The sequence below is a fragment of the Oryzias latipes genome, chromosome 4, assembly GCF_053564925.1.
Source record: "Oryzias latipes strain Hd-rR chromosome 4, Olatipes_Hd-rR_3.1".
NCBI lineage: Eukaryota > Metazoa > Chordata > Actinopteri > Beloniformes > Adrianichthyidae > Oryzias > Oryzias latipes.
The window spans coordinates 7,116,425-7,188,513 of NC_136240.1; the positions used below are offsets into that span (position 1 = coordinate 7,116,425).

Consider the following 72,089-nt stretch of genomic DNA (forward strand, 5'->3'; position numbering starts at 1 on the left):
CCAGAAAGATTTCCCTGATGTTGAATTGTATGTTAAAAAATACGTTTAAACACATCTGTTTCCCTCAATTCTGTCATTGTGTCTAAGATCAAGTGAGATGAGTTAATCATGAGTTTTAATTGTTTTCTTAGGCTTTTTAATGTTTTCAATAAAAATTACTCCCTAAAGAGGACTGTGACTGCAACCTGTGATGATCCATTCTGACTGGTTTCTTAAGGCCCGTACACTCCGGGACGAATTTCGCGCGCGATTTTCGCCGACGTTTAACGCCTCGTGACTAAACAAAGGGCACCAATGAGAGTGTGCACACCGACGCGAAAAAACGCCACGCGTCAAAAAAAAAAAACGCCTCGGGTTCGTTTTTTTTTTTTTGACGCGTCGCGTCGAAATCTATTCGACCAATGAGAATGGCGCTTTTGCACACGTGTCTGTAGCTTCTGAAGTAACAGTAAAACACAACTTGGGGGCGCTCAAACACAAAACTGCCTTTCTGAGCACACATACCAGCGAAGAAGATAGACGCCGAGTTGCATCTGCATAGCCGTGAAGAAATAATGACGGACATTCTTAAATATCCCCTTACCAAGTACCAGTTGGAGCTACTGGTGCTTGAAATATTCATGTTTTCTTTGTGTGATTCTGACAAGCGCGTAAATACTTGCTCTCTTCTTCTGAGTGAAAAGAGACTTTAAGAATCATAAAGTTGCGCAGCGCCACCTTGTGTACAGGAGTATTTCTGCTTTACATTAAGCGCCATCTAATGTAAGGGAATGAAATTGCATGTTCGCTCGGCTCATCGTCAGCGAAAATCGCCTGGGTGTGAACACAAAAAACGTGGCGAAAAACGCTGGCGAATATTCGTCCCGGTGTGTACGTCCCGGTGTGTACGTCCCGGTGTGTACGGTGTGTTTACTCATCAAAAACTAGTAGGAGTTGCTAAGCCTTATTTTACTCTTTAGGAAAATTTGACACTGCTTTGAATTCATTACATTGTCACTTTTCTAATCAATTTAATATAAATATATAAAAATATTTTCTCTTTGGTTGAGTAAAAACAGAAATGTAAAGAGAAATTAGCATTATCTCAAAATGGGAATTTTTATTTATTTTTTTACTTTTCACAGATGCTTGTATGACTTCCTTTCAAAATAAAAGACTCCCATGCCAAACACGATCATTTCAGAGCAGCATTATGAACTCATGGGAAAGATTTTAAACAACCCAGGACTAAAATGACGTTTTCTCTTAATATACCTCAGGTCTACCTTGGTGAGCCGTCCTCCTTTCTCGTACTTACTACTGCAAATCTGAAATCTGTGCCTTCTGGCGGAAGTGTGGAGCAAGCAAGGCTTCTTGAGGTCAGCAGGGTTTGAAAAAACCTTTATTAAGTTTATCTTATTTGTAGGTGCAGCTCAGCCATAAATTTATAATCAATGTTCATTTAGTAACCCTTACTTAAAAATAAGATATTTTATTTTAATATTTTACTTTTCTTCTGCCAAAGAGCCCCTGTGGAGGGGCTGGGGAGCCACATGTGGGTCAGGAGCCTCAGGTTGCAGACCCCTGGTCTACAGTCTGTCCAGAACAGACGCTTTGTGCTGGACCCTGAACAGGCCACGATGTGTGTGTGGGTGGATTTGGGTTGGATGGGGGTGGATGGGGGCACTCCACCAAGTCTACAATTGATTTCAGCTTATAAAATCAGGCTTTTGCGGCTCCTGATCATGTTACAGTGATGATAATCTCGACTCGGGCCTTGGACTTGGAGAGTCTGGGCAGCCAGCAGACACAGTGGAATCGAACAGGAGACAGCAGACTGCACGGGACAAGAGAGGTGCATCATGGGACATGAGGAATCAAGCATTTTTAAACAAACTTTAAATCAAATTTATTGACAATGTTTTTTTGTTTTTTTTTTTGCCAAGTATGAGGTCCCACTACCAGTCTTGATTTTTTCCTCAGCTCTGTTGAAATACTTTTTTATTCTTAAAAAGAAATCAATACTTAAAATGTCTCAATACTGTTTTGGAGCTTTCCTCATTTTCCTTCAGGAATGCCACAAAAAAGGAAAAACTATCATGAATTTAAAGAGCACAAGGACAGAAGCTTAAAATAAATCTCAGTGAGTAACAGACTACACAACCAACAGCACCACCTAGAGGCAACAAAGACCATCACAAACATCTGGTCTCAGTTTCCAGGCGCCGGTAACCTAAATTCTGCTTCATCACAGGAGCCTGACATTAGATTATAAGCACAGTAATCATAATTAACATAAATTATAACAAATCATCTGCCAACAGACATTCAATCCACTAGAATCAAGCAAATTAGTAAAAAAAATAATCCCGATAACAGCAGCTCCCTTCATAATCCTGCTCAGATTTGTGGTGGAGGCTGCATTCCCAGGACCGGTTCTCACACTCCACCGTGAGTGTGTGGCATCAGATGTTTGCGCGGCCAGACCAAAACTTCATTTGAGAGGTCAAGCAAAGTCTCTGCAACACAAACACAGGGCCATAAGGAGGGAAACGAGAGGAAGAAAGCGTTCAAACCAGCAGACTTCAATGTTGAGTTTATCATTCAGGATCTTTCATCTGCTGCCGTTCACATCGTCTTTTTGTCTCACTCAAGCACTTCATTTCTTCAAAACAAACAATTTTGGTCTGGAATAAAGAACAAAAATACAACAGCCTGTGGAGATGAACCAAACTAGAAATCTTCTATGGATGTTTGTTTTTTTTATGCTAAAAGCACAAAGGCGATGAGAGACTGCTGTTGACGGAGCTGACCACCAAACCGCTGTGCAACCCAAATCTTTATCCTCATTGTGAGCAATCAGTGCTTGTTCTTTTGTTCTTTCAAGAAGTTTTTTATTCTGTTTTGTATTTAGATTTGGTGGAGTCTATCAATGAATTCACTCATTGTCGTCTACTGATGCAAATTTACATCAAACCACTTCTGCTCTAAATTTACCCAAATTCTGCGTCAATTTGAAAGCAAAAACAGAAGTGAGTTGGTTTTTTTTAATTGAAAAGCTACAAATACATTCAGGTGTCAAGGGGTTAAGAAAAAAGAAAATTCCAATAAAAAACCAACCAAGGTCAGATCACCACAATGTGATTTTTCTTGGTTGGGTAAAACTAGACGCTGTTCAAAAGTGATATGTGGAGGCGTAACCCTGCAGGTTTTACATCCTGCATCCTCCTTCTGCAGCACTGACCTCGGCCTAAACAAACCAGTGTGTACTTCAGTGCCGGCTCACCGAAAAGGTGTTGTAGCTGAAGCTTTCACTGTGTGGTTGTTGAATGAATCCAGAAAACGTTGCAAGCATTTAAAGCAAAGAGGAAAAAAAGTGTACATTCCTGTGTTCTGGTTGGCTGATAGCAAGACTGAGCTGTCATGATTCTAGTTCTCTGACTGCTGTCAGACACTAACTAGTCCTAAGTAGCTCACACAACCCTACTGAGGGGAAAAAATCTTTTAACAAGGTAAAACCCACCACTTTTTGGGAAGGGGGACCTATTACACTTTAATGAAATCACAGTTACCCCCGCTAGAATGTCACTGCAGATAAACATCATCATTTCTAGCTGGCAAAAGTGCTACGGACTAAGTGATCAGATTACCCATGAAGCAAGCTGTTGACAGTCTGACGGCCGTGCAGAACCCGAGCGCAGACATGTCTGTGCAGCTGGGAGGATCCGCTGACCGTGGAACAGGTAGGATTCTGAGCGTCAGCCTCGTTACCATGACATCAACCTGCATCAAATGAAAGGTTCACACCATCCCGGCGTGTTGGTGTTAATCTAGAGGTGGAGGGGCGCTCCCCTCTCACTTCCCCCTGTTTGATCAGCAGAACACCTCCATCCCCTCCATGCTCCACAATTTCATGCCGACTGTAGCTCAGAACGTTAACTCGAAACTCTGAGGCTACACAATTAAAAGCATTTCATCAGATACCTCCTAAACTCCGGCAAACTACTGGTGACCATGGCAACAAGACACGTCCTGAAGTTTCACACCCAGACGTGCTTCAGGAGTGACAGGGCTGAATTTGTCATCTTAGTATAAACACCTGAAAGCAAACATTTAACACTGCTGCTACCATATACACTTAAAGCCATTTATGTTGCGGTCTCAGTGTCGCATACCACTGAGGACTGGCTGCAACTGATGAGGATAAGCTCAATTTTGTAATACCAGGACATTTATGTTGTTGTTGTTTTGCTTTATTCATTAAAAAAAACATTGGCCTTAAACATTAGGTCCACATCACTCAGCAAAACAAATATTGTGCTATGACGGAAAAAATAATCTCACGACAGATTCTTTTGTAGACTGTCCACACTTTTCACGGTTAAAGCATCTGTGTCTGATGGTCTTGTGTTTCCACGCAGCAGCAGCAGCGTTCAGAATCAGATAGCAGGCATTCGTTTTGTTCTGCTCTGCAAATTTGCTGGAAAACAGGAAGACAAATTCTGCACACAGCAGGAGACCTTTCTGGATCTAAAATGTTCATGTTCTCTGTCTCCCTCTAGTGGCTGGATTTATGTTAACATGCCACAATGAAAGGCCTTGCAGAAGGTCTTCAACTTCTTACACATTTATTTTAGGCAAACTTGGAATGCATTTTTTGATATTCATATTATTCTGACTTATTTGAAAATGTATTAAAAGTTTGGCTATGAGAACTTTTAAGTCAGCATTAACTGTTAACCTCTTGATGCAAATATGCATCAAAACACTTCTGCTCCAAAATTACCTTAAATTAGAAAAAAAGAGAGAACTATACTTTAGTGAAACGGAGTTTGAGATTTTAATGACGGCGTATGAAGATTATACGTCCATTAAAAAAGTAATACGGCTGCATCATCAGCAAAAGAAAGAGTTTCTGCTGTCTATCCAACTCAATATTTTTTTACAACATATTTGGTCAAAAACCGACACTTAAACCCAAATCTGTCCAGACAGGCAAACGGAATGATATCCCACAATTCCTTGCGGTGCCGATCTAACAGCAGCACCAAAGTTACACTTTCTTAATTGGATTCATTTGAAAGAAAGTATAATAACTGTCTGAAGATTACGTGTTATTTTTAAGCTGACTTAACAAAAAAATAATTGATTTATCTTAACTGAAGCAAATAATTAAGTTAGATCAATGTAGAAATGTTTCTCTTTCCAACATCCATATGTGGTCTTATCACCCTCTCTTGGTGGAAAAAGTATTATCTGAGCTTCTTCATCCACTAAATCATCCTCAAATGGACACGCCATGCTGCTTCACCTCTCTGACAACAAACTAACCTTCAACTAAACCTGCTCCAGACCAGGTTATGTTCAGAGCATGAGTTGCTATGGCAACTTGACCTACCCTGAAACATACCTCTGTTTTTGGAACTGAAAGCTGAGGTTATCCACTTCCTTAGCCTCAAACTTACTGTGGTAACTAGCATAACCTGCTTTCTGGGAAAAAAAACCCAGAAAAGTCAGTTCCTCTGGATGATAGGGCATTGAGGTCCTTCTGTAGAACAATGGACTTCCTGATTGGTGCATCATACAATTTCCATGATAGACTCCAAGAAGGCCAAGCACTCTGTTCAACTGTTTGGCCCGTAACCTATGAACGCAGTTAGAAACCTTTCCTTGACAGAGGAGCAACCACGGAATCCCCTTATATACTGGGAAAAACCTTAAAGGGCCAATATCACGCTTTTCTTAAACCTTTCAGAGTAAACCGTTTTTGGCACACTAAACAATTCATTGATATTAAAAAATTAATAATAATAACAATGTATTAGATTTATCTGCGCTTTTCCAGACACTCAAAGTGCTTACAATTATTCATTCACTCCTCATTCAAACTTGGTGAAGGTAACAACTGTTGTGGCCACAGCTGCCCTGGGGCAGACTGACAGAGGCGTGGCTGCCAGTTCATGTCTTCTGCCCCTCTGAGACATTCACACACCAGTGGTGCTGCACTGGAGGCAGGGAGAGTGAAGTGTCTTGCCCAGGGACACAACAACAGTTGGCTGGGGGGAGCGGGGATCGAACCACCAACCCTTCAATCATTGGACGACCTGTTCAACCTCCTGAGCCACTGCCTCCCACTTTATTGAAATATGAGAAAAATATTGGCTGACGAAAAATTTTATTTTCGTGAACGATTTTCATTCCCTGAAGTAAGACGACTCGATCTCTGAGGTGCCGCCCATTTCATGACGTCATCCTAGAGTCCGCCTCACCAGTGTGTCTGCATTGTGCATTGCATGTGTCACTGTGTAAACATACTGAATTGATCTTATATCTATTCACAGGTTTGAGTTAATTCATGATTCAACAGCTAAAGTCCTTTTATTTTTAAAATTCTTTTCAGATTTTTGGTTATACAAAAAATCTTTTTACATGAATAGTTATTTTAAAAAATCCTGAAGTTGAAACTATCAATGTAAATATTTAGATCAAGAACTAGCACAATTTTTAGAAGAAAAAACCCCGAAATGAATGTGTTTATTTATTAAAGTCATATTTTTTTCTGAGTGAAAATTGATTTTTTTAAGCCCAGTTCTGGACTTCACAGTAGTTTTAAGGCAGCTGCAATGACTCAGTGGCTGCATTTCCACTGTTTGCACACACTTCTGATAGTAAATAAACACGACAATTTCGAAAAAACTTACATTTATCGAGAAAGCTTTCGCGCTTGGAGCAGGTGGGTTTGACATATTTCACAAAACTGCAATGGAAACACTTTTTTCGAAATTAAATGAGTCACAAACCAACAAACGAACACAGCTGGCAGGACTCGGTCACTCCACACCGTTCGCCACCAGAGGTCCCACATCATCCAACAGCTCATCAAAAGTTGAGCGTGTCATGTGGGATTGTTGGATCCACAGCTGCTCTGTAATAAAATCACCAACCGACATTTTCTAAAATAGCTTCATCCATAGCCACTCCCACGTGTTAGGAGCTCGCCGCTCCACAACCTGAAGAAGACGCCGACGTCTCCTTTGATAGATGATGATGGCAGAAATGTGAATGTATCTGCTCTCAATCAAAATACTGTTCACATCCATTGCCACGTTTCTGAATGACATGTTGCCTCAGTTGGTTTGTGTTTATTTGCATAATTATGATTGAATAGAAACAATGTAATTGCAAAATTGTGTTTTTTCCACATTCCTAGAATTTCAATAAAGTTTTGCCTGCATGTGTGATGGAAACAGAGCTGTTTGTGCTTCAGGGTTGGTTTTCAGATTCTTTCAAGTCTCTAAAGAAATAAAAGGAAGAAAGCTCCAACAGAACTAGACTTAGTCAGGACAACTATCTGATGTGACCAGTGACTGGGCTCCAAGAGGAAAAGTTAAAAGTTCAAAAAAAAAACCCGTCAGTGATGCGTCTCAAAATCGCTGCGTTTTTAAGTTTCTGTCAGAAACTCAAAGAAGTTCCTCATAGTTCTGTATTTGGACCACTTTAAAGATGCACCATGTGCACACACACCTTTTTATTCTTAATTCTTAAAATAAAGTAAAGCTCATTTTTTTTAATAGTGCAGGCTTGTTTTTACAAACAAAAAGAAACAACTAATAAATCTGAATTGAAGTAACAATACAAGTATATCTGAAATAATCTCAGTCCTCAGCTAGTTGTTCTTAGTTCCTCTTTTGGTGGTTCAGTTCAGTACTTCAAAAGAAAAGTCAGTTATCTTCTTCCTTTGCTAAGAGTCTTTCTGATGCTGTTAAGCTCAGTTTCTTTCACTCTTTACTGCAGAACATCATTGAGAATTCTGGGTAATACCTGGGTCACAGTTTCACAACCTTTAAGTTGTTGATTCTGCTCAATTGGAAAATCTGTTTGTGATTTGATTTTGTCAACGATTCTTGTGCTTTAGAAATGGTAGATTTAAGTTGTCATTTGAACTACCATGCATTTGCCTTTCATTTGTAATCAATTAAAGTACCTCAGCCCTTGTGCTATCCTAGGCACTTTACCATTGGGAGTTGGGTCATCTAGACCCACTAGACAGTGCTCTGAACCTTTCTTCTTCAATGATTTGTGATCTTCACTGGTGTCCATGGATTACATGAAATCTTTCCACCTTTATCCACCTTTGTCATGGTAGGGAGAACACGTCAATGTAAGGGTGGGGTCATCTAAGATAGCACAAAGGAGTCTCCGACCTTTTTTTTAGGCCACGGACGGGTTAGATGTCAGACAATATTTTCACGGACCGGTCCGAATGGGAAAGAAGTTTGCGTTTAAAATGTTTTAGCTCCTGGGTTTCTGAAAAACCTATTTCTCAAATTAAAATGATACTACAAGAAACCTAATTTAAAAGTTTTTTATTTACCCATGATGAAGTTCGATGAAACAAAGTCATTGATTTATAGAAGTTGTTTCCGATTTGTAAAATAAATTTAATGAAAGCAAAATTAGTTTTTTTTGTTCTATAGAACACTATAATAACACTGAGAACCCAACCATGTCTCAGATCATCTTTCAGAGTAAAACAATTTATCATATTTTGTTTTTACATAAATCTTAATTCATTGTGCATCTTTTAACACAGAAGAACATTTTCTGTGCTAAAGTTTCTTAACAGATGCCTTCCTAATTCACCTTACTGTAGGAAAATTCATAAAAGTCCCTTTTACAAGTTTACACAGATCCGCAACTTTATTTGATAAAATCTTCATTCTCTGTAAAGTGTTTCTGGCTGGTTTAAATGTAACGTTGGGATGAAAATTTTCCCTTTAACGTCAAAGTGAAAGTGATTGTTAACAACCGCAAGCTAACTTCAGTCGCGTCTGACTTTTAAGTTGCGATGGATAAATACAACAAAATGTGTAGCAAATATTTCATTTCCAGTCACTGATTGTCCTGCTTCTGTCCTGTCCTGCTTAGCGAGATGAAATAAGAAATGTCTGTGATGTTTATCATGGATACACTTCAACTGTGAGAGACAGAATGTAAAAAAAAGAATCCAGAAAACCATAGTTTGATTTATAAAGACTTTATTTGAATATTTGTGCAGAAAATAAGTATTCATCTCTATCAAACAAGTAGGAATTCTGTTTCTCAAAGACCTGTTACTTCTTTATCCCTTGTGTTATCTTAGATGACCCCACCCTTACATTGACGTGTTCTCCCTACCATGACTAAGGTGGATAAAGGTGGAAAGATTTCATGTAATCCATGGACACCAGTGAAGATCACAAATCATTGAAGAAAAAAGGTTCAGAGCACTGTCTAGTGGGTCTAGATGACCCAACTCCCAACGTTAAAGTGCCTAGGATAGCACAAGGGTTAAGAAGTTCTTCAATCCTCCACTTGTTACCTGTATTTATACCAGGGTCCCTGTGAATACTCGATTCTGATTGGCTGCTAGGTGTGCATTAAAAAGTGATAATCTACTGTGATAATGCCTGCCTAAAAAAGACGTTCCAGCTACGTAGCTTATGTTCCAGATCACTGGCTTCTTTAAACAAAACTTTAGTTTCATCATCTGGACAAAAACAAGCGGAAAGAGGTGAACTTTCTCTTTGATATGATGCTTTATTTAACCCAATCATGACGGTCAGCAGATCCTTCCCGTTTCCAGGCCAAGTCTGTTCCGGCTCAGCATCAAATAAATATAGTCTGCTTTTTGGGTAAAAAGCGATCTATCCAAAACAAATAACAAGAATATAGTAATGTCACCTGTTTGAACTGGTTATCTGTGTAAAAGACACCTGTACACACCCTTAAATAGTCAGACTGCTACCTCTCCACCATGACCAAGACTAAAGAGCTAAGAAAGGACACCAGGGACAAGGTTGTAGACCTGAACAAAACTGGGATGAACCCATCTACATTAGTCAAGCAGCTCGGAGAGAAGAGATCAACTGTTGGAGCAATTATTAGTAAATGAATCTTCCTCCTCCTGGAGCTCCATGCAAGATCATAACTGGTGGAACAAATCTGGAGAACTGTGTGGAAATGGTCCAGAAGTACATGAAGGAACTGGTCAATGACCTGAACAGAGCTGGAACCCCAGTAAAAACGGTTTCTACGATAACACACTGCATTGTGGATTCCACTCACTATGTTTGAAGGGGATAAAAGGCTCAATTGAATCCAGAGGACATCACAGCCAAGCATGAGGGTGGAAACATCATGCTTTGCTGTTTCTGCAAAGACAAAAGGACGAATGGAACCATGTATGAAGAGATTTTGGACAAAAAAACTCCCATCAGTGAGAGCTTTGAGGATGAACCATGTCTGGATGTTCCAGCATGACAATGATCCTAAACACATCACCCAGACAACAAAGGAGCGTCTATGTTGAAGCATGCCAGGGTTCTGATGTGTCCTAGTCAGTCTGTGGACCTCAGTCCAATAAAGAATCAGTGGAGGCAGTTGAAAGTCTTTGTTGCACAGCAACAGCCTCAAAACATCAAGTATTTGTTTTTGTTTTTTCTGTCAAAACTAAATCATAACTGTAAATAAACATATGACATTTTATTTAGCTAATTTTTGCATTTATTCAAACATTATTACCAGTGGTTGTGGCCTTTCTCTCTCTCTTTTTTATTTTTTTAGCATTATTCAATGAGAAAACTACACTTTAGTGTGTTTTCACACACACACGCACACGCACACACATAAATATACACATATATTATACAAGTTTGATTCTGTCTTTTTTTATCAAACTGGACAGTCATGACTGTCACTTAAAAACTTTTTTTTTTTTTTTACAAAATAAGAATATTTTAGACTTAAAAACAATTTACTTGAAAAACATTTTTTTTTTTTTTTATCAGTTATAATAGTGTTTTAAATGAGCAGAGATTGAACTCACGTTTGTTTTGGTTGTTAAATTGAGATTGAATTTGATCTGAATAAAAAAACTAAGATTCTTTTGACCTAGTTTTCGGTGTGTCGAATCTCTACTGATTCAATGAGATTCCCGCTCTTCTTGTCGCGGTTCTCCCGGTGGTCACGGTGCGTGGATGGTCTGGGCACGAGCGCCTCTTGGCAAATAGCAGCCTTCGGTAGGGGGGCGGTGTTCCCGGTCAGTCCACGCCCCTGAGACTCGGAGCTGCACGCTGAGGATCCGGGAAGGCTGTTGACCGCAGACGAAGAGGAGCACGCTCTCCACAGCCTCCTTCATCGCATGAGAGCGCACGGTGCGCATCCACGCTGAAACGCACGGTGAGTCTGAATTCCACCCAACCCCGGACCTCCAGAGAGGCACCCACCGGGGATGGACCGACTTCACCCTGATCCCCGTTAGGTCATGATGGGGGGGGGGGGGGGGGGGGGGGGGGGGGGGTAACGGGATCTGCGCACGTTCAGGGTTGACTTTCTGCGCAGGTCTGCCATGAATCACAGCTCCTGTGACTCACGTGGAGCTGCGCGGTCTTTGCTGTCTTTGTTTCACTGGAAGAAGTCGTAAGTTAGAAAAAAGCAGGCGTCCTGCAATGCGGCTTGTGTTTTTCCACGCCGCTTCTCAGACAGGACTGTGTGTGTGCCGGCCCGGACTGGGTGTTTTCCCAGCATGTCTGTTCTGGGACAAATGGGATTCAGAGGAGTTTCCTGTCAGGAAGGGACCAGGATGTGGCCCGGTCAGCTCCTTTCATGGGCTGACTCATCCACAAGGACAGGATTTTTCCTTCAGATTAGCTGAAATGACTGCAGACTTCTTCTGAGCTTGTGTTTGATGTTTATTCACACATGAGAACTGCCAAACTGGACATTTCTACAGCCATTGTTATGAAAAGATTCCCCAGAGGATTCCACTCTGCTTCAGCTGTCTGTCTGTGTCTGTGTGTGTGTGTGTGTGTGAGGCGGTCTTAAGTCACTTTCCGGCTGTGTGCTCTGTTAAAGGTTTGTCCTCGGATGAGTTTGACTTCAGCACAAAGGCACAGCTGTGGCATCTGTCTACACTGTTTTCCAGTGCTCATAAAACAAGGGTTTGAATTCTAATCTGAGTCTGGTTTTGAAGACCAACTCCAATGAAAATTGTGTTTTTAACAAGTTCTTATGACATTTTTCCGATAATAGAGGACATAAAGGAACGAGATTAAAACTTTATTTCTGAGAACATCTTTATTCAAACTGTGAATCAGGGGGAGATGAAGAAATGCAGTTTAAAAAAGCTCTCAGTTGTGACGCAGAAACTGTAATGGGTGGGCCACAACATCCCTGGTCTTCTCCGTTCTGATGACCTATAAACAAATAGATCCATGTTCGTCTTTGTTTTCCTCATCTGAGCCAGAAACTGGATCTAAACTGTCCGGCTGGATAGCTCAGATATTGCTCATCGTTTTTGTTGCACTTGTAATATTCGATTGGGGGTGTGAGCGGCTGTAAACTAGCAGGACAGCATGTAAACAGATCGATGACGGGAAGTGGGGGCAGGCTTACTCCACGCTAATAATCCCGCCCACAACTCAGAGGTAAATTTCTTAGGAACTCCTGCCGCTTTGAAGAAGATATGTCCTAGAAACGACACTGATTTTTTAACATTTATTTTGGCTAAAATAGCATAATCATCATCAAAAGACCACTTGCAACGTGGTTACAATCGATCAAAAGATTATCTGAGTGGGACTTTAGGGACACATTTACACTCCACTGAGTTCTTAAAAACCAGAATCAGGGCCTTTGTTTACCTGCAGGTGAACTCTGGTGGTTTATGTTGGTGAGGAAGCAGTTGGACTTTCTACAGACAAAAGAGAGGAGGAGAACTAAAAGGAGGAAATGACATGAGCTTGTGTGTTAGTAGGAAACAAAAAGCTCACAAAGGGAATGTAAAGATGCATACATCTTAAAAAAACAAGTTTAAAAACACGGAGTGTTGAGGAGCTGAAGGCTGACATAAAAGCCAGTCTGATGATGACTAGTGGAACTGGCTGCTTTTCTTCTTCTTTTTCCAGAACTCCAAACTGTGAGGGAAATTCAACAAGAAAGGTATGTCACAACTTCTTTTTTAATATAATTTTATAAAGTGTTAAACAAATAACATTAGGTCTATTAAATGAACAAACTTTGGTTCATATTACCAAAAAAAAGAGTCAAACTGAAGAAAAGTAGACATTAAAAACACATTAAAATGAATCCATGAGAATAGAGGTCAGATTAAATCCATAACTTCTAACTTTTTCTTCCATATTACTGAAATAAGTTTAATCACAGACTTACTTTCTCTTATGGACTTTTTAAAAAGTTTTTGTGGTTTGCAGCAGTGTGCTGGTGATAGCTCCCAGCACAACTGTTGGATTGTACTTTTTTTTTAAAGAAAAGACGATTGAACAACTGGTGACATGAACAGAAAAAACCTGCTTCATCGGAGTCCACCGGATAGATCTGAGTAAGATAAGTGCACTTATCTGTAATTTGGCTGAATACTCCACGACCCTTTGCAGTAGATGGGTCAGAGTAAACATCTCCCTAATGGCTGTTCCAAACCCTTCCTGTTGTTACGACGGTGAAGCGGAAGAATCAATAATGACATTCCGTATAAAAATGTGTGGAGAGGTATGAGAAGCTGCACATTTGAAAGCCCACAAGCTTTTAGGACGTTACTCAACTCCTGACAGGAGAATTTACCGGGGAGGCCAGGTTTGTCACTTTGGAGCTGCAGAGGATCAGCTGTCCGTTTTGGTGGTCATAAATCAGCGATTCTGACGCTGTGTGCTGCAAATATTGCGTTGTTTCCGCGCCCAAACAGCCCGCTGCCGGAGAGACTCTGGAAACAGAATACTTGCCACCATAGCGCTTTTACAGAAGGTAATCAGAAAGTGAGAACACAGCGCGGCATCAGGGATCCGCCTCCGTACATCAGCTTTTTGCCGGACTTTTAACGGGTGAATGGCTCCCAGACTGTGCCGCATGTACACAACCAAAGTGCTGATATTTTTTTCTTTCAGTCATCCTGTGTGCAGATGGATGTGAGGCCACTCTGTAAACAGAGGAGTCCAAACATCTGTCAAAAGCTTCCTAAAACAACCCGTTTATCCACTCTTTTTTGGGCTCCTACATTAAAATGAATGCTATGTTCACATGCGTGCAACTTAGCGCCCAAAGTTTACCACCTTTTTGTTTAATTATGACAAAAAAAGATAGACAATCAAGACAGTAGTTTAATAAACTAAAACATTTAAAAACATTTCATTTCATAATTAGAATTCAGACGGTACAATCTACAGTGTTCTGATATGTAGAATAAAAAACAACTTTCATATAAACGTGTTGTTGTGTGGAAATGCTAACAAACCAGACGAAGGAGGGAAAATGATTAGCATTGTCTGCCCAATTGCTCTGACTCTGTAGGACTCTAGGCTGTAAAATGTAGAAAAGGGCAGACGATGCTAATCATTTTCCCTCCTTCGTCTGGCTTGTTTGAATTTTCATGCAGCAGTCTGAGAGGCAAACCAAAGACCAAAACTTGTCCATCTGACCTCTGATTATAGCATGATAATTAGTGACTAAACTAGCTCACTGTATCCCATTATCTTTGACATTTCACAACCTTTTAGTTAGTGCCGCATTTTGGGTTTGGTGCTTTGGGTTATTAATGATGCTCCTTGTGATCAGCTACGCTCACATCATAAATACCATATTTTATTTCCATACTTTGGTTCTTGTTCAAAGAACTGAGATATTTGCTTTTAAGAGGACCGGGAGTTGCAAACTGGTGGGAATCAAATCTGGCAGTGTGAATGCTCCCCTACGTAAAGATGCATTACACCAACATGTGGGAATCAGAGAGAACATGCAAGACCAATTTAATCCATCTTTCAGTATTCTCATATTTCATTCACACATATCAGTGTTTACCCCGCCTTTGCCCTACAGTATAGTTGGAACCAGGTTGGTTCCAGCAACTCTAAAAGGGATTTAGTGAGTTATGACGATAGCTGGACATATTAAGAAGTGCTTCCAACCATCTCATCTATTGACTCCTTCTTCCTACAACAAAGAGTCTCTCTTATATTTCTTTGTGTTTCTGGGTTTTAACAGCCTCCACAAGCTGGAATGTTGAGTTCTTTTCGAGCCCACTAACCCGCTCCGTTCTCAGGTCTTCCAGAGCCAAGCCAGAACTATATTTGCAACACTTGAAGGCAAAAGTGTTCATGCTAGTTCATGACTACGATTGCATTAGATGCAGTTATCTTCTGACATGTTGTTTTATCATGAAACCCAAAATGGAATTATAAAAAAGAAAGGTTTAGCATTTAAACGACTACTCTACAAACATTTGGGACATGAATGATGGTGGAGTCAGAAGAAAGCTAGAACATTCTACACCTAGGTGTTCAGAATGAAAGCTGTTTCCCTCTCACAGCAAAAACTGACCCTTAAGAAAGTTAAAAAAAACCTTGTTTTAAGATAAATTTTCACATTTTCTGTCTTGCAAGAAAAAGTAATCTTGTCAAGAAAGTTTTTCTGTGGCAAAAGAATCTTGTTTTAAAGTCCCACTCCAATCATGTTGTGATCTATTATCAAAAATTCAAAATCTGTCTTGTTTTTTAGGACATAGTTTCTGCAGAGCGGCAGGAGTTCATTAGAAATTCACCTCTGACTTTTGGGGGGAACTGTTGGTGTGGAGTAAGCCCCCGCCCCCATTTCCCATCATTCATCTGTTTACAAGCTTACACACTAAAAAGTCAACAGTTGGGGTATTTGAACCCAACACTAAGGTGATTGTAATTTAATGTAATTTATTTCAAAGTTATATTGTGTAAATACTTAGCCATATAAGAAATAACAGAGAAAATGAATATGGGTCATTTTGTACCCATGTTGCGCATTAGAGGGGTAGTGATACAAAAACAGTTTTTATTCAAAAGTAAGAAATGAAAAAATAAGATAATCATGCGTGATGGTCTAAAACTCAGCCGGGTCACTTTTGACCCATGTTGCGCATCAAAGGGTTAAAATAAGAATAATTGGTAAGGTAATTCCTTCTTCACCCTACTGGCAGATTCTTTTTTTGTTGTTGTTTATTTAAAGAAAACCTTTTCAATGTTTTTGCAGTGCAGTACTCTGTTTACCTTCTCAGTCCATGTTTCTGCTCTTCCACAGCAGGCACCATGATTCCTGTGATGGAATTCCGGCAGTTCTCTGAGCAGCAGCCCGCGTTCAGAGTCTTGAAGCCGTGGTGGGACGTCTTCACCGACTACCTGTCTGTAATCATGCTCATGATCGGCGTCTTCGGATGCACCCTGCAGGTCAGGCACCATCTGAGGAGGCTGGAGGGAAGCTCAGATGAAGGCAGCTGCTTTGTGACGTTTTCATTCAGTTTAGTAAAAGCCTGCAGGCTCTCTCATATAACAGTACAGACCTTGCCTCTGCACTGGCATCTGTCCAAAAACACTAATTCTGGGCTTTTACAACCTGGCATGTGTGCAGCAAAGGAAGCCTTCACCCATCAGGGGTTTAGCTGTGGAAATATTACCCCACCCTGCCCCTCTTAGTAAACATCAAACTCCTGAGGCCCCGGCCTTGACTTCTCTGTCTGTGTGGACGCTAACATGGCAGCCAAAAACCACCACATTGGAGAGTTTTATTGATTATTATTTTAATCCTGGAGAATATACAAAAACACTTGGCTGAAACCCTGATTTACCAGGCTCGGCCATTGTTTTATGCTTTCACTGTAACAGTTTGGAGGCAGCCACACTACCCCATCCCCCCCATGTAATTATCCTACAATCCAACTTTTATGAGGCCTTCATTTAGATTTAAAGAAGCACATTCCTGCCCTCTTAGACCCCCGCAGCATACTCCGTTCTGTGTCTAAAGGCCCGTACACACCGGGACGAATATTCGCCAGGCGTTATTCGCCGGCGTTTTTCGCCACGTTTTTTGTGTTCACACCCAGGCGATTTTCGCTGACGATGAGTGGAGTGAACATGCAATTTCATTCCCTGACATTAGATGGCGCTTAATGTAAAACAGTTGTTGTAACTGTAACTGTACACAAGGTGGCGCTGCGCAACTTTACGCTTCTTAAAGTCGCTTTTCACTCAGAAGAAGAGAGCAAGTATTTACACGGTTGTCAGAATCAAACAAAGAAAACATGAATATTTCAAGCACCAGTAGCTCCAACTGGTGCTTGGTTCGGGGATATTTTAGAATGTCCGTCATTATTTCTTCGCGGCAGTGTAGACGCTACTTGGCGTCTATCTTCTTCGCTGGTATGTGTGCTCAGCAAGGCAGTTTTGTGTTTGAGCGCCCCCAAGTTGTGTTTTACTGTAACTTCAGAAGCTCCAGACACGTGAGCAAAAGCGCCATTCTCATTGGTTGAGTAGATTTCGACGCGACGCGTCGAAAAAAAAAAACGAACCCGAGGCGTTTTTTTTTTTTTGACGCTTTAATGCGTGGCGTTTTTTCGCGTCGGTGTGCACACTCTCGTTGGTGCCCTTTGTTTAGTCACGAGGCGTTAAACGTCGGCGAAAATCGCCGGCGAAATTCGTCCCGGTGTGAACAGGCCTTCAGGTTCCTTTTTCAGATAGGCGCCTCCAGGATTTTAGTAGTTTAGACCTTGTTAATTGACCGTAAGGAGTTGCTAATTCATTTTTATGTAGATTTACATTTTCAAGAACTAAAGTAACAGGAGCACATATTCATACGATGTTAATTAGTACTAGATTTAAATTGATCTTAATAGAAAGGCAATCGATTGCACTTTGTAACTGTGTTAACTGTCAAAGTCCAAATAAAGAGAAGGAGATGTTAAAGTGTGCTAGGAAAACAAACAGTAAGATATTTAAGAGCAGCTGTTGGGAGTCTATGGGGTTACCGGTGTCAACTGCCTTCTTCTTCGCCGCGCGGCAACTTTGCTGCTTGGGTATAAAAACTGGCATTTTTGATGGTCAAAACGGCATTCTTTACACCAGCGGTCCCAAACTCCCGGGCCGCGGACCAGTACCGGTCTGTGGGTCATTTGGTACCGGGCCGCACAGAAAGAATAAATAACTTGCATTACTTCCATTTTAATTATTTCAGATTCTGAAAGATGTTTTATTTTGAAAAATTGCCCGATTCTCTGTTCCATCCGTCTGTGTCAACTTTGACGCAGGCCAAGGCGCTCTTCTCTGTCCCGTGACAGGTTACCGCTAAAATAAAACCCAGGAGCTAGCAAAATGAATAAAAAACAAACGTCTTTGGAAAGTTTCTTTGCCAAGAGGAAAACGCCCAGCCAGGAGACAGAAGATGAGCCTTTGACTCCCCAAAAACAAGAAAGCTACATTTAATAGACAGTACTTGTTTTTTGCACCATCAGTGTGGGAAGGAGAGAAGATGATGACACCTGTGCGATGTACAATGTCATGCGTATCAAAATAAAAGGTCAGGGATCCTCTTGTCACGTCTCTGTTACTCGTTTATAGTAGTGTAGCCTCTGTAGTTATCCGCCTACAGTGTTGAGACCGGTCCGTGTGAACTTTGTGTGACGTCATACCGGTCCGTGGCGTTGAAAAGGTTGGTGACCACTGCTTTACGCCACTTTTCCTGGGAATTTGTGATACTTTTTGCTTGCCACAGCTGGACGCCTGGCCAAAAATGTGTTCATAAGCTTGACGCCCCAGTCGCATGTCGGAGGAGCTACCACTACATGTTTTCAGTCTGATCGCTACATTGAGCCGTGTCTGTGTGTGTCTCATTCCAATGCATGGAAGACACGGCGGATATTCAGAGCGGTGACGTGCGCTGAAGGCTGTGGCTGGTGAGGCATATTCACAAACAAATGAGAGGCCTTAACAGGTCATTTTAGAATAGCAGAACATTGATGTACCACCCATCATATTTCAAATCCTCCACAAACAAAATACTAAAACGTAGTTTATGACTAGACTTACATGTCTTGAGACCAAATCTACAGAAAAGAGTGCTTGAAAACTGTTTCAAAATAACAAATCAGTCTGCAGTACCCCCTAAAATGCCATTTTTCCTTTCCCCCCTCCTAATGTCCACATCGGATTTTAAATAAAAGTTCAATTTAAACTTAAAATCATTTTTTGGATTGTTTTATTAAAGCCTTTAACTGTGTAAACATTTGTTTTAATATACCAAACTTTCAAATATTTATCCATGGAATATGTATCCCACACATAGACAGTAAAAACAATGGATGAATCAAGGTGTGATGTCACCCATGGTAAATGCCTTAACTCCTGCTCTAGCGAAATAAGGCAAAATCCCTTACCATTGCTTCCTGATACGGGCGCCGCCATGTTGAAACCAGTCAACAGTGATTGGTCCAAGTCGCTGTGAGTCATTATATTTTTTGGCAAATACTGTCGCCATTGCCATAGAGACGAAGACTCGAGCGACACCGACCAGTCACTGTTGACTGGTTTCAACATGGCAGCGCCCGTATCAGTAAGCAATGGCTCCTATTTGGGACCACGAGAAGGGAGGAGTTGAGCTGTCCATTGCTTTTACAGTCAATGGTCCCACAACATGAACATAACCCTGTTACCAGAAAAGTGAAGGTTTACGTTTCATGAGTTTTAAAGCCCAAAAAAACACACCAAGGTGAATTCTACAGACTAAAACAGACTGAGCTGTGGAGGATGCTCTCATACGCACACACACACACCTACTCCACACACACACACACACACTAAGGTCAAACCTTTACCTATAAATTAAGTCCATTCGTCTCTCCTTCTGGACAAAAATCTCTGTGTTGTTCAGCGTTGATCATCTGTAAACTATTACTTCATGTTTTAAATAAAAATCCTCCTTTGAATTATTTTTTTTAGATCACATCTGCCATTTTTGCTGTCAGTCAAAGCAAAACATAAAATACTGGCTCTTATTGAAAACACTTTATTAGGAACAAATAAGGAACAAATCCAAGCTCATGAGCGTCCTCTCTATTGAGGTAATTGCTACTGCGCACCTCACCGACTATTTTTGGCGTTGGTAAGGGGTTGCTTTGCCAAATCTTGCAGTTGTAATAGCAACCCCTAGCTACCCCCTGGCGCCTCCCCTGTCTTTCAAGCTCTTCCTGTTTACTAGTTACTGTGGCTTTTTGCATTTCACACATCTGCAAAAAAAAAAAAGGTTACCAGGGGCCTCACAGGTTTTGCAAGTAGGAGGCTACTAAGGAGAAAGTAGGAGACTGCCAAGTAGGAAAGTAGGGAAAAAAGGAAAGTAGGAGGCGCAGACTTGGGGGGTATGGGGGTCCTCCCCCAGGAAAACTTTGGAAATTAGTAAAGGCTTTTTCCAGGCATGGAGATGTTATTTCAGCTGATTTGAAAGCAGTAGATAAGGGGAATTTACTTCTTAACTTCTACTCTATCCCTGCTGACAAATATAATTTCCCCCAACCGGTTTCCTGTGACTGCTTATCTACAACACAACTTCCAAAACGTTAGACGAGGAGCCCCTGAAGGACCATTGTTGGAAAGTAAACTTACTTGTAACACCGTCAATGAAGTGTTTCCTTTTTCATCACACATACACTCATGTTTCTGTTTACTTTAGTACAGCAGCACAACACTGTGCTGAAGAATTCCACTGTTGTCCCCCATGAGGAGCTGTGTCAGTCAGTCACCTGTAGTCTGAACTAGCGCACGATAATGACAGTATTTTCTGAAATTGTTTACAAAAATGTAATTGCATAAAAGTCATTCATTCGGACACAACCATAGCTTCATAGCATCGTAGCATCATACCTATGGAAGCATTTGTGTAGCATAATTAAAAATAAAAGTCAAACCAGAAATGCTTTTTCATTTTCAAAATGAAGCTGCATTTTTTGACTCAAAATTAAAACGAAAAAGCAATCCACCAAAATGCTTTTTCATTTCCTTCTTCAACATTGCTGTTACTTAATTAAAATGATAATGAAAATGGTATTTGACATTTCATTTTCAAAACGTTCTCTGGTAAATGTGTAGCAACATTCATTTAGAAATGTCTAATGTGACAATTAAAATGGATTAATAGAAATGCTTTTTCATTTTCAAAATGAAGCTGCATCAAATGACACAATTAAAATGAAAAAGCAATCCTTCAAAATGCTTTTTTCATTTTCTACTTAAAAACCGCTTCTTCTGTGTGGCCTCTAGGTTACATTATTTTTTTTATTTAACTTTTATGTATCAAGGCAAGACAGATTAAGAACGATGCTCTTATTTTCAAGTGTGGCGTGGCAAAAGGCAAGATACAAAGCTCATTGGTAATGCGTTCTTCTCCCCTTGTGTCGCACAGTTCAACTCATTGAGACAAAATAGTTATTGGATGCACACAAAAAATCCTAAAAACAAATGCAAAATGTCTGCTTGCCATAAAAACACGTTCAAATCTAGAAAAGAGTCACGGGTAAAATTGAGGTAAATATGACAAATGTGATAGTACTAACTCTGATGGAAATCTAACTTTTGATGAACATTCTACATGTGTTTTTGCTGGAGAAAAAGAAAATTAAAGTTAAAAATAAAGAAAAATTAACTAATACTTGTTCAATCCATTTGCAAGACGTACAATTAGTCATTTCCTGTCTGATGTTTTGAGTCTCTCATGATGTCATAGAGTAGTTTTAGTTCATTCTCCCCTACAGATTAGATTATTGAGGCTTTTAGTGCATTTGTACAGTTCACTTCAAAGTTTCTCAGCGGCATTCTAAGTGGGTCAATATATGGCCAGTGTCTTAAAATCCAATTATGATGCCTCTGCTGTGACTTAAAAAGAAATCAGTGTGGTGCTACAGGTCATGGTGTTGCTGCAGGATGCTGTTTCATCAAGAGTTGTTGGAGACTGACCTCAGCTAGCTGGTTAATAGGAAAGTTGGTTTTTCTAAAACCTCTAAATCTTCATTTTTTGGTGGGTTTAGACAGTTTAGCCAAAACCTGAAGATGCAGACGATTGTGTAGAGAAGCATTAGGATGTAAAATATAGAGTGTTCCACCTGATGTTTTTGAATTATTTGTATTAATTGCATCGTCTCCAATCTCCAAGACTGGCTTCTATGTTGATGGAGTCATGTTTTGATTAGAGGACCTATTTGTTTTTAAATTTAACTTGAAATTCATTACATTATGATAAAACATGTCCACCCATCTCCCCTCCTCTGTGCAAATTTACTATTTGCCACAGCTGAACCCCTGAAATAGGCTGGCTCCTATCTTTAGGGAAACATGACAGGAAACCTTCTCTGGAATGTGCCGCAGTGCTTTTGATGGGCTCATCTGCCCAACCAGAGCTGGTGACCACTGAGGAAGAAAAAGAGGTGTGGCTCCAATAGACTTTTAGCTGAATAACTGCACTTTAGTTGTGCCTGTCAGTGCACTGATGAGCTGATGTTGTTTAAGATATTCCAGCATTGGGCTGCACGGTGGCACAGTGGTTAGCGCTCTTGCCTCACAGCAAGAAGGCCCCCCAGTCCAAGTCCCAGCTGGGGGGCATGAAAAACACAACATCAATGGGGACCTTTCTGTGTGGAGTTTGCATGTTCTCCCCGCACATGCATGGGTTCTCTCTTCCTCCCACCATCCAAATACATGTTTCATAGGTTAATTGGCAACTATAAATTGTCCATAGGTGTGAGTTTGAGAGTGAATGGGTGTGTGATTGCGGCCTTGTGACAGACTGGCAACCTGTCCAGGGAATCCCCTGCCTTCACCCACAAGTGGGCAGGTTAGGCTCCAGCAGCCCTGTGACCCCGAAAGGGACTAAACGGAATAGAAAATGAATGGAGAAAAAAATGAATGAATATTACAGCTAAAGACAATTTTTTGTATTGAATATGATGCTGAGAAAACTTTTTTTTTCTTCAGTCTGCTGTCTTTAAGACCTGGTTGCTCTGAGAGCTGAAGCAGAGCTGGCATGAAGCAGCCGTGCCCAAAAATGACGTTCTAAAGAATGACCCCATCGGGCCAATCACTTACTTCAGTTCCGCTTCTAAGTCCATCAACATGTGAGCTGTTTCTTTTATGCACAGTCTAGCTTAAATATAAGAACCACATATGTATTAATTCAAAGAAAAAAACTATTATTGGCACTCTAAAAGCCACAGTTAGGGACCTCACACAGGGATTTATGATGGATTTCCTTCCAGACACAACCAGACTGTTAATTAATATGGTTTTAAACCAACAACCTTATTGATTACAAGTGTAGTCCCCTGTCTGCAGTGAGTGACCATACATCTAATATTTATGGCATAAACTTCCTGTGTTGGTTTATCTCTTTACATCCACGTTGTCCTGTGAGTTTAGTGGCTTTGTTCGAGCTGTCTTAAAAAGTAGGTCATGCGAGAACACGCTCTTGATCCACTTCCCGTCATCCATTCTGGTTCATGATTCTGTATCCGGGCTCAGTCTGCATACAAATGACACACCAATACACTTTATGGTTGTCTTATATCTAATAATAAAATTTTGTTGCCTGAGGACAGCAAACATGGTGCTCCTTCTCGATATATTGATGTCTGCTTCTTTCAAAACTCACTCGTAAACAAAGCTGTTGCTGCTGTTGCTGCATATGTAAACACATTATTAGGATTATTACCTCGTACAGAATATGGTCCTAATGTAGAATATGGTGTAGATGGAAAACGTTTTTGTTTTTTTTACAGGCATTCTGTGGTTAGTTTAGGTGAGTCTGTGTTGTTCTTCTATGTTTAAATTAAAATGAAATTAAAATTCCTGTAATTCCCTCCAAACAATTTGTATTTGTATAGTCTTTTTCTAATTTTCCTAAACAGAAATCGTCATGTTACAGAGTCTGTGAAGCTCCTGGGATTCATCTGTTGCCTTTCCTGCGATCCTTAAACCTGCTGTAAAGTTCTTACAAATTAAATTTGTCTGAACTTTTGAATCTGAATTTTCTTCATACCCTCTGTCAATAAATACATGAATCTCTACAGACACACCAGGTCACAAATGTTTAAGGACTGAACTCTCTCTAGGCTCTATAGAAGCTTTTCTTCTTTTTAAATGAATCAGTGAATTATTCTGCTATCTGATTGGCTAGTCAAAGGCAGCATGCTGATTGGCTACTAAAGGAGAAAGACGCTACCATTTTCAGAAGGTGTCAAAAATCCAAGGTTGTAACTTGATGTGTGTGTTAGTAGATCTGTTTGTTCTCACTCTAGAAAAAACGCTTTTGTGTGTTTTTACTCTGTTTGCAAGAAATGAATAATATTTTCGAAGATGGAGAATATTTTTTGCAATGAAATAAATCATTTTTTAAGTTTTCAATCTTTTTTACAAAAACTTTAATATTTTTTGGAGCCACAAATCTTTTTCATACAAAGACAAATTTGACTGAGCACGAGCATAAAATGTTTCTACCTTTGCAATTTTTTTACAGAAACACTCTTTGTTGCAGATGCAATTTTTTGTTACAAATCTGAACTTTATTTTACAACAAAAAATTACTTTTTCCTTATTTAAAAGTCTTTAGAACATAAAATAAATGTAAAAAAAAATCTTAATATTTTATCAATTTTTGAACAATACATGTACTCTGGACTAATCATCTCTCACTATTTTGGTTTTTTTCTAGATTAACAAGTTTATTTCCATAATTCTATCCACATGTGTGCAGGACTGAAACTATTTTTGCAGTTTTTCAATTACTATCTCATCTAAATGGACCTGCATTTAAACGAAGGCTAAAATTTCTCTTAAAATATATTCATTTTCTTTTGTCATAAAAGACATAAGGATGCAATAATTCCCTTTACCTACGATCATCAGTTTTGGATCGGTTTCAGTTCGATATGTGATTTTTGGATTACAAAACAACAACCACAAATGAAAAATTTTAATATATCCTTTTTTTAATTTCCTAATAAGCAAGTAACAATGATACATTTATTACATTGCATCAGGCTCATACTAAGCCTGGTGTAATGTGATAAAACAATAAATAATAAATCCTTGATTCTAGCACAATTGTTTGACCCTTTTGACCTAAACACATTGGTATGCAGGAGGAATGCAATGTTACACTTTCTCCATGATTCAGTTTAATTGTGTAACATTAGGTTCAGTTTTCAGTTGAGAATTGTGGCAAACCTAATATGTACATATTTTTCTTTGCTGCCATATTTTTGTGTATTGCTAACCTTCTTCATTTCTTGCGCTTTGTTTCAGGTAATGCAAGACAAAATTATTTGCCTTCCTCAGAGAACATCACCCCCGAATGGCAGTGCAGTGGAGCTGAAGTCACTGTTGCTCATGCAACCCAACACCTCATCGGGGCTTAGAGAAATGTCTGGCCTAAAAACGAATCTGGATATTCAGCAATACACGTTTATCAATCAGATGTGCTATGAGAAGGCTCTGCATTGGTATGCCAAGTACTTTCCTTATTTGGTTCTCATACACACGCTTGTTTTCATGGTGTGCAGCAACTTCTGGTTCAAATTCCCGGGCTCCAGCTCTAAAATAGAGCATTTCATCTCAATGCTTGGGAAATGCTTTGATTCTCCCTGGACCACACGAGCTTTGTCCGAGGTGTCTGGGGAAAATCCAGAGGAGAAGGAGCAGAAGAAGAGTGGGACGTCTCGGTCCAGCAGTGTTGTTTCACCCGGGGAGGTCATTCTAGAGAGGACACAGTCCTTACGGTCCATCCCTGAAAAGATAGTAGTTGACCAGCCGGCAGCAAGTGTCCTCGATAAGAAAGAGGGCGAACAAGCAAAAGCTCTGTTTGAAAAAGTGAAGAAGTTTCGACTGCATGTGGAAGAAGGGGACCTTCTCTATCTGATGTATGTGCGGCAGACGGTATTCAAGGTGGTCAAGTTCCTCGTGATCATTGCCTATAACAGCTCTCTGGTGAATAAAGTTCGTAACAGAGTTCGTTGCGAAGTTGAGATCCAAGACATGACGGGCTATAAGAATTTTGAATGTAATCACACCATGGCTCATCTGTTTTCTAAGCTGTCTTACTGTTATCTGTGTTTGGTGGCTGTCTATGGACTAACAAGCCTGTACACCTCCTACTGGCTGTTTTACCGCTCATTGAAGGAATACTCCTTTGAGTATGTCCGTCAGGAAACTGGCATAAATGACATCCCAGACGTCAAAAATGACTTTGCTTTCATGCTGCACATGATAGACCAGTATGACCCGCTCTACTCCAAACGGTTTGCAGTCTTTCTCTCTGAGGTCAGTGAGAACAAGCTGAAGCAGCTCAACCTTAACCACGAATGGACTGCAGAGAAACTGCGTCAAAAGCTCCAGCTGAATGCCGCCAATAGACTTGAACTTCAGCTGTTCATGCTCCCCGGTTTGCCCGATACGGTTTTTGAGCTAACAGAGCTGCAGTCACTCCGGCTTGAGATCATCAACAACATCACCATCCCTGCCTCGGTGTCTCAGCTGGAAGACCTCCAGGAGCTCTCTCTGTACCAGTGCTCTCTGAAGCTACACACCACGGCCACCTCCTTCCTCAAAGGGAACCTGAAAGTACTCCGTGTGAAATTTGATGACAACAGAGAACTTCCACACTGGATGTATGGTTTGCGCAACTTAGAGGAGCTCTACCTCACTGGGTCCCTCAGCTCTGATGCCTCCAGGAATGTGGTTCTTGAGTCTCTGCGTGAGTTGAAGTCTCTAAAAACACTATCCCTCAGGAGCAATTTGACAAAGATTCCCCAATCAATTGTGGACGTGTCGAGTCATCTGAAGCGACTGTATTTACACAATGATGGCACTAAACTAGTGATGCTCAACAACCTGAAGAAGATGACCAATCTGATTGATCTGGAGCTGGTGCATTGTGATCTGGAGCGCATTCCACATGCAATCTTCAGCTTGACAAGTCTGCAGGAAATTGACCTGAAAGAGAATAACCTTCGCTCTATAGAGGAGATAGTCAGCTTCCAGCATCTTCGAAAGCTTACCTGCCTCAAGCTGTGGTACAACAGCATCATGTACATCCCAGAACACATCAAAAAACTAGGCAGCCTGGAGCGCCTCTACTTCAGCCACAACAAGATTGAGATACTGCCCTCTCACTTGTTCTTGTGCAACAAACTGCGCTACTTGGATCTCTCCGACAATGACATCCGATTCATCCCCCCAGAAATCGGAGTTCTGCAGAGCCTGCAGTACTTCTCTGTCACTTGTAACAAAATTGAAAATCTACCAGACGAACTCTTCTTCTGCAAAAAACTCAAAACATTGAAGCTGGGCAAAAACTCGCTGTCTGTACTGTCCCCAAAAATTTCCTATTTAGCTCTGCTGACCTACTTGGAACTCAGAGGGAACCACTTTGAGGTTCTGCCGCAGGAGCTTGGTAGCTGTTCTGCTCTGAAGCGAAGTGGCCTTATTGTGGAGGACATTCTGTTTGAAACTCTGCCTTCAGATGTCAGGGACCAAATGAAGGCAGAGTGAGAGGCCTTACTGTAGCCGCAGTGCCTACGTTTGTTTCTTCCATTTCTTTTTATGAAGTCAGGACAACATTCTGGTTGAACGCAGCTTTAATTTCTCTAAAAAAGGAACACTTGTCTTCATTGTCATACTTTGTTTGACAGCAGCAGGAATTTTTCATCTAGTTCTAAATCCATCTTGACAGTATAGTTCAGCATTTTGAGAATTTAATGTATGCTGCTTGGATTTCTGTTGCAAATTTCAGGAAAATTCAAAAAGATCTTGACATTTACAATAATACTAAAGCAATACTTGTATCGGTAAAGTTTTGCATCTAATAGTGTTTTTTTGCATCGACTGACATGAACATGTCTGCAGATATTCCTGCAGGTTTAGATCGCCTTTGATCTACAAAGATTGTGAAGGCATCGGTGCTTCTGCAGTAAACGTCAGCAGGGCCGTGTGCTTTTAAGGTCTATTAAAATCTCAAAGATGAAAAGATTTCTGTTTTCAGTGCTTGTACAGCAGCACTTTAGTGTGCTGGGTAACAACTCCAATGCCTAAATGTGTTGTTGTTGACTAAAAACGCGTCTTGCTGTTTTCCTACATAACTGAAAACAACTGTTGTTTTAACATCCACAGTTCAGATATCGACAGAAATCCATAATCCTGCATCCCTGCTGAAATCCTTACCTACACACTAAACAGGCTTTAGCTCCTCCCTCACAATGTCTTTTTAACCTTTTGGTCTATTTCTGTTGTTGTAAAATGTCTCTAATGATCATATCTTCCATAAAAAAAGCTAAATATTCGGAGCACTTCGTGTAAAATTTTGCTTTATTCTGTCAGTTCTGTTTTAAAGGAGGGATTTAAAATGTGCTATTTATGTATCAATTTTATCTTCTTTTCTTCAGTAGACTGTTAAAAGACACCAAAGGGCATATCTTATATAATACAATGTAAAAACGTGTTTAAAGATCTGTACTGCATTTCAAAGTGCATTAAACCGAAAAAATGATGTCAATGTTTTGTTTTTTGACTAAAATTGTAAAAATATTTTGAAAATTCCTAAAAATACATTTCAGCTAAAAAATGAAGAAAAAAAATATATTATTTGATTAATGACAGAACCACAGATGCAGCACCTAAGGATACGACAGAACACTTTAATGTTTGGGGTTTTTTGTAGGGATACCACTCTTTATCTTATGATCGAGAGAGAAATGTTAAATAATTGCAACAATTCAGTAAAAAAAAAAAAAATAATGCTTGGTTTTTGAAAACATTACCAATTATTTCAAAACTGTTTTAGTTTGGGGAATTTTGGATGGACTCAGTTTGCTGTTTCAGTAAAAGAGTAAGACTATGTTTCACGTGTGTCACAGCAGGCATGTCACTGTGGTTGTCCTGTTACAAAGACTTGAATGATAGTTTGTCTACGTTAGTTTAAACTCTTCTGTATAACTGATTGTCTTCTTGAAACACTAGCTGCTAAGCTTAGATAAGATTATATATTACCTTTGGCACACAAAAGAACAAATTCTTTATAAAATAGTAGCCATTTTCTAACCCAGAAGTAAGACAACTCTATATCTGAGGCGCCGCCTTTCGATCCTTGTGGGTGCCGCCCTTTTCATGACGTCTTCCTACAGCCAGTGTAAAGATACGAGATGTGCATATTGTGCAAAAAGTGCGTGTGTGTTTGCCGGGAGTCGGGGCTGAAAGCTCAGACTCTTCCTGGAGGGGGCTGTTCTCACTGGTCTACATCACAATGTGAGGACCCGCTGATTTTCGTGAAAAGGGAAGGGGCTGGAGCTCAGAGAGCAGGTTTTTAAGGGGAATACTCAGAAATGCGGATCAAAATACCGCCTTGGAGTTTCTTTTAGTGAGAAACGAACAATATAATACAGTTCAAAACTCAAAAAATTGGTTTAGCATAATAAAGGCCCTCTAAATGGATGGCAGTGGCTCAGCGGCACGACCCCTGCTCCCCCCAGCCAACCGTCGTTGTGTCATTTGGCAAGACACTTCACCCTCCCTGCATCCAGTAAAACTCCCGCTGGAGTGACATGCCTCTAATCCTTTAAGTAGACAATTTAGATAACAGCAGATCATGATTAATTGTATCAAATGCTTTTTAAAATCTATGAACACTCCAACTGTATATTTTTTATTATCTTTTTGCTGCAGGAATCTTTTCAGTTAACTCAATTAGAACCAGCAGTTTGAATCTTTGTGACCTGAATCCAAATGGTTTTTCACTAATTACTCCAGTTTTTTTTTTTCTAAAGAACATTTTAGTTTAAAAGCAAACCATTTTTTAAGGATTTTTTGATGGATGGATGGATGGATGGATGGATGGATGGATGGATGGATGGATGGATGGATGCATGGATGGATGGATGCATGGATGGATGGATGCATGGATGGATGGATGGATGGATGGATGGATGGATGGATGGATGGAAATAGAGCTGATTACATGACTACTCAAAAACTGCTCAGAATGTCTAAAATCAACCCAAAATGAGTGGATGTTATTTTTTTGTGAGCAGATACCGTTTACCACATTCTCAACTTTTACCTCATCAATATCTCAGTGATGAACAACCTTCAGATCTGTTTTAGTACCAAAACCCCCTTTGCCATTGTAATTTGGATCTGTGGCCCTGACTGCAGTGATTATGGGATGGTTCAAAAATGCAATGTTGTCTCACAAGGAATGTTTGACGCCTTACATTTGCTTAAAAGTGTAGAAGATGCAACAGTAAACTGACTTCATCAAGTCCATTTACACCTGGAAACACTCAATAGCTGCAGTTACATGGACAAGTGTAATCTTAATAAACGTCTGATCAGAATAAAAAGGCATAGTGACCCAATACTCTGACCCAATCAGAATCATTTCAGATCCAAATGGGTGGGTTATGCCGATTGTTGATCCGATTGTTGGGCATATAAACAATTTATTGAAAATGATTGCAGTGCGGATGAAGATGATGGTACTGATGTTCATCTATAAAGATCAGATGACTCACTGAATGAAATGTTTTGTCAAGTTCAAGAAGGCAGAACCTTTTAACATTGTTAGCATCTTACTGTATGTCCTCCATCATCAGAAAAATGCCACATGTTTCAACTTCCTTAGGTTTTGTCTGTGGATCAGGGAATTTCACAGCTGCACAGCATCTGTTTCTGTTAGTGTGTGAAATGTATCATGGGAGGCTGAGAAACTAGCATTTCAGCTGTTTTTCAGTGGAACATCAGAAGAACCCCAAAGTTCTCTGATGACCAATGTAGATGAACTTTAAGTCATATAAAACTCTTTTTAATATGTATTATTATTGTGTTATTGTCACAAAAGCATGTACATTTTCAGCTCATTCACAATTCAAAATAAATTAAAAAAAACGAAACATCTAAACAGCAGAATAATGGGAAACTTAATCTAATAAAAATCAGATTAATCATTACATTTGTCTTTTACCAAATTAATTGGGGAGAAATCAACTGGAAATAAACACGTTTGATGATCCAAAAAAAATGTTTGTAGAAATAGAAAGAAGTAAAATGTAAACATTCCCTGACGTTTGCGCGCTTTACCCACGCTCCCTAACTTCAGAGGCTGGTTTCATTCATACTGTTTGCCGATAGAAAATGATTTTTATCGAGACATCCCAGAATATTCTGTTGTCAGCTGATGACGCCGTGCGTGCCGCCGGATCCACGTCCTGCTCTGCAGCCGGCAGAGGAGCCGACCATCTGACGCAGAGGGGGGTTCTGCTAAGCCGCTCTGACTCGAGCCGTGCGTGCAGACGCAGGCCTGCCGCCGGACGAGCCTCATGTCAGCGGAGCATCATGGCGTGAAGCGGAGGCGCTCTTTGGCTCCAGCGGCACCGGCAGAACGGCGTCGGACTCCCCGAAGGTGTGTATTTTAGTGCGTTTGTTTCCTGTGGGCGCGCGCAGTTCTGTTGGCCGTCAGTGGAGCGTGTCTAATTTAGCCGCGTCAGATATATTCGGGCTTCTTCGTGTGAACCGGTTATTCTTGGTTTCAGTTCAGGGCTGCGCAAACAGAATCCCCGCCTCTCCTGCGCGCACGGACGCGTCATGGAGCCGCTCAGCCTGCTGCGGCCGCGCTCGGGTCACCTTCAGGACGCGCACCGTAAACACGCCTCTATGGTTATGTTTATGTTTCCCATCATAACCACGCTGGAACAGAATGCGCAAGCGCCGTTTGATGCCGCCATCATCGCCGCATGATGACGCGGCATTGACGAGCTGCGAGCTTCACACGGAGGTTTGGACCGGCCTGGGGAGGTGAAAGGGAAGGGGGCCAATGTGTATGTCCTGCATGACCAAAGACACAGACACGGATCCGGTGATTTCCCGGTTTGAGCGTGGAAACGTGGGGACTAAAAATCCGATTATTTCTCAAATCAGTTCATCTACAGTCACTTAAGAAAAACAATGCGCAAAACATCACAGAACCATGAAACCAATAGTCACAGTGTTTTTCATAGAACACACTGCCCAGTGAGGTTTTTAATGTTTTTCCACATTTATGCTGATAGCTTAATGCCAAATGAGTTTATAGTTTTCAAATTATAAGCATATAGGACACGTTAAAAGCTATAAAAGGTGATGTACAGTGCTGGTTCAGTATGATTTTAGTTAAAACAGTCTGTATTTGTAAGTTTTTAACAATAGGCACCAAAAAAGGATCATCTTGCAATAGCACACCCCCATGAAGATGTAATGAGCCCTTATTATAGCCAACAACAACTCGATCTATGGCTGTGCCATCCAAGAATCCCATCACTTCCATTGGATTTGATCCTCCTGTGACATTCAAAAGAAAGGGGCTAATATGTTTTTTGTATTATTTTAAAGACCCGCTCCAATGAAATTGTGTTTTAGCGTTTTACACATGTTCTTGAGGCATTTTTCCGATGATGGAGGAAGAAAATTAATCTTAAAATTGCATTTCAGAGTATTTCTTTATTTAAATCATTTTGAATCAGGAGAAAGAATCTGAAAATGTTCGTATTTGTTACGTAAAAAGATACAATCTGCAGCCCACGCTCCATTCCGATGCATCAATTTGAAGACAAATCCATGACTGTCTTTGTTTTCCTCGTTTGAGCTGGAATCTGGGTCAAAACTGTACAGCTGGGTAGTTCTGCTATGCTAGGATGGAGATGTGAGGGGCTGTGAGCTAGTTGAAGGGAGTGTTAACCGTTGAGAGTTAGGCCAAATACGTATTCTTTCTCTACCCCTCCGGCTTCTCCCTATCCCTCCAATTGTAGGGGCATTTGGAGGGATGGGGTGTCCGAAATAGTTTTTTGAAAGGAAAACCCTTGCACTGTGTTGCAGAAGAGAAACGTGTTACTTCATGTGGGTGTGCTGTGAAGCACAGAAGTTTACATGTAAAGTTAAAAAACTGATGTTGTGATACATTTTTCCGAGCACTGGTGGCTACGCGCTAACGTGGATCACCGGCGACTATTGATGGCGTCATCGACTGGGAGTGATGTTTGAATTAGAAGACACTATTTTTTTATAACTCTCCATTTTGGGGCCTAGATGTAGGGGTAGGAAGAAGCTGTAGGGAAAAAACTTGGATTCTGCCTTTAAGGGAACTGGACTATGTGACACCCCACCAGCAGGAAGTACCCGCAGGTTCCAAAAGGCCAAAATCCCATAGACTTACATAAACAACTATTACTCAATCAATTAATTAAATGTGATTGACAAAAAAGACCTAAAAGATTTGTGTTCATTTAATCCCATTTTTACTGTTGTTCCAGGGATGTTTACCCTCACGGAGGTCGCCTCTCTGAACGAAGTACAGCCAACTTACAGAATTCTGAAGCCATGGTGGGACGTCTTCATGGACTATCTTGGTATTGTCATGCTGATGTTAGCCATCTTTTCTGGAACCATGCAGTTTACAAAGGACCAAGTGGTTTGTCTTCCCATCTTGGAACAATCTGAAGAGGGGTCCGGAGGCTTCCTGGAGCCAGAACCACCAGAGCCAGCTGATGGACTGTGGAACAGAGAGAGTGCAATAGGAGAGCGAGCAGCTCCTCTGATGGCAAAGAGGCCCCCTGAGAGCACGGCCCCAATGATTCACATGGCACAAACGACTGCTTTTGGGCAGTCGCAGCTCTCAGGGGTCAGGACAAAGCTGGACTTTCAGCAGTATGTCTTTGTCAACCAGATGTGTTACCATGTGGCTCTTCCTTGGTATTCCAAGTACTTTCCGTACCTCGCTCTAATCCACACCATTGTTTTGATGGTCAGTAGTAACTTCTGGTTCAAGTACCCGAAGACAAGTTCCAAAGTAGAACATTTTGTTTCCATTCTGGGAAAATGCTTTGAATCCCCTTGGACTACCAAGGCGTTGTCTGAGACCGCTTGTGAGGACTCAGAGGAAAACAAGCAGAGGCTGGCGTGCGCCTCCTCCCTCCTGAAACATCTGTCCACCAGCAGCGAGGAAGGCAGCCCCCATCAGGCCGCCTCCGTGGTGAATAAATCAGGACCTGCCTTTTCAGCAGAGAAGCTTGTGAGTGAAGTTCCCTCTATGACCATACTAGACAAGAAAGATGGAGAGCAGGCCAAGGCGCTCTTTGAGAAGGTGCGGAAGTTCCGCGCACACGTGGAAGACAGCGACCTGATTTACAGACTCTATGCCATTCAAACCGTCATCAAAACAGTAAAGTTCATTTTGATCCTCTGCTACACAATGACCTTTGTAGCATCTATTGACTTTGACCATGTGTGTGAACCTGAAATAAAGCATTTAACAGGATATGCTAAGTTCCAGTGCACACATAACATGGCGTTTATGCTAAAGAAGCTACTGGTGAGTTACATTGCTCTCATTTGTGCTTATGGGATCATCTGCATCTACACACTCTTCTGGCTTTTCCGGCGGCCGCTCAAGGAATACTCTTTTGAAAAGGTGAGGGAGGAGAGCAGCTTCAGCGACATTCCTGACGTGAAGAATGACTTTGCGTTCCTCCTCCACATGGTGGATCAGTACGACCAGCTCTATTCCAAACGTTTTGGCGTTTTCCTTTCCGAGGTTAGCGAGAACAAACTTCGGGAGATCAGCCTAAACCACGAGTGGACATTTGAGAAGTTGCGGCAGCACGTAACAAAAAATCCTCAGGAGATGTTGGAGCTTCACCTGTTCATGCTGTCTGGGATACCAGATGCCGTCTTCGATCTCACCGACTTGGAAATCCTGAAATTAGAATTAATCCCAGAGGCCAGGATCACTGCTAAAATCTCACAGATGATCAACCTCCAGGAGTTGCACTTGTACCACTGTCCAGCCAAAGTGGAGCAGAATGCTTTTATTTTTCTCTGTGATCACCTTCAGTGCCTTCATGTCAAATTCACAGATGTTGCTGAGATTCCCAGTTGGGTATACCTGCTGAAAAACCTACGAGAGATGTACTTGATTGGTAACCTGAACTCTGAAAACAATAAGCTCATTGGGCTGGAGTCTCTGCGAGACCTCAGGCACCTTAAGATTCTGCACCTCAAGAGCAACCTTACGAAGATCCCCACAAACATAACAGATCTGTCCCCACATCTGATCAAGCTTGTCATTCATAACGATGGAACAAAGCTTGTAGTGCTGAACAGCCTGAAGAAAATGGCCAACCTTGCAGAGCTGGAGCTTCATAACTGTGAGCTGGAGCGGATTCCACACGCTATCTTCAGCTTGAACAACCTCCAGGAGCTCGACCTGAAGTCCAATAACATCCGTACCATCGAGGAGGTCATCAGCTTTCAGCACCTCAAAAGACTCACCTGCCTCAAGCTTTGGTACAACAAAATCATTGCCATTCCACTGTCAATCAGCCACGTCAAAAACCTGGAGTCTCTATATCTCTCGCATAACAAGCTGGAATCGCTTCCCTCACCGTTATTCACCCTTCTCAAGTTGAGGTACCTGGACGTTAGCCATAATTGCATCGCAGTAATCCCGCCAGAGGTGGGTTTTCTGCAGAATCTCCAACATTTCGCCATCACAGGCAACAAACTGGAGGTAGTCCCCAAGCAGCTCTTCAAATGCGCCAAGCTGCGGACGTTATGCCTCGGCCACAACTGCATCTCCACTGTTCCCGAAAGAGTGGGCCACCTCTCGCAGCTGTCGCACCTGGAGCTGAAGGGAAACTGTCTGGACCGTCTACCCGCTCAGCTGGGACAGTGCAGCCTCCTTCGCAGATCCTGCCTGCTGGTGGAGGACCACCTCTTCGACTCTCTTCCCACTGAAGTCAAAGAGGGCATGAATCAGGAAGCAAATGTTTCAAATGGGAGCAAAAGTGAGGGCCGGTAGCAACAAGATAGGGCAGCAATGTCTTCTTAGCACTTTCTGAAGGATGTTGTTCAAGCTGTAGTTTAGTACTGAACACGCCTACCAAGTTATTCTAACACCTAAACTTTTAAGATTTTCTGCTTAAACAGAAAATATTGTGGCTTATGTTAAATGTTTGGACCTTTTTTTCCGCCCCGTTCTTTGCACAGACATACACATTTCTCGCAGAAAAGAAATGAGCAATTGTTGATTTAATTCTGTATTCAGAGACGTGTTTGTTGGAAATGCAGCTATTGACGAACATTCAGAATCCCGCTGTCCTTGAGAGGATTGGGTTGAATTTACCTCTGTGCTCGCTCCTGCTCATGTGTTGGAGCAGCGCAGCTTTGACAAAGGGTAACAAAATCAGCCAATCACAGGTATGCTTGGGCTCATTTTGAAGAATCCCCTCTAATCAGATAACTGATGAAAAGAGAAAATAATAAAATGTTGAGCTTGAGGATTTCAGGATTGAACCACACACAAGTCAGTACTTTTAGTTTTAAAGGAAGCTATAGAAGTTAACAAATAACTTGTGTTCACAAGTGTCTGAAATTACCCTCAGAGTAACAGTTCATTCTCAGTGATTTAGGTTGGCTCCGTTTTTTTCTTTTTTCAATGGGACCTCTGAGTACCCAAATATTTCCCCACTGCATTACTTCCCATCAAACTTCTTTTCTTGGACGACCCATAGCTGAAACAGAAGAAAACATGTTCTTGTACTTATGTTTCCATAACACAAATGAGAAAAACATTATCAACATTCAATGTCGAAAAAACGCAAAATTTGCAATAAAGCTGTTTCCATTAAATCATAAATGGGAATAAACAGAAACCAACTCACATAATGAGTCACTCAAAAACACGGATGTGAACAATGATTTACAGCAGATACATTAATTTTTGTCTGTGTGTGTCTCATTACAATTCACGGAAAACACTGAGGATATTTAGACATCAGATTTATTTATTATAAAAAGTTCTCAGAAAGCATCTGTAATCACGTCTCCATGTCTGGGTTCATAATCTCATGAACCCAGACATGGGTTTGGATCAGTGCTTTTGAACCAAGATGTCTTATGGGAAATCTTTTTTTTTAGCCTAAAGCATCTTTCTTAAAGAAAAGCAACTTAGTGCCAATATTAATGAAAATAAAATAAAAACATGTAGAAAATATAAACAATAATAATGTGTTAAACAAAGAAAATAATTTTCCAAACTTTCCAAGTATTGTTTTTTCATGAATATTTTCTCAATTCTTTAACCCTGTTATGGGACTGAGATGCTCAAACGGACCTTAAATCATAAACGTCTCACTTTTATTAGTGCATCAAACACATTTTCCTCTTTCTTCAGAGATCAAGTTAAAGATGATAGTCTTTGACGTACATTCATTTATGAACGACTTGTTTTTTTTTTTAACACAATGTCCTTTTTTCCCGTCAGACACACAGTTTGGTAATTCAAAAAATCCTAGTTAAAGTTTTACAGAAGCTTTTAATTGTTGTCAGTGCTTAAGAGCCTGTTTGAAATATATTATTTTTGCTAAACTATTAGATTTTACATTAGCTGATGGTAGCTTCAAATTTATTGACACATTATTTATTTTACTTGAAATTTGGAAAAACTGATCAGATGAAATATTGGTTTCAATGTTTATGTTTAATTGGGTTTATGTTTAAGCTGCTTTTCTTCAGTTCAGGATGTTTGTTGTTGTGCACCTCCTTTGTTTACTTGATGACCCTCAGCCCACGCCGTGTAACCCTTGTGCTATCCTAGGCACTTTAATATTGGGAGTTGGGTCATCTAGACCCACTAGACAGTGCGCTGAACCTTTTTTCTTCAATGATTTGTGATCTTCACTGGTGTCCATGGATTACATGAAATCTTTCCACCTTTATCCACCTTTGTCATGGTAGGGAGAACACGTCAATGTAAGGGTGGGGTCATAGGATAAGCACAAGGGTTAATGGGACTCTTGGTGGTCACATTTTAGGTTTGCCTTCGAGTTCTTTTGTTTATCACTTCTACTGACAAATCTGTCACATTTCTGCTTTCCTCCCTCCAGGATTCCTGTATTTTGTTTGTCCCTGAACCACCAGACCCTGACACTCTGCTTGTTTTAGTCATTTCTATTTAATAATATAATAATAAAGCACTTTAAACTAAATGAATACATCCAAGTTATCCTGTGACATTTTTGTGTGGAAATGTTGTTGCTTTTGACTGTCAGTCTTTTATTAAATCCTCAAATTTCACCGGAACCAGCAGAGTAAAGGCTTCTCACTGATTTGTTTGTTCAGGGAAGATGAAGGAGAAACTTGTGCTCAGCCTTTGCAATGTTCCTGATACATCTGTGAGTTCCACATTCATTCAATATTATAGATTTTATTGAAAATAACATGGTCCAAAAATCATAATACTTACATAATAGGATAATATCGTCACTTTACAGGGTATGTGTGATGTTGAGTTGGTAATGATCTACTACTACGTTTAGATAGTACTTAGGTACAAGTTTTTGTACTTAAAATGAATCTTAAGGGGAGCATTTTGTGAAAACATTGGTTAATTCATGCTCTTATAGAAACGATGGCTGGAGAAGAAACCAGAGACTCAACATGACAGCCATTTATTGAATTTTGTCGCCCTCTAGTGGCGATGCTTGTTTTTGCAATGTGTTTTTTTTTTACCCCCAATAATTGTGGTTGTAGGATTACACAAACTCCCTTAACGAATGTCAAATTAAAATCAATTTTAACTTTCTCCACCACCAATACAAACTCAGATTAATTTGGCTGTTTCTTAGACATTAATTGAGTTTATACCAGCTGCTTCAACAATTTAATTTTTCCTGCAAAATCCTGTTTATCGTCATCACTTTATTTCCTCCCACTCTTCCTATTTTTCTTTCAGAAACAGTAAAATGTCATTGTCCACTTTAAATCACTTAATTCTTTACAAAGAAATCAATCTAGCAATAGTAGTCAAAACATGTTTGCAAATTTATTTTGGTTGTTATCAAAGCATATGTTTAATAAAAAGGCTCATCATTCAACCTGTGAAAATGTTGCTTTTGTAGTTTCCTCAAAGGAATGTTGAAAACAGCTAAAACAATATTCAAATAAAGAACTTAAAGGAACTGAAAATACGGACATGGACTGAAGCTCAGACAGCAGCTTCACTGAGGCAAAGTGTCAGGAACACAGTCAAACCTAAAGAAAGCTTTTTAGAGAAAGCTGCTCTGTTTTTGCTGCTGTGTTTAAGTCCTCATATTGGTTATGTACGGGTATGTTTTTGCTCTTTGCACTGCTGCACAATAGCACTTCACTAATGACAAAAACGTAGGCTCTGATTCCCATTTTTAAAAATAAATGTGTAATAAAATGTTGTAAATGCCTTCATTGGTTTGCAATTGTTACGGAAATGCAAAGAAATATGTAAATATTTGTAAAATAAAAAAATAAAAAAACGCTCTAATGACAAAACTATTTCCATGATAAAATGAACTGACTTCAACACAGAGAAACTAAATCTAAACATCAGTGGTTTTCTTAAGCTAAATGTTATGAGGAACAGTGGTGATGCTGGTTAAAGGATGCTGAGGCTGGAGCTGCCAGGAAGGACCAAAGAGGAGATTCACGGGTGTAGAGAAGGATGCAGAGGAGAGGATTAGATGCAGGTGGAAGAAGAACTGATGAGAGAGCAGCCAAAAAAGGCAAAGAAGAAGTGGTTAAGCTAAGTCAGGGGTCTGCGACCTTTGACCCTTAAAGAGCCAACGGGTCGCTTTCTCACTGCCACAAGCTCTTACTTTATCCTTTAGAAAAAAAACAAAACACCGGTTTTATTTGATCTATGTAACCCTTGTGCTATCCTATGGGGTCCAGATGACCCCACCCTTACATTGACGTGTTCTCCCTACCACAACAAAGGTGGATAAAGGTGGAAAGATTTCATGTAATCCATGGACACCAGTGAAGATCACAAATCACTGAAGAAAAAAGGTTCTGCGCACTGTCTAGTGGGTCTAGATGACCCAACTCCCAATGTTAAAGTGCCTATAGGATAGCACAAGAGATAAATTAACATGCTTGCATGAATAAAACAAACAGGATGAAGTATAAATATAAAAAAGTGTATAACTTTTGACAGACGTTCGCAAGACTTTCTTTCAAAAGAAAAGACCCTCTGTGTCACATTGGATCATCTCCATGTAGTAGTAGGAAGTGTAATGTCAGTAGTGACTACAAAACAAAACACATATAATTTTACCATCTGTAGTACCAGTCAGTCAGAAATGTTTAAATCTAAATTCAATTCAAATCAGAACTAATTCATTGACCCCTTGCTGTTTGTTTTGATCCACAAGGTCCACTTAAAATCATTGAATTTGTTCAAAAATCAAATAGATTCTGTATAAAGTACAGATTCTGGTTGTGCTTACTGTCCTCCAATTGATTTTCTTCGGTAGATTGCACTCTAAAATCTGTCAAAATGGTTTAGTATGACTTTTACTAAACTACAGAGCTGAACCCCCAGATGGATTTTTGGAGCATTATTTCTTTTTATTCAGAGAGCCACAGAGGAAGGGTAGTAGTAGTAGTAGTAGTAGTCTTTTTTATTTTGGACTAGTGAAACAGATGTAAAATAACAGAATAAGACAAGAACGAGACAAAACTTACAAAAACAAGAAAAAGACGAGTAAATTATACAAAACAAAACAAAATGATATAAACACCAGTCCAAAAGGGAGTGAGAAGAAGAAAAATCTTATAAACTCTCACCCCCCTTTACCCTAAGCCCTTACTTTCCCACCATCAGAGTCCAGTGCCCTACCCAAGTGTATATGTACATATATACATGTAATTTTCATTTCCAAACAACATACAAATGAATAACAAAACGTATTGTCAAAGTATGCAGATTTATAAATGCTGACATTCTGTATTTTTTTGTATTTGTAAAAGATCCACATGTAGCTCCGGAGCCATAGGCTGCAGACCCCTGAACTAAGTAAATATGTCCAACCAAAGGAAAGTGGGGTGTAAGATACACACCTCTGTTAAGTCCTAAATAAATCTAACTCAGTTCTGTTCTTAGGTACTTTTTAAAGTATTTGTGGTTGTACTAAAGATCTTTATGTCATCAGATTCCTGTAAAAAGTCTGAAATATTCATCCTATTTTTAGGAGAGTTGCCTCTTTAGCTCCACACTCTGGAGCTTGAGGGTCCTTCAGTTTCTCATATGGTTGTGCACTCTTCTGGACAGAGATCACAGATGCTGTTCGACCCTGTGGAGCCGCTCCTCCAGTTTGAGATTGACATCACCAAGTGGTCCAGTAGCCACGGAAACCACTTTTGGCATCACCCTCCACAGATTATGCAGCTCTTCTATTAGCCCCTTGATCATTCTCAAGCTACTCGAAACCCTTCTCCATGATGTTTCTACCATCAAGGCTGCTGCATCACATGTTCCTGTAGACTGGATCAGCTAAGCCAGACACTTGGTCACTTGTGTCCAAGCTGCTGGCATGTTGGACCTCTGATGTCATGTGCTTTATACTATCAGGGATATCTTTGCACATCCTGTGGTGCAGATTCCAGTCTCGGTGCTGTCTGTCCAATGGTCCAGCTATGGTTTTAAACACTCAGTGATCTACTTGATGTTTGGATGGCTTTATGTTGTTTCATCCTCTAGCATGCTCAGTCTTCTGCCTCCTTCCTTTTGCCTAATGTTCTGCCTCATGGTCCTGAGGTTGGAATGGAGCCAGCCTTGGAACAGAAGGAGCTTACTGGTCCTGATGCAAGGGGCTTCAGTCTTTTGTTTTGGCAGGTCTATGCTCTTTCATCCTTGTGCTGCTGCTCTCGGTGGCTTTGTAAAATAACTCCCACGTTCTAAGATTGTCGTGGTGCCTCAACACCGTCGGGATGTGTGAGAGAGGAGCGTGAGCATGCGGAGGGGGGCGTGTCTGCGGCTCTGAACGCGGACCAGAGTCTGTTATGGGATGGAAAGTTCTTCTAAAAAGACAGAACAAGTTGGATGAGCAGTGTATAGAAGCCTCATCAGGGAGAACCTCTCCGGGTCGTCTGTCGACCAGCTGTTGTATATTTTTGTGAGCAGGTCGGAACCAGGCCAGCTGCTCGTCCCTGGAGCGGCTCTCCTGTGCTGATGACTACGGTTGGCAAGCAGTAAACAGGAAAGGTCCATACAAATAATTGAAACAAAACAAAAAACTAACCAGCTGAGTATTAGGTCTTTAAAAAAAGAGTTTTTCTTCAATGTGACCATCGACCTGCGCATGGCCGGCCCTCCCTATACGCGAATTACGCAGCCGCGTAGGGCCCCCGTCACCACCAGGGCCCCGAAGTGGCGAAAAAATAAAATAAAAAAAAGACCCAAATCTGGCAACCTATTTCATAGCTGTGAATGTTGTGCAAAAGAATGTTGCCTGCACTTTAATGATCCCCCTTGTCAACACACCTGAACCAATCTGGCAACCCAAATAATGACGTTACGCCACTCTCAGCAACGATTGGCCAACATCACTGCATCTAAGCCTGGCACCGTTTGCATTTACGGGCGCATTTTGTTTCAATAAAGTTGAGAAAAGAAAAAAAACGAGTGCATTTTGTCACACTGATCAAAGCGACAACAAGAGCACTTCATGCCACATAGACTTTAACCATCAGGAGCTGAAAAAAGATGAACAACTTCAGCATCAGTCACAAGGTAAGTTTGGAGGATGATGGGGCTTTATTTTTTACATTATCCAGTATTTCTGTGCATTCGCGATTTAAAATACTAATTGATCCGAAGTTCGGTAAAGTTAGAAAGACAGGTGAAGTTTGCTCATAAACGACCCCGTTTCGTAATTTCCAATGGAAAACTCTAAAATAATTCTGATACCCAAGTTTCCTGGATGAGGTCAGACAGGACCTTCCAAAACGGCGAAGAGAAGATTAAATAACGACAACGGTGATGGCTGATAAATGTTTAACTCACGTTATCGTATTGTTTCATTATTTTGCTAACACATATTTAGTGCGTTCTGCATTTTCCGGTTTATGTCAGTATAGAAACTCCTGTTTATCTGTTATAGACAGTCAGGTAGTCTGACTTTTTCAACAAAGTGTCTTAAAATCTTGCATTGGCATGAAATATGGAGAATCAAAACTGCCAAATACATAGGAAATAAAGGTTCTAATTTATTAATGAAAAATAAAATAAATGTACTCATTTTAAAATTATGAACATACAAAATAATAGAATAAGAAGTGTATAAATGCTTATATTTCCATTCATACTCAAATTATTATTCACATTTATTATTTATAAATAGGTACATTTCTTTCTCATTTGTATTTTGCAGTTTTGGTTGTACATAATGACGATGTTCTGCACAGTTCCGTGTCAGCCAACATTTTCTTCTGCTCTCAAAAAGTATCAAAAAGTATTGGAGGAGGTGCAGCATCCACATCCCTTCATGTGGCATGTAAAGTAATTTAAAAAACAGTGTCTGCATAACCCCTTTTTTCCATAAACAGCGGCTGAAGAGTATGGAGCCCCAAACTGTTCTTAATAAATAAATAAATAAATATGATCTTGTGCAAATATATAATCAAACAATCTATTTCTCATAAATATATAAAAAGATCATGACATTGTGAAAAACCTGCACACAGATTTTAACTGAACCACTAAACTATTAGTAGTATTCTGCTATAGTTATTTTATTATCTTCATCAATAATTATTGTATAATAATTCTTGTTTTTTAGCTGCAGAGGAAACTCCTGTCACCACATCTTCTGTTGAAAGGGAAAATGTTGATGCTGCTGCTGGTAAGTTCAAATTAACCCAATATGGAACCCAAATCAAACTTATTGTTTCATTATTACTTAAAAGGACAGTCATACATTTGTGCACACACGCACAACAGTGAAGGCACTTCTTTCCAACATTCTGCACTAGATATATCTCATTTATATTACAACAACAGTTGCGTTTTGTTTTGTTGGTGCTGCTGATCAGTTAGAGGGCCCACAAATTAAATCTCGCTTAGGGCCCCCGGAAGACCAGGGCCGGCACTGGACCTGCGTCACCGCCACGACTCCCGCCGGCATGCAATCCCAAAAAGGTTCTGACCCAGGTAGGACAACGATGGAGAATTTTGAAAAACTTGAAGTTCCTGAAGAAAACAGTAGTTTTAAAGGCGCCTGGACAGATTTGTTTGCTTTCAACGACTTTACAGCTATGATTCAAATGTAAACATCCCAGAATCGACACGCAGGTTTTCCCCATAAACATCCTGATCCAGATGAGAAAAAAAGTTGTTTGTTGACAAACATCTATTGGATACGACGGAGTATTAGGGCCACCAAAAAAAAAATTACGAGATTTTATCTCGTAAATTTAGGAGATAAAAACTCGTAAATTTAGGAGATAAAAACTCGTAATTTTAGGATATTACAGTGGAAGTTAGCATGCAGAGCAGCAGGTGAACGCCGTGCAGCCGCAGAGAAGACCGACTAAACTTTGTTGAACAGGTGAGCTGAATGTTTATTGATAACGTTCCAAATGTCTGGAAGGTCATTTGTTTGATTTACGATTCATTAAAGTTTTATTTATTGATGGTTGGTTTGCAGGATCACTGCAGCCCGATGAAGCCGTCGTCGGTGTCCCTGCAGCTGTTCGCTTGAATCCTTTCTTTCTCCACCAAAGACAAGACTCTACGTCTGTGTGACGCTTCCGTCACACAAAAGGAGGAGCACTTTTTTGGCATTTTCAACGTTCCAAAGCTAATATAAAACACTATTTTCATTCCTCTTTATTGTTTTATGCTGAAACGGGACATTTCATCTGCAGGAGGGGGCGTTTGTAACACTGTTTACTTCCGCATTGGTGTTGGGATGACAGGTTCATGACGTAATGAGACAAATGAACTTCAGAAAATGTGAATGAAAAGGAGAATAAAGGCTGCAGCGATTGTCTACACCCAAACGTGTCTCTGAGCTCCTTATTTTACATATTAAACTCCGCTTTACTGACACTGAACCCTGGAAAGACTGCTACACGGAAACTAATCTGATTTTGAGTCGCCAAAAGGTTCAGAATCTCTTTGTTTTAAACCTATAATAATCCGGAAATGAAGCTTCACAAAAGGCTCCACATACTTCATCTTCAAGCTAGGTTCCGATAAACGGACAACTTCAGTGTTTTTTCCTTAATCTACGACTTTTTTCTCGTAAATTTATGAGATTTTAAGTTGTAAATTTATGAGATAAAAAGTCGTAAATTTACGAGTTTTTATCTCCTAAATTTACGAGATAAAATCTCGTAATTTTACTTTTTTTTTTTTTTTTGGTGGCTCTAATTTTTTTTTTGGTGGCCCTAATACTCCGTCGTAATTGGAGAAGCGGATGAATTGCTAGTTAATTACGACATATTTGCTAGTTTTGAGGTCTCTCTTTGAGGCCAATAGTTCTCATCGGAAACCATGAAATGACAAAGGATCCAAAAAAATGAACATCTCTTCAGGAACTTTAACAACGAGTGAAATGATGCCGTTCACACCGGCATCATTTGGAAACAAGGGCTTTTCCAAAGGCTGTTGCGGCTCCCTGTGTTCTCATTTCTGTGGGCAAATGATCCAAATGGCTCCTTGAGTGGTACAGGTTGCCGACCCCTGCTCTATCTGATCTCTGGCCAAATGTAACTATTAATTGCCTGGATTTAGATTTTTCAAAATTAGGTCAATTACTTACAACCTGTACCTGAACTAGTGGCTGCTGTCTTGCATGGTTTCCTGGTGGAACATTTACATTTGAACATGTTAATATGCTGTGTGTCATACCCTTAGTTCTCCAATCTTTCCCCTTGTCTTTGTTTCCAGTCACTTAAGAGTCACCAAACACCTTGAGCTCATCCACGTGGCTGATGGTCACTCAACAACACACATTAACGCACACATTAGTGTAATTTGTTGTTCAGTTACTGGAGCTGGAAGCTAGAGCAGTGGTTTCCACCGTTTTCATCTGTGAACCTAATGAACCTCACCTGTCATGTCACGCCTCCTCACTCACAAGTGATATTGAATATTTAAAAAGCAATCCATGATAACTGACAGAGGGCTCAAACAACCAACCAGGTCCTTCAAGCGTCTAGCCCAGAGTTGGTTCAAACGTAGAGATCTGACTTTATTAAGCAGATTTAATAATCACATACACAACAGCAGGAGGTGCATTCAGGAGCTGCATGGAATTTCCGCACTTCTGTTTCCAATATTAAAGCTCACTATTGCTGCATTCAGGTCCGCTGGTAATATCTTTCATTTGCTCACACTGACCTCAGCCAACACAAACACACACTTAGTTGTTGCTCCATGTTATTCTAAGTATTTGAAGGGACTAAGACTCACAACTACAACACACTGATCTATAAGAACACACACACAATAATGCAAAACGTTGCGCATATTTCAGTATATGCATGTTTTTCTCCAACTGAGCTACCCAGCCACCATTTTCCATGCATGACATTAAAAAAAGCAACTTTAAAATAATAATTTTATTGTCTCTATAGTTGTACATTAAAAATAACATTTGTGATTTGAACAAAGTTAATTTCTTAAAAAAAGTTCCAGTTATGAATAAATACCATGACTACAAAATAAATAAGGGTGTGTATGGTGATACGATACATGTGGTTTCATGATATATCTCAAGTGTCAGCTTCACTTCTTCTCATCTGGAGTTCACTAAAAAGCACCACAATCAGTGTTTTCATGTACTGGCAGCAACGTTTCGGTTCAGTACCGATCCCATCAAAAACTTCGAGGCTGGCTGAACATTTAGCATTCAACACAAACAGATTTTGAGCAGCTCTACACTGAACCAAAACAACAAGATCAGCTGAGACTAGCCGTCGGGGGTTAAATTGGAAAACAAGAGTCAGACGCCCATAAATGATTGAATAAATAAATATCGTCTGGACAGCATTTTGAATTGATACAAGTATCGGCAAAAGAAATATCACGGGTGTTGAGAATCTATTCGTCTCCACACCCCAGTAATAAACATTAAGGCTTTGATGAAAAGTCGATGCTTCAAAGAAAATGATGTGTTCGTAAAAAGGTTCAGAGATCAGAAGAGTCTTTTGTTAAAATAGCATTACATTTCTGTACTGATATAAAACATTTCACTGAGAGATTATTCATCCTATGAGACTTTACAAATAAAGGAAATAACTGTTTTGCTTTCAAATACACAACTTTCATTACTTTTCCAGAGAAATATTTGGCTAGTAGAAATCTAATTTGGGTGGTAGTCTTTGAATGTTACCGGCTGGTAACCAAAAAAGTTCATTAGTTCGAGTAACTTGGAGGCGAATTTCCAGTGAGCTCCTGCCGCTCTGCAAAAAATGATGTCTTAGAAAACAACACAGGGTTGTTGTTGTTTTTTTACAAAAGATGATCAGAGTGTAACTTTAAGACTTTAGGAAATAATCGCATTCATAGTTGAACAAAGTTTTTTTTTTTCTGAAAGAATCATTTTATGATCTTTTCATGTGAAAATAGAGCCAATCCGTGCTTTGCCGTTACATAAACACACGTTTGTGCAGCTGCCCTCATTGAAATGTTGTGTTGACCTCTATTGATTTTGCAAGGCCTAACCTTGACATTGACCCTTAAACTGACCTTAACCAAAAGCTGTCTAACTCTAAACTCACCCATGTCCTAATCTGAGACCTAAACTTATCCAGGATACTAGAATTTGAATTCTGCTAAATTGGACAAACAGATTTCCATGAAGGTCAGTTAAAATGTCAGAAATGGTTTTAACAAGGTACCAAAGCCAAGCCCACACAGAGACACTTGAAGCGCGGTCACTGCAGATTTGTGCCTCGTGGCTCCTCGGCTCTGATTTAAACGTGTTGCTGCAGAAGACGGCTGCGTGACTTTGAGCCAGTCTGACATGGTGGTTGTTAGAGGGCTACCAAGGAGGAACCTCATGGCCTGCAGACGGCTTTCATTACTCTCTTGGTTGTATCGCTCGTCACAAACACTCAGGCTGCGGCGTCCTCTTGTGAGGCTCAACTGCCGGCTTCTGCTGCAAGAAGTGCAAATCAGGGATCAAGACAGCCATCAAGACCAGACTGTATCCTGAGGACAGAGCTGCAAGACGTCAGCGTGAAAGGTGGACCGGCTGCTCCATCTGTGTGTCCCACTGTGAAGGGCAGCTTCCAAGCATTTGCTGAAGAGAGCATCATCGCTTCAACAACCTGATACTCATGAACTACTTTCTGGCAGAAAATATCATTTTCAGGAAATTCTTTTGTTTATGGAGCCCAATCTGACTGCTCGTCTGAGTCCCCTTTGTTTGGGCCGCTTCAGCTTCCTGATGCCGTTCACCTAAAAGGACGAGTGTTTCAGGGCGCGCGCGGCTGATCCGCATGCGGCCTTCTTCTCTGCTCAACACCCCAGGAAAGCAGCAGCACTTTGTGAGCACTTGCACAGCTGATGAGCTGCAATTATGCTTTAATTATTTCTGTGGGGCATTCTTCTCCCTCCGTCCTGTGTTCTTCCTTGCAGATGAAGACGTCGGGTATTTTGAAAACATTTGCTGATGAGACCCTCTGCAGTGAAGTCCACTAATTACTGCGCAGCCGCGTGTCAGCCGGCCGCTTTGATGTTTGCCGCCCAGGATCACAATCAAGGGCACGGATCGCCTGTGATTGGCTGTAATTGGGACACATACGGGGGGGAGTTGGATGACTGTGACGGCTGCTTTGCACAGCAACCCACCACCTCCTCCTCCTCCCCCCATTCTGTGCCCACAGGGTGAGGAAGCCTTGTCACTTATTAAGGAGGCTGTTGCCACGAAGTGACAGATGTCCTGATGTGATCTGTCTGCATCTTTGGCCTCCATCTGTCTTGTTAGTACACATAGTTAGGGATGGTGTGAGGAGAGAGCCGTTCTTCTTTCATATATGTTAAATGTGTTGGAAGCTGTGTTTGTGGAAGCTGGAGAGAGCTCCCCTGGCAACCGACTCCTTTCTTGTTGTTTTCAAGGCTTCCCTGCCTCCTCCACCCTTTCTGCAGGCCCTGATGTTCAGGGTTCACTGCCACTGAACCATCTCCAAATCTCCATTTTTGCTCTGCTTTGCTCCCTGCTCGGCACAGACAAAGATTAGGGGGCGCGGGTCTTATAGGGTGCACGTCTCACCCGCTTCCTCGTCCTCACACCCTCCCCTTCCTCACCCATCCTGGGAGATTCAAATCCTTTTAGCTTCTTCCTCAGGTAAAATTGCCAAGGACCTTGTGAGCCCCTGGTTCCCCTGGAGGTAAAATCTATAATGGAGTTTCGATATAAGCAGGAGCAGCCTTGAAAATGGACTTCTTTAACTAGCTGGCTGCCTCGCAGAAGGTCAACGGTACTCCAGGTGGACACAACATGCCACAACCATGTTAGGAAAAGGCAGAACAAAGGAACAGTTTTATTCCAAAGATGCTGACCTGCAGACCCGGTTGTAAATAAAAAATCAAAGCCCAGTGAGGCTTTTGTTAGATTCTCAAAGCAAATTTTACAATGTCACCTTCTGCATCGCCATGACAACATCAGTAGAAGGTATCTCTGTTGGGTTCCTGTCCATCATGGGCTTATGATTGGAAGAAGTCATTAAAGTTTAAGAGACTGCAATAGGTTGTTATGAATATTTGGGATCATTTCAGTACCATGACTGGCCAACAGAGGGGGCCAAAGGCTCAGTTTTGAGCAGCTGATTCAGCCAAGCGGATGATCTGAACATCAATTCATTTTTTATTTTATTGGGTTTCAATAAAAATGACTCACTAATGACTTTAGTGGGAAGAAAAAATATGTTTTAAGTCCACCAGCTAAAAAACTGATATGATTAGACAATATGCCCTAATAATAATCTATTTTATGAATTATTAGTTTTTATTTAAGTTTTAATCTGTTCCAAAACGAAAAGTTAAATAACATGATTTTGTAATTGCAAACTTTGCTTTAGGTAATATTGTACAATAGAATTTTTTATTTCATTTTCTCAATTTCCATATGAGATAAAAGAAAACATAACATTCAAATTCTAGAAAAAAAATCTAGAAGAAATGCACACAAAAAAACAACAACTCGTATTTGAATGAAGTGTAAGCAAGATTCTTTTTAAAGACAATAGTATATTTTTATTTCTGGTAAATAAATGAATATTATTACACTGCGGGCTCTTTATAAAGCAAATGACAGACTTTTTTTAATTCATCTATTCTAATAGAAGAATGTGCATTTTTTCTGCTTCTACATAAGACTACACAATGTACCTGTCTCTAAAAAATCTCCTTTTTTTATGCAAAGCTCTGTTTTTCACTTTGACATGCACTCATTGAAGGCTGAAAAAATTAAAATGACCTTAAGTTGAGTATGAAAACTGCTAGTGTTTGAGAGAACTTTTAGTGACCTTAGATGACCTTAGCGGGGAACAGGCTCTCCATTTCTACACTGAAGTGAAATGAATGTTTTAGAATTTAGTCATAAACATTCTGTGATGATAAATTTGTTAAACTAATGGGGATTTAATCAATGCTGTTTTACCGTAGTAAAGAAAAAATACATTTAAAAGAAAAAAACTAGACAAAAATAAATGACAATAAGCTTGTTTGTGACGTCAATAGAAGCAGCAATAATGGATGCCATTTGCTTCTGGAGTTAGAGGCTGAAAAAGAAAAATTTTACACAAATATGCCTCATTACCACTTTATTGATGTACCCTCTGCTGACACTCAATTATTCATCAGCCACTCAAAAAACTGTTTGCTCTGCCTCAATTTATGCTCCGTATCAAAACAGAAATCACATCCGTGCTGCAGCCATAATCTTAGTTAATCAGCATCATTTAATGCACTTAGCAGCACAGTTTCAAATTCAAATGAAACACTTGTGCAAAGGCAATCTGCCCCAGTTCTCATTGATGGTGTATTTGTCAAAATGATGGAACTGGTCATTACCTCAGATCAGACACCTCCCAGACATAATTCTGCCTGACAGTCGGATTCCGGCTTTGACAGCCTCAAACTTGAGGAGTTTTCTCTAAATACTTGCCATTGCAATGAGTTAAACATCCCCCCGAGGCACCGCGCAGTTTTCCTTTTGAACAAACACCCGAGGGACGCCGAGCAAGGACTGCACAAGGAACCGGAGGTCTTCCAGAGGAGGGCTGTTTGGGTTTATCTGATGGTACGGCGGATAATTTCTCTTGCCACTGTAGAGGGAGGGTGAGGAGGGATGAGAAGAGACTGTGTTTAAGAGAGAATCTTTATCTGGGCTTAATTTCCCATGCTCAAGCAGAGTGGAGGATTTTTTTGCTGTACAGCTCTCTTTTGTCAGATCTTACCTACCCATGGAAGACCCAGGGGCGCTCTGAGAACATACGCATCACCTAGATTTGCCTTCCAGCCCCGCTCTCTCCAGCGACTGCCCCCCCCCCCCCCCCTTTCCCCCTCCCTCCGGGCTTCTTTGTGTGGATGAGATGAGCGAGCGTTTTGGAAATCAAATCTCAGTTTGTCGGGGGTAAAACTGGAGCGAGCTTTCCATTAGAGTAATTTTAATTTTGCATAACTGTTTAGCGCAAATACAGACATAAATGATGAAAGGTGATGCGGATAGGAGCGCAGACTCCTCTGGGAGTCCTGGCCCCCTGGCACCCGGCTCAGGCAAACATTTGGCCCAAAACTCCTAAAACGATCATCTCCTGCTGCCTGCATCCATGCAGGCTGTTTGTTTTTAAGCAGTAAAAGTGTGCCTGCACCCTGAGAGGACCTTGAACGGAGCGCGGCTGGTCTCAGAAGGCTAAGCCACTTTGCAGAGGAGGATTCAGGCAGGTACAATAGTCATCATTGTCAAAAAGGGAGTGCACAACACTGCTGGGACAAAGGAAGGTGCGAGTGAAAACACGAGGTGAGTGGAACAGGCTGAGGTGGAGATGGGAGGGGGGTGGGTGTGGGGGGCTGGAGAGGGTCCCAGAGCTCCCTGCCAGCGATGACCAGAGTGTCCATCAAGGAGGTCTCCCGGGTGCCCGCTGAAACAGCAGCGCTGGCAGAACTAAAAAACAGCCTCCATGGAAAAGTGCTTTTTCTCCCGCCAGACACAGAGTGATGGATTGGGATCGGCTCACACAATGCATTTGTGAAAAGAAGTAAAGAGAGAGATGTTGAAGGAAGGGGGGGGCAGGCAAGGTCTGTCAGAAAAACACTTCCACTTTACTCCTAGAATGCACTAAAATATTTAGGAGTCGAATATTTATTTTATTATTTCTCACATCTGATGTGAGAATGGACGCACACCCGTGTGCCAACAAAAGGTCTGCGGTCGTGTGCTGTTCACTCAAGCCATGGATGCGAATAAACAAGTTTCCACCAAACACTAAATCCACCACAATTAGACGCTCCGAAACAGGAGCGAGGCCCTCGGAAAGCTGCCGCTGGATCTCCACAGAGGCCGCGTGGAGCTTTTCCTCCTGAATGATGGAAATGTTTCTGCTGAGAGTTAGGAGGCAGCCGCACCTGCCAACCTCAAGAGTCAACAGTATTGATTCAAATGCCGCATCCTCTCAAATCCATCCCCATTTCCTTTGAAGGCAAAAATCATCCTTGATGTCTGCCAACGGCTTACTTACTTAGGGATTTCTTCTTTTCCATCTAGGTTGAATTAATTAATACATGCTTTTCTTAAATTAGCCCTCTGAGGAGCTATAACTCAAATTCCCGTATTTATGGAAGTAATAGGTTGGCGAAAAAAAGGGCTAAACTGAAATAATTATGCAGTCCAGCACTTTGCTTTGAGAATAAACTGCAAGAAACTTGATGAAATATGAATGTGCATTGGGTGCAAAGATGGTTAAATATTTACAATCCTGTGTTAGTCTACAATCCCAGTAAAGATGCTAGTCAGCTGCAATAATTGCTTTACTACAAAACTTTGCATTTGATTCATGGATTCGCCGGCTGTTATACAAACTCTGAGGGCTTTCCTTTTTTTAAATGTACACACATTAAAAATATATATTTCTAAAACTGCCGGGGTACCCAACGAAACTCCGCGTACATCCCGGTTTAAAGTCTAATGTTATCAGGCAGGTAGCTGCATCTTCAGCAGGAGCCCATGTTGCAGTTAAGAGAGGGCACAGTGGAGAGAGATGCCCCCTCCAGGGACTGATCTGATATCAGGAGACTGTATATTTCGACGTTAAAGAGGCTATTCAAACCCACCAAAGCCTGAATTATTAAAGATGCTGTATGTTTTTCAAAGCCCTGATTTAGCTTTTTAAAGGGGTGGGATATGTGCTGCGTTAGTAGTGTTGTGGCTCTGGGTTGGGGATATTAGGGAGACGAGATGGAGGGCGGTGGATGGGGGGAGGTTATGGGCTATCAAAAGCTGGATCGCTTCTGTTTTCACCCTCTGCCTGCTGGCTTGGTCCGCTAAAGCGGCCTTTTACTTGCTAAGCAGGCTTTTACTCCCTTTGAAGAGATATTTTTGTTGATGAAAAAGATACTCCGCCTCGGTTAAAGCAAACCTGGCTAGTCAGAGATGTTTGATACTTTCCCCTCAGTTTGGTTTATAAATTTATCATCAGCTCAGTATACCCGCGGTCTCATGCTGCAGGACTGGCTTCCAGCTAAGTGGCCCTGGTTGACAGAGAGAGAGAACAAGGGGGAGAAGGAGAGTGAAAAGCAGAAAGTAGGAAGGCGAGCGCTCAGTTTAAGCATGGTCGATGCTGGTCTGGAGTGGAGCAGTGTGGGTTTGAGATTCTAAGACATTAAAAGTCTCAAATTGGCTTTATCGATGACTCTCTTGATTCCTGGATACAGTACAGAGGCCTGGCTTGTTAACAACTTGTATGTTAATGACTGTATTAGAAGTGATCAATCTACTCTGGATGCAGGAGTTTCTCATCGCTTTGAAGCGAACGTATTGATTGGAGACAAAATAACAGAATTAAAGAATCGGCTTCGCTGACATATCGATGTTGTAGCGCTCCTGCTTTTAAATCTCCACCTTCCATTTTCAGTTGAACACAGTCTACGTTGCTGACATCTGCTGTGATATTCAGATTAGTTTGATCTTAGATTTTATTTTCATTCCAGAAAAGTTAGCAATCCTCCACAGAGTGGAGGATTGCTAAATGTCACTATATTTGGATGATGACGTTCCCAAATACTGATCATTTCAAATTATCGGTACTCAGTGGCTTGATTCTGCATAGGTCTATTACAAATACCCAGCAGGTATCACATAAGTATGAACCAAATAGTACCACATAAATACACAGCAAGTACCTTGTAAGTACCGAGCAGACACAAAAAAGTACCTTGTATGTACCCAGTCAGTCCCATAAAAAGCACTACGTAATTACCTTGTAAGTACCCAGTAGTTATAAGAAAAAGTATCATATGAATACCACTTAACTAATCTGTAAGTACTGTACTGTAAAAGAAAGCGTTACCCATCTTTTTTTGCTTCCTGACTTTTCCACCTCAGAGTCAATCCTTTAGTTCTTTACTCTGATTTTTTTCACTACAAATTTGTTCTTTACAACGACTGTGTTTCGAATAAAAAAATTATTTTTGTTGAGTTCAGGATCTTAAAGTGCTTACCGTATTTTCTGCTCTATGTAGCACACTTAAAAGATTTTATTTTATTTTAATGATGGCAGTGTGCCTTATAATCTGGAGTGGCTTAAATATGGATGTGTTATGTGTTTACTGATGTTGAAGTGGTTCTGAGAGGTACACATCACTCCCTCAGAATGTCAGTCTTCTTTATTTTAACAAGTTGTAAACAAGGTTGTGTATTATAATAAATATGCTACGTTGCTAACATGTAGTATAAGAATGTGTTTTTTACTTGTTGCTAACAAGGTTGGTAGTTTACATAGTCACAGTAATGATTGTTTTAGTGCTTTTAGTATTTTTTTTAAGTGCGGCAAACAAGGTTAGTTGTTATTGTGAATATGCTAACATGGGTAGCGTGTAGCCGTATTGTACTGTCATTTTTTTTTGTGCAGCTAACAGGTTGAGGACTTAGCGTAGTCACAGTAGCACTGGTTTTAGCGGTATGAGTCTGTATTTTTATGTGTTGCTAACCAGGTTTAGAGTTAAAGGTATTGTGAATATGCTAACTGAGTTGCATTAAGTTCTAGAGTGACTGCAAATGTGCAGAGTGGCTTTTCTCCATTCAAAAGCCGCCTCCGTTAGCTCACACACAGTCCCAGAGCCGCTCCTCTGCTCGGAGACTGTTTACGCTCCGAAGCCTTCTCTGGAGCACCATGAAGCCTATGCATGACGTAGCCAGAGCATTAGTAGCACACTCGGAATAAATTGTTTACATGCACCACAATCAGATCAACAATCGATATAACCCACCTATGTCAATCGGAAGGAAAGTTTGATCCGAACGAGTCTGATCGGGGGAGTATTCCAAACATTGCATGACTCATTTTTATTCTGATCAGGCGTTCATTCTGATTACTTCTGTCCTTGTAACCGCAGCTACTGATTTATATTAGACCACAACAAGGTGGCCCTCATGGATGGATGCACTAAAAACACACACAGGTAGTTGCATCAACACCTTTATTCAGTCAATCCATAGCTTTAACGCTTTGCATCACAATGCAAAGCGTTAAAGCTACAGAGACAGCCTCCGATTTGTCTGAACAGTTTGTGGGGAAGATCCAAAGAATCTTTATTTGTAATTTTAACACAGGGTAAAATAGAATCTGTGTTTTTTTTGTACTAGGCCAGCCATTTACAGAGCAAAAATAGAAATATGAAAAAAATAGCTAAAGAGTAATTAGAAACCGTCTTTAATACATTTTCTGCAGCTAACCTTTTAACAGCGAAGCAGTCGACGGTGACACTGAAATGATTAACCCTCTTTAACCCTGTGCTACCTTGTGGGGCCCAGATGACCCCACTTCCAAGAACGTGCCTCCAAGGCATGATGGGAGTGGAGACATCTGGACCCCACAAGACAGTTCGCAGAACAAGCCAATACCTGTCTCGTGGGGTCCAGATGACCCCACTCCCAAAGTTAACGTGCCTCCAAAGCACGTTTACGTTGGGAGTGGGGTCATCTGGACCCCACAAGACAGTGGGCTAAAAAAATTTTCTTCAATGATTTGTGATCTTCACTGGTGTCCATGGACAACCTGAAATCCTCTCCACCTTTATCCACCTTTGTTATGGTGGGTAGAACACGTCAGTAGACCCCATGGGATTACAAGGGTTAGACTTCCGCAGATCTTCAACTGTTCATGGAATTTATGGAATTCCCACAGATTCAGATAAAGATTCCGATTTAGAATCGACTTTGGACAGTAATTCAAAAGATATCAACACTGCAGTTAAAGCTCCATTATAAGTTTTTCCTAAAGTTCACATACGTGGTAAAATGATGTTGGTTAGATAAAATGGAAACAATAAAAATAGATAAAAAGCAGAGTCAGCAAGTACCTGAAGTTATGAAAAGATGTGTTAGACATAAGATTGTTAACAAAAGAGCCTGTAAGAGATTTTAATTGTCTTGAAAATACAGCAGTACAAGTGTAAAAGGAAACACTGTTGACTGTTGTAAAATGACTGCAGAGTCATAATTTTTCAATTTTTGTTTAATTTTTCCAGCTTTTGGATTTTGTAATAGTAAGACTTAGTGTTTAGATTAAATACAGCATCAATATTTGCATAAAGTTGGTGGATAAAACAAACATTTATCAAGCAAGTAGGTTTTCTTCGATGTAAGTTGATTCAATTCTCTTACGTTTTCGTTGAAAGAATGGCTTCGACTTTTGTAACAGGTAACAGGTAACAGGTTAGCACTCCGAATTTCTTTTTACCTCTACTGTCACATGAGTGGAGCACCCCCTGGAGGGCATAGGGCAGCAGTTGTCCCATGCCTGCCTGCCTGCCTGCTTATGAAGGCGGACATCACCTTGATCTGTCAGTATGAAAAGAAGTTTTTGTTCATTAAATGCAGTCTTCAAATGAAACAGACCAGAACTCTTTTCTCAGAAAGCAGTGTAAAAAATCCAAACAGGAGTAGCATGTAGATTTGGGCAATTCGACCCACTGGTGTCTCCGGGGAGAGGAGAAGACATTTATATATACCTGCATGGATCTAATATAACTCTAAAAACAGAAGGCACAAGTAAAAGTTGCGTCTGTGTCTTTTATTTCTTTTTTAAGTTGTTGATCTCACCTTTAGATTTATTCGCCGTGAAATCAAGTTGCACAAAGATGTAAACCGACTGTCAGGTGGGTCTCAACTTAGAAAACCAGCTTAGCTGACATTTAAAACACAATTTATTTGTACTTTACTCCTAATTTATATAGCAAAAAATCAAAGACCCTGATTACAACAGCCCTAAAAGATGATGTGGATGTTTAACAACTGGCAACCACCTGCAAACGTCTTCCAATGATTTTCTCTTTAACTCTTTTACCTGTAAACTGCCTGTATATCAAGTTGTGGGTGGTGTTTAGCTCCTAAACCAGATAGATGTAAAGATCTCTGAAGTCTAGCTCCAAGGAGACTTGGCAGAATAAAGGGACTTAAGTATGAGATGGACTGAAACAGCCTTTCAGTCAAATTATGGAAAACTGATGAGCTTTTGTTGTGCTGTAGTTGAAAGTTGTCTTAGTTTTGTCTTTCAGATCAGCGCAGGTCTTTTGACAGAAATACATCCATTGAACTAAGAACACAACGAAAAGCAGTGTTTAAAAAAAAAACTCCAGAAAATTCATTTTAATCACAAATACAAATATGCACAGTCATTAAAGAAAAGCTTAACAGATCAGGGGGGTGGAGGGTGTAAAGCGGAAACAGTTTTTTGCTCCTAAATCTGGTGCAAAAGTAAACTATTGTTGTTAATGGAATATCTTTAAATATAATTTGCAAGCAATTTATGACATAGAAGTTTTTTTATGTGCACACATGTCCCACCATCCCATGGCCAGTTTCATCTTCTGTATCAGTGATGTTTTACAAAAGCTTTAAGGACTGTGTTGTTCAGCCACAAACCGTCGTTTCGTATAATGATGTATGAACCAGCTGTCTCCTCTTCCTCCACATAACTCACCGTATATCACCATCACCTCGGTTCTTGCTCCCCGAGCTTCAGCACTCAGGGAAATGATGCAGGGTGGATGCTGTTTATTATGGTATTCCAGGTGGAATATTGCCGGTGTGTTGCCCACCAAGCAGATGTCTCCCCTGAATTAGTTACCGCTGGATCCTGCTTAAAAAACAAATCATGAAAAACACACAAGTTGTACCAAGCTCTGATTTATTCATCCAGTCTATATCTCCTGCCTAGACAACAACATGCAAATCAATGGCATCTGTTCCTCATTCATGGCATATCGCATACATTGGCATGCCAGGATGATGCTTTATTAATACGTCTCCTACAAGGTTATCATGGATAAATAAATGATGGGGCCTTGGATTAAAGGTGCTGCTGCTTCTGGCACCAACGCACTGCTGGGATTTCAACAAATCTAAGGAAATATCTGGGCTAAAACATCGCTCTTCTGCGCCGGCTCCCTGCTCAGCTCCACATTTATCTTCTCAAATGTGATTACATCATTTCCTTTTTTAAAGAGGGAGGGGAGACAAACAAGCAGGGCGGATGGTATCGTCCCCCCCCCCCTCCCGGTCTTTCAGCTGACCACAGGGCCCTGCCTATTTATTGACGCGGGGGGCGCTTCACAAAGCAGGGTAATTAAAGCAATAGTGTCGACCGTCTGCCATTGATAAAGATTGGAGCCGATACACCTCTCTGTGGCGTGTCAGCGGCAGAGGAGCCCCGTCCCCTGGATGCCTCGTTCGCCTTTCATCTCCCACACTCAGCCATGAAAAATTAATCCAAGACCTCCAGAAATATTTATTGTAAAATCTTAGGGAGAAGTGTAGCACTTAAAAAATTCATGGCCTCATGCGCCTCCAACAGCTGTGGACCTCTTTATTAATTTGATTGCTCACATTTACACAATAAAGTCATTTATACAATATTTATCTGTCCTTTTCCTCAACTTGTTTTAATCAAACAGACAACAAGCTGATACTATTTTCAACAAACTCCTTCACATGCATGTTGTAAATGTCACGCTGACGCATGTTTGAAATATTTCCAAGCAAAACAGCAGATTTGACCAAGTTTTATCTGCTGCTGTTGCATTAGCTCTAATAGATTAAAAAGAAAAAAAACAGCATCAAAATATTTTAAAAACATTTGGGAATATCTTGAAAAGTAAAACCTAAAAAAATATAATTTCTGCTTGAGGCAAAAAATAAAACCAAGCAAAAACATTACCCATACATAGAATGTTTTTTCCTAAAAAGGAATCATTATCTTGATTCTAAGCATCTATACAAGACAAAGGTACAACAACATAAATGATCACCTTGGCAACAAACCCTGAAGAAATTAACACTACATTTAAAGCTTTTCCAGAAATATCTGTTTGTGAAAAACGTGTTTGTGAATGCCATAATAAAAAAAACATAATACATGTTGTTTGATTATTTTCTGGTTAAACTTTCATAACGAATAAAACTTAAACTTTATCGACAGTTAGGTTTTTGAGAAATGTACCCAGACTGAGGGACCAGGTTGAAACCAGGTTTGACCACAGCAATCATCTGTGGTCAGTTTTAACACTGAACAGAACTAAAGCTGCTGCCTGCCCAGGTAAACTGAACAAACACAAACGTAATCCTTTTTTTTTTTTTTTAGAGCAGACTTGAGCAGGTTGTTGGGCTTAAACTCACTTAATATAACCTAATAGGGTCTCACTGATGATTGAAACAGGGAGAAATACCCAAAGCACTGCTGTCAAAAACTTTGTAAAAGAAAATCGTAAAATCTAACCTCTAACTAAAACGATCTATCTTTCATTTCTTTTTTTTTTCTTTTTTTTTAACTTGTCCTGTCCAACAGCTAGGCAGGCAGATGAGAGCTGAGGGCCTCTTGTGTTGGACATATTTTACTTTAACAAGAGGGGTTATTAATCTTCAGACAAACCAAAGGTATGTCTGGATAAACCCCTTTTGTAATTGAGGCCAAACTTTATTAATTTCAACCATGTTTGAAAATCTTTGGTGTTGGACCGGACGGAAAAGGAAAGAAGGGAAGAAGAGAGAGGGATGTTAGGGGGGGGGGGGGGGGGGGGGGGGGGGGGGTGATAGTCAGAGGGGGGGTAAGACCATGAAGCAGCATAGAGCAGATAGGTTTACTGGTTGTTTATCATTACCGTACCGTTTAAATGTAGTACAAAAAGGGCGGGGCCTGTCCACACACACTCAAATGTTATCAACACACCTGCTAGCTGCAAAAATGTCCACATGTCAACATGTACACAAAACAGATAGTGTTCACGAACGCATACCTATGCCTTTAAACCAACTAGTGTGAAATCTTTCATTCATTCAATCATGCAAACTATTAGTGCAAAGGTAAGCTAACACCTGTGTTCAGGTGAGTGTTTATGTTCTTCTAAAATGGATGGTGGAATGTGAAAAGAAGGAGGAGGAGCGCCCAGCCACCCCCACACCCAGACCCCCGCCGCAACAGCAGCGGCAGCCGGAATCCCCCCAACGCCAAACGGGAACAGGCAGGGAACAACCGCCCCCCGGGCGACCAAGACCGCCACCCAGGCCAGGGCCAGCAGGACCGCCGCGAGAGAGCGCCGCCCCAGCCCAACCAGGAAAGCAGCCCCCCAGCCGCGCCGGGAGAGCCCAACGCAGGGCCCCACCGGAGAAGGACGCCCACAGCCCCAGGCGAGCACCCCACCACCACCCAGGAGTTCCGGGCATCTCCCCGCCCCAACCCCAGGTGCGAGCCAGGACCCCCCCAAGGGAGACCCGCTCCGCACTCCAGGCAGCCACCCACCCGGCCCACGGTTGGTCCAGGGAGGAGCAAGGCAGGGGCCCGCCGCCCCCGCCCAGGAGGGGGGAACCCCGGGGAAAAAAGGGGGCCCACAAGGGGTGTTGTAAATATGACCCGACCAGGCTCGGCCACTGTTGGAAGTTTGGCGGGGCCCAGCACTCAGGGGCAAGGACCAGGACCCACCCCCCAGGGACACGAACACCCCCGGCTCAGGTGTAATGTGAACCCCCCCACCGTGCGGAGAGAGCACCGCCGGGCCCAGGAAGCCGGCACCCAGGGGACATGGCCACCGTCGCCAAGGGGCCCGCACCCCCCACCAGGGAAGGGGTAGGGGACAGATGGACCCAGGTCCCATCTTCCTTGCAAAATGTGTGTGCGTGTGTGTGTGTTTGACAGGGTGTGTGTGTGCATGTGTGTGTGTTTATGTTGGAATGTATATATTGAAGGGGGAGGGGTGTGTGTACTAAGGGGGGTGCAGTTAAAATTGGCGAGTAGGGCACTAAGGGGACATCTCCTGATTACTCACAGTGATGTCCCCTCACCCTCCCCACCAAGGTGCGGTTAAAACTGGCGGGTAGGGTGCTAGGAGGACATCTGCTGCTTGCTGGCAGTGATGTCCAAGCAACCCCCCTACCAAGGACCCTACATGTCTAAGGTGCAAATAAAACCGAAAGAGGGGGGGCCCACTCCATATGGCAAGTAGCTCCCCCCCAAGGCGCATCGCAGGCTAGACCCCCCACCCCCTCACCCTTATATGAGGTTATATGAGGAAGGGGGTAAGTTGGGGACAGCTGGTAAACTGTCCCCCGGTGGTCAAACAGCTAGCCCCCAGCACCACCCCCCCCAGCAAACAGGCCAGGCCCACCCAGCCCAGGGGCCCCACCCCCGGAGGCACCAACACCCCAGGCCCGGCACCACCCACCCCACACAGATCACATCTATCTTTCATTTCAACTCAAACATATTTTTTAATAACTTTGTTTTTATCCTGCAGTCAAAAACAAGATACATATTTGCTTTACAAAATAAGAACTTGTATTAATTATAAAGGGAGAAAAAATTTTTTTTACTCATACTAGATATCCACAATAAGGAATTAAAAAGTTTGTGTTTCAAAATATTATTAAATTGTTCAACTACAGCCATATGTTGGAGGCAATGCGGAAAAATTGGGGATCATACACATATTTGTTTTGACTGCCCCGTTATTAGTGACTTTTGGAAAAATATTAAGAGGGAGATTGAAACAATGTTAGAACAAAACATTCCTTTGAGTCCCATGTCGTGTTTGCTGTGTGTGTTCCCAGGGGATCTTGGTTCTGATCAGATATATATAGTGCGCATTTTATTATTGGTAGCAAACAAAACCATAACAGGAAATTTGGAAAAAGGTCGAATCACCATCTTTAACAGAATGGAAACAAAGACTCAGATATTTTTATTTGGTGGAAAAAATGACAGCGTTCCTACGACTAAACACGGATGTCTTCGAACGTAGATGGCACACTGTTAAACTGTATTTGGGGTTGTAACTGTAATATGTACCTTTATTCATGGTTGTATAAGTATCTGTTTAACTGAACTACTTGTCCCATATTTCCTCAATGCAATTTTTGTTTGAACTTGGAAAAAAAAGACATATTGTACACCTTACTGGATGTGGATTTGTGGTCAAATGTTCCTCAGGGAATTGTTTATTTGTTGTGATGAGAAAGCAAAAATAAAAAGTTAAAAAAAATATATTAAATTAATATCATTTTATACTTAAGTAATTCAGCAGACTCAGAATGAAGACTCTGTTACCTCAGGAGCAGGAATGAGAGCAGCAGCTGGTAATAGCAGTCTGGTTGTTGGGAACTGGAGGAGATGGGTGATAATAGGGTTCATCTGACTATTCATTATCTGAGACCAAGGTATTCAGTCTTGCTGCCTACTGAGACTTGGTACTGGTCCAGTCCTGTGCCAGATGTGGGCATGGGGGAGTGCTGGGACAGGGTCTGTGTCTGTGGTGAAAGATCATGTTCTGCTCCGTGGAAGACCACCTCCCTCACTGTGCCTCCAGGCTTGTGAGGGAATACTCTCAGCCCAGGTCGTCATTAGCCTTGTTAATTACAGGGCATCTCTGTGGGAATGCCGGCTCGTACCTGGATGGACCTTCCACCTTCCGCCATATGCCAGCCTAAAAAAGAAGTGAATATGCTGGACTCAGTGCTTCTGCAGTTTCTTTAGAGCTCAGCGTCGTCTGTCAAGTCAGCACAAACACACATCCAAGATCACTGGCTGTTTTAAAGTCTGACACAAGGCCCATAGACTGCTGTGCGCTGACAGGCTCTGTTTTCTGTTATGAGAAAGCGATCTTACAGCTCCTTTGCGCCCTTATCGATGGAGGTGTGTCCTTTGACATTGCCTTTGGCCTCCATCGCATGTTGTTGTTACATGTACGACGGCTCTCCAAATGGTCTCGGTGCTCTGAGGAGCCGAGCTGTCTGCTGGGAGAGGTGTCGGAGTGATGATTGCTTTCTGACCTCAGCTGGCTCTTCATTACAACCATAATAAAGCCTGCACCTCCTCCACAGCTGTCTCTAAATGCTAAAAGGTAACTCGCTGGTCGTCTTCGCCTTTGATTTCACACAGTTGCTGGCATTTGATCCTTTGGCATTTTCTCTTGTGGTGACCATCGACCTCTGGGACCTGCCATTACGGCGTGGTAGTTGGGTGGGTGCCTCCATTCATTCATCTTTGCTGCAGCTCTTCGATTGGCCCCTGAGAACAAGCATGGAAAGCCCTTAAGACTTTGAAGAAGCCTGCCCCAACATGGACAGCAAACAGAATTTTTCAGAGAGAATCCATAAGCACATAATAGAAATGTCAGTGCTGCACTTTTAAGAGACAGTCACTCATTCTAAAAACAGTTTAAAACGTGGTGTAAGTTCTTTACAAACTGTAATGTTTTACAGATAATCTGCTATTGTTCAAAAGTGATCGATTCCCTTTCATTAATACTGTCTCTGACCTGTGATGAATTACATGATTCCTACATTTCTTTTCAGGCACTTCATTTGTAAAACCTGCAAAAGCAGAACACAACAAAAAGTGAGAAAAGCATTTCAAAACAGATGTAATATTGATAACTGTATCTTATCAGAACATAAGTCACTTTTTTTTTTTTACATAGTTTGCTTAAAGTAAATGGAAACAACCACTAAAGGGGACTGTATGTGTGTGTATCAGGATTGGCTACTGACAGCAACGCAGAAGCGCCACTCAGTCTTACGCCAGGCCTGGTGAAATTGTTCCAAAGCGACGCAGGGAGGAAGAAATCAATGGATTAAGTGAATAAAAGTAATATAAAGAGTTTAGTTGACTTGTTAGCATATTGTTTATGCTATGTTTATCTGAATAATTGTTCATATGTCGTGCTAATAGACTAGATTCCTCTTCTGTTTCATGAAGCTAAAAACGCATCAATGTGTTACAGTAGTGAAGAGTGCAAATATTCAGTCTATTGTTATCTATTCCATTATTATGGTAAAAACTAAAAGCCTATAATTATATACATGTATATATATATAGTGTGATCTTCCTGTCACTGGTCGACTGCTGTACCGTTGCACCACTGCCGCTCCATTTTGATTTGCCTTTCAGGAGAAAATTCTTGGCCCTGTATTTTGTTAAGTACATTTCTCCTAACAGTCCAACTGATACATCAATTTTTTTCTTCTTTACTATGCATTTTTTTGGCATCTGCAACTTATTATCCAGAGCAACTTATAGTGCAGAAAATATGGTACTCATAATGTTGCTTATTGATGTGAAAGCACAGGAACACAGTTGGAGGACCAACCCATCCCCTTGGTCAGTACAGTTTATAAAAATAAAAATATAGGCCATCTGCAAACCGAAAAAGACCAAAAAAAAGAGACCAAACAAAGAACTAGAAGCCAGTGTTGCCAAGACCTAAAGAAAAACGCCTCCAAAGAAGCAGGTTAAAATGAATTCAGCTTTAACAAACAGACAGAACAACTGGACAGAAAAATAAGGTCAGACACATCTATTAAGAGCTCAAAAAGTATATTTGTTTATGGAGGCTGACGCCCAGCAAGTCTGAATGAATTAAAAAAATAAAAGTGATGACTGAATGCATCCTTAAATTAAAATTTTGTAGCATTTCTTTATCTGGTAATGCTTTATGGTCTTCCACCTTTAAACAAATACAATTCAGGGTTAGGTAGTCAGATTAAGAAACAAGTTGCTGAACGTGAGTTGTTGTTCATCTTTCTGCACATCCCATAGGGGTTTCCTCACACAACCCCGTATTTTCAAGGCACAGGGAGACCTAGATGGGCAGCAGCACAAAGGGTCTTGCCCAAGGACCCACACTGGATTTAGCTCAATTCATGCTCCGAGAAGCAAACCCAGGTTGCCTGAGTGTCGGTCCTGCACACATGCAGCCAACTGAGCCATCCAGCCACTCCACAAGTTACTGAACGTGTGCTGAGTAATTCAATTTACCTTTATTTATATAAGCCCACTACTTACAATAGTCGTCTCAATGAGCTTCATACGGGTAATTTTATAATAAACATGAATCAAAGAGAACATAAAGTGATAGAATTCAATAGGTAATGGCTAAACTAAACTAAACAGACCAAACTAGATTGGGCATCCCTGACCTTTGACCCTCTTTCTCAGTAAGGAAAAACTCCTAAAACAAAACAGATCCTCAGAGAAAAAAAAGAAGAAACATCAGGGGTGTCCACATGATGGAGGGATCCTCCCCCAGGATGGACAGGCATGTACCAGAGCTCCTAGAGAAGAATTAGCTTATCTAACTCTACAACTACATGTTGCCTAACAGATGGGCTTCATCCTTTAATTTGATTGAAAAAAAAAACACACAAAAAAACATCACTAATCCAAAGGAAACGTGTCTGGCATTACTTATTTATTTACTGCTTGTTAGCTTGTTGGTTATTTCAAGGAATAAAAAAGACAAAAAAACAAAATATAAATACATAAATATTACCAACCTATAAAAAATGCTAAGTCATAAACTAATATCATAAAACCTAACACTATTCTGATTATTCTCCCAATAAATGCCCCATTAACCGGGGGGCCTGCTAACAGAAGAAATGAACCAAGATTTGTGTGATGGACTTTGTGGAGGATTGTGGAGGATAGAGGCCATGTCAGGCACAGAGTTTGACAAAACTCACTTACATGTCCCACCGCTGATCTTAGGATGTCATGTCCAACTGCCCTAACGCTGGTTTAACAATGAAAACAAATGGAATGCACATTTCCCACTGTTCCATGATGGCAGCTTTTGTAGCTGTTGGCAATAAAAGTGACGTTCATCTTTAACCATTAAAATACTCATGGACAGAAACATTTACTGTCACGTGTACAGTAACCCTCTGCATGGAAATGTAATTCTCCTCACATTTAGTGTTCAAATTTAAACTCAAATCTAGCATGTTCTAGTTTGGAGTTTAGTTGTCTGCAGTTAAACCTTCAACAAATTCTCCGTCCCATTTTCTGCATTTAGGAAACCTTTAAACTGTTCAGAAATACATGAAAACTAACAAAATATGTTGTCCTTATCAGAGGATTAGGGGTGGTCAACTCCTGGAATCCTGATCATCACATGTTTAATTTTCACAAACTAAGGCCTCTAAAGTCATCTTTTATCTATTGTAAAATGTTAAACTTATTTCCTTTTTTAAAAGGTGTAAAGAATATACTTTTAAAATGATAATAACATCAGAAGCCTCCAGGTGAAACGTTTCACTCATTATAGGTTTACAACAAGGCGTCATTCAGAAACAGTGGGATTTTGTATTGTTTATTTGCTCATAAATAATCAACTATAGTCAATTTAAGTAAATCATCTGGCAATGTTATTTGGAAACCAGCAGTTTTTGGGATGGGTGCACCAAAAGATATGTTTGTTCTGCCGTTGTGTCATGACTCTGAACGTCCCAAATTCAAGGACTCCTTCAACATGCCCACCGGTGAATCCGCTCGTTCTTTTATGCTTTAGAGCCTAAATAAACCCAGAACAAATATCACAAAAGTGAACCTAAGCTCAATTTGCTTGTTTCTCCATCTAAAAGACACGAAATCTGGAAAGCTCACAGTGGTCGCGCTTTTTTTTATTTTTATGAATTTGTACGTTGTTTGCTGTTTTCAACTCCTGCTCTCATACGGGGAAAATGAAACAGAAGTCAGAAAAATGTCAAACCTGGGCTGTTGAGTGAAAAAGTGATGTTTGTTGAACCCGCCCCTCTGGTTCTGCACCAGCCTCCAAACTGCTGCAAAGTCGTCAAGATCAATCCCTACTTTTAAGTGGTAGGCCCGAGAGCCAGTTTTCCCTCTGACACCATCCAACCCCAAGCGGTCTGGGAGCAATAGAAGGAGCGCAGTGGAAAACAGAACTGCTGCCACATCTTGGCAGACATTACTGCCTTGTTTTTGAGACATGAGGTTTGATATGTCACCTTCTGATCCAACACTGGGTACTGTTGCACTCGCCTCAAGGGATAGGGGATGTGGGCTACACTTGCAGAAAAATGTACCAAAATAAAAGCATTTTGTATTCAATTGCTCCCCATCCGGTGCTTCTGTCTCCCAACCTGTGAGCTTAAGAGCAGACAAACAGACATCCAGAGGACTTTTCCTCTGCTGTTTTATCTCCGTTGTCAAGGTAATTTACGACGGAGTCTTGGTGGATGCAGGATGGTGTGTGAGTTATTGATTATTTTCCTCCAGCTCTCAGAGCCGTCATCCAGAGCCTTGATGGAACAATGAGGGAGGGTTGGGCCCCAGAGGAGTGGTAGGTACAACTCTTTACACGCCACTTTACACTTGTAGTCACTGCCGGGAACAAACAGCAGAATTCAATTTACACCGCTTTTAGACAAATGTAAACAAACTGCACGCAGCGAAAACACATGCAAATCTCAGCAGTCTCAGACGCAATCGGGCAGGAATGTGATTTAAGCCAAATATAAGAAAGTGCAAATTAGAAACAGAAATGCTTTTGTAAAATTTAAAACACAGCTGTGAAAAAACACTTTGGGCTTTTTTGTCTGAGTAAAAAAGCAATTTCAAAACAGCAGCATGACTGGCATGCATTATTAAACCATTAACACACTGATGTTGGTTTTGGAAGCCCTTGAATTATTGTTAATTCAAAGACAAGTAAATGAATTCAGCTCCTGGAGAATGTCAGATTGTGAGAGTCTCTGGGGAGGACACGAAGCTGGGTTTGAGCACGGGAAAGAGAGGACCGAGAGGAACACTGTCAGAAAGTCAAAAAGCCTCCCTGACTCAACTAATCCCCTGGACTATGACGCACTCCCTCCTGTGATTAACTGTCTAATGAACTTGCACAAAAGCAGCAATGAAATAGGTCAGAATCATGCCTCTCATGCAGTTTGATGAGGCTTTTGCCTCTGATGTTGTGCAGACTGAGAGCTCTTTCTCAGCTTCCCTGCAGCCAAACATTTAAACAAAAGATTACAGAAAGTAAATTCTTCTCCCTCAAGTTGCCGCTGCATTCTTGTTCTATTTTATTGTCAGTTTTACCTGCCAAAAGTGTTTTTTTTTTTTTTTGTAAGCTAAGATGTCTTCTTTGTTTTATTACAAAACTCTTCTTTTTGTCACGCTGACAGTGAGAGGCTGTTTTGTTTTCTGTGCATTACTTTTCTCCTCTGTTTACATCCTTGTTTGCCAGCAGTTGGCTCAATTATTTCTATGGTAAATCATGAAAAGAAAATCAAAAGGGGAGAATTGTTGCTCTTGATGTAAACAGCTTAAACCATCAAAGATTTTTAATTGTTTCTAAAAGGCTTTCAGATCTGCAGTATTCCCAGAGCTGAGACTGTCTTCCATCTGTCTTCCAAACGCTGTGCCACCAGGGGGATGCAGCCACACTGCTACACAGGAAACCAGTAATTATTCATCATTACAGAGTAAACGTTTGGTAATCCCAGGCATTTTTGAACAATTCATTTACCAATGATTCATGTAAGTGTTGTTACTGTATTTTATGAGACATGGCAGAGTGATCAGCGTTGACTTTGAGACCATGGTCAACACCACATGGGTTTTTTAGGTACTTTAAACCCAAAAAGAGTCCCTATTTTAACATTTCATCATTAGATTGTCTACTTCTAGGTGCATTGATGCTGGCTTGAGGTGACAAATGAAATATCCCATAATTGTGTCATTTAAACAGAAATTTGACTTTAATGTGAATTCATTCATCTTCCAAACCCACTCAGCACTGTGCTGGATCAGGAAGCTTTATTGATACATTTAACCCTAAATAAGTATTTGTATATTTCTGAGACCCTTTATTTCATTAGCATGATCCAAAATTTCCTTTAAAACTCTGTCTATAAATTGGTCCGTTTTCTACCCTGCAGTTCACCATCATTCCACTAGGAGCAGTAGAGGGCTTTTCCTGCTTATTTCAAAATGGCTGCTTCCATAAAAATTAAAAAATACTTATGGTGGGAAAATGTTTAGTTAATTTCTAAAACTTAATGGTGAGAATAACTTCTCTATTGTTATTCGTTTTTTAAATGGAAACTTGCTGCATTGAAAAAAATCCTAAATTTGTTGATAATTATTTCTTTTCAATAAAGTTACTTTATGTTCAAATGTGTTGATCAAATTTGAGACAGTGGTCAATGCGTTTTTTTTCCCCCAGAGCACTCAAGTATATCATCATAGCATCATAAACTAAAATGGTTGTGGGCAAAAACTTACCAAATCACTTAACGTATCATAGTTGATACTTAAAAATATATTTTGAAAAATATATTTAAAAAAAATGTGGATTTCATCAAAGGTTTGGAAAAAGATCTTAATTCCAAAATAAACATTTTCTGTCGATTCAAAATACTTTTGAACACTTTTGAACTTAAACACCACCTTTCTTGTTAAAAGCAAAGAAACTACTCCAAAATAACCAGTTCACCTTATCTTAAAAATGATTTGACAAAAAGTTATGAAGAGTGAACATTTTCAACATTGCAGTCACCAGTGAAAAACAAGACAGACTGTCACAAGAACAGGCAGACGGCTGGATCCAAATGCAGCCGTTTTATTAGCTCAGCTAAAAGTTCACAAAGCTAAATCAGGTTCAGGCAGGCAGGGGTCAATAACAGGCAATAAGTTAATCAGAGGAGAGACGGGATGGTCAAAATCCAGGCGATGGTAGGGGCAGGCGGCAGGCAAACAGAGTCAGGGTCAGACACAGGGTCAGGGTCAGACACAGGGTCAGGAGACAGAAGATCAGGTCCAACCACAATGCTCGTTAATGAAGGCAGAGTTGCACAAGCAGTACTTCACACTGACTGAGGCTCAGTGCAGAGCTTAAGTACAATGGGATTGATTGAGTGAATCAGGGGGAGACAGAGTTCTGACTTCTGATAAAGCCCCCCCCCCCGGACACCGAGGTCAGCCACAAAGTTGGGGTTTCTGGTCTGTCCGGGTGCCTTTGCTGATCAGGGAGGGGTAAAGGATTTTGTCAGCGGCGACCCAGGTGCGTTACTCTGGCCCGTATACCCTCCCAATCCACTGCAAACTTCCATCCGGAGGACCACTAGCGGGCTTCAGCAACGAGACGTGGAAGGTGGGCGAGATGCGGTATTCAGGCGGTAACTGAAAACGATAGGACACAGGGGTGATCTGTTTGACAATCTGGAATGAACCCACGTACCTGAGACTGGGTTCCTTGCAGGGGAGCCGTAGCCAAAGTCTCAGGTGGAAAGCCAGACCCACTGTCCAGTGTCCAGATTGGGACAAAGACTTTCCTAAAATCTATTAGAATTAGCAGGCAAACATAAACAGTGAAAACAATGCGTTGGGACTGTAATAATACACTTTCTTCATCATTTGGTTCAAATATTGATTTCTGAGTCACAGTTTTGTTTTGGTTTGATATTTTATTTTTGTATGACAAAATGACAACAAACAAACAAAAAATTGGAAAAATCCTTTTTTAAATTAGCTATTAAGCACGTAGCAATGAAGACCTTTCAGTTTCTTTATACTATCCCAATGATTTGATTCAATGGTGTAACATGCGGTTGAATGGGTTCGGTTATAAAAACTGAGACATGTGGCATCCCTAGTGTGTGTCTGAGTAGGGGAACATTTGCGAAAGAACAAAAGAATGTTTTGGAAGTTTTGAAAGAGAAGTTAAGAATCTGAGAAAAAAAAACATGAAATGTAATTGTTACAGGCACTAATTTGGATTTAGATAAGTAATCTTGTCTATTCCGAACCACATCAAGCTCCAACAGTTAGGATCATGGGGACTCTTGTATCAAAGTGGTCAAAATATCTGCTGGATTTGGACATTTTATTTTAGGTTCCACAGAAAGCTGGTGAGGTGAGGTGAGGAAAGATTTTGTGGAAGTGATGACCAGAGAAGGCTGAAGCATGGAGGACATGCAGCCGAACAGAACACTCTTGCTGGACAAGTGGGATGCATTTAAAGCCATGTTGCATGCAACATGACTTACATGCATGTAATCTCCATAAACTGTAAAAACAATGGACGAATCGAGGTGTGACGTCACCCATAGAAAATGCCTTAGCTCTGGCTCTCGTGAAAAGAGGCAAAATCCCTCACCACTGCTTCCTGACACAGGCGCTGCCATGTTGAAACCAGTAGACAGTGATTGGTCCGAGTCGCTCTGAGTCATCGTATTTACTTTTATCTTTGGTATTCCATTTAATTTTTACTTTACCAATTCATTTTGTGACACAGTTTCAGAGCCAGTGTGTATTTTCAATGCAGATATTTTGAATGTCTAACTCATGTTCAACTCTACTTTGAGAATTGAGGATTGTAAAAAAATATCATTTTTAAAAGATGTTTAATACTAATTTGAAAAAAATGCTTTTTTTTACTAATTTAAGAGCAATTTAAACAGACCACATAATTTTGACCTGGACCGTGACCATGACCGGAGGGTTAAGATAGTCGGAGGTCCTGTAGACATTCAAGGGTGGTGTCTGAATTCCTCCACTGCTTACTACATACACTATATAGTGCATTCGCCATTTTGTAGAGCTGTCCAAAATCCAGTGCCCTAGAAATTTTCCAGAAGTATCTACAAAAAATATATGTGCATCAGTGCTCTCTAGATTGGCAAAGATAGACCACAATGCATTGCAGTTGAACAATTTTGTGAAAAAATGTATTTTAATGTAGTTTTTTTTAAACCATTGAGTAGTTTTCATCATCAGAACACAGTGGATTCATATAGTCTTTGTAAAATGCTCGTTTTGATTACACACACTTTTCTCAGACACACAAAAACATTTTTACAATTTTCTCTCTTGTGTAAAATGTCAAACTTTAAACCTTCATGGAAAAATAAGTCTAGGATTATAAAATAA

The 72,089-nt window shown here is 40.8% G+C and overlaps 2 protein-coding genes across 4 annotated transcripts; both read left to right on the plus strand.

The window, feature by feature from the left end:
- The first annotated feature begins 11,052 nt into the window (after window positions 1–11,052).
- Window positions 11,053–28,347, plus strand: lrrc8c (leucine rich repeat containing 8 VRAC subunit C). 2 transcript variants are annotated; one of them, XM_004067634.5, is made up of 3 exons: window positions 11,053–11,199; window positions 16,078–16,223; window positions 25,110–28,347. In XM_004067634.5, exons 2-3 carry the CDS (start codon window positions 16,086–16,088, stop codon window positions 27,351–27,353), a joined length of 2,382 nt encoding a protein of 793 aa, XP_004067682.1. In that variant the 5' UTR covers window positions 11,053–11,199; window positions 16,078–16,085; the 3' UTR covers window positions 27,354–28,347. The 2 variants fall into 2 exon arrangements, with proteins under 2 accessions (XP_004067682.1, XP_078802614.1); XM_078946488.1 differs by lacking the exon at window positions 11,053–11,199 and adding an exon at window positions 12,927–12,960.
- Window positions 28,348–30,988: 2,641 nt separating this feature from the next.
- On the plus strand, window positions 30,989–37,878 carry lrrc8db (leucine rich repeat containing 8 VRAC subunit Db). Of its 2 annotated transcripts, none has more exons than XM_004067788.5 (2): window positions 30,989–31,254; window positions 33,137–37,878. In XM_004067788.5, exon 2 carries the CDS (start codon window positions 33,139–33,141, stop codon window positions 35,680–35,682), a length of 2,544 nt encoding a protein of 847 aa, XP_004067836.1. In that variant the 5' UTR covers window positions 30,989–31,254; window positions 33,137–33,138; the 3' UTR covers window positions 35,683–37,878. The 2 variants fall into 2 exon arrangements, with proteins under 2 accessions (XP_004067836.1, XP_020557606.1); XM_020701947.2 differs by lacking the exon at window positions 30,989–31,254 and adding an exon at window positions 31,497–31,626.
- The last annotated feature ends 34,211 nt before the right edge of the window (window positions 37,879–72,089 follow it).

Bases quoted from the DNA above. Each gene is read 5' to 3' on its own strand.
- lrrc8c (XM_004067634.5), top strand. From the start codon at position 16,086: ATGATTCCTGTGATGGAATTCCGGCAGTTCTCTGAGCAGCAGCCCGCG. The intron at 16,224-25,109 runs GTCAGGCACCAT...GCTTTGTTTCAG, and splicing joins TCTTCGGATGCACCCTGCAG to GTAATGCAAGACAAAATTAT.
- lrrc8db (XM_004067788.5), top strand. From the start codon at position 33,139: ATGTTTACCCTCACGGAGGTCGCCTCTCTGAACGAAGTACAGCCAACT.